This window comes from Pinus tabuliformis, chromosome 7 (genome assembly GCF_031772625.1).
Source record: "Pinus tabuliformis cultivar Carrire ecotype Pingquan chromosome 7, CPIR1, whole genome shotgun sequence".
In the NCBI taxonomy this organism is placed as follows: Eukaryota; Viridiplantae; Streptophyta; class Pinopsida; order Pinales; family Pinaceae; genus Pinus; species Pinus tabuliformis.
The window spans coordinates 1,357,137,295-1,357,209,383 of NC_142293.1; the positions used below are offsets into that span (position 1 = coordinate 1,357,137,295).

Here is a 72,089-nt window from a genome sequence, read left to right on the forward strand (position 1 = left end):
AGGACTTTGTTTGTCACAATATTGTATGAAACATATGTAATCACTGCTTGTCCTGGATTTGGATAACAAGAAACTTCAATGCATAATTTCCATTTTTTAACCACGTTTAATGGCATTCTGATTCCTGTAAAAGAAAAATCCAATAAAATGAATAATATATTTCTTTTTGCAAATGAATTGGCCATAAAAAGTTTGCAGAGGACATTGTTTGATCAAGAACTTTAAGGCAAAATGACGAAAAATAAGTATCTAAAATCAAATTCTATCATGGAATGCATTTTAGGTACTGGGCAGATGGTTAGCATGGAAAGTGGGGAGAGGCTCTTGGTTTGATTGGGGAATATCCCTGGATCGAAGGAGAGGAGATTTACTTTCTCTCTCCAAATCTAAAACATCATCAAGGAGATTGTTACCAACCTAGAGTTTGGTTTATTCTTGTATTGAGACATATGAGAAAGTAGTCCAACTTTAACAGGGAGGAGTCCAATTTTACTTCCTTTGGAAACTTTATTATCGATTGTTTGTTTCAAGTGGAGAGATCAAACTTGTCAATTTTTAGTACTGTAAAGTTCAAATTTAGTTTTTTTATAACCATGGAGAGAACCAATCGATAAAAACCCACAATTTTTAGTTTTTGTCCTCGACATTCTATTTCAATAAAACCCCTCAATTTTAGTTTTTTTACTAAACATTCGATTTTGAACCAACTTCTTTCCCACCATTTTAGAATCTTCATTCCATTATTTTAATATAATGTTGAAAATAAAACCCCACATTTTAGGTTTTATCTTCTACATTATATTAATGGAATGAAGATTCCAAAATGGTGAGAAGGAAGCTCCTTCGAAACCAAATGTTCCTTCATTAAAAAGCCAAAATTGTGGAGTTTTAACAATTGATTTTGTGCATTGTTATAAAATTTGTACTAAATGTTTTTTTGTTAAATAATACTAAAAATTGTCAAGTTTGCTAGATCTCCATTTGAAGAAAATTGTCGGTGATAAAATTACCGAGATGTAATAACCATATGTCCTACAAATTGAACAAGGGTGATTGTGGGTGCTCTCTCCAAATCTGAAACAACATCTAGAGAAGATTGTGGGTTGTATACTTCGACAGATATTGGAGTCAGAGGAGTGTGGAATGATGGTTCATAGGTTTGGATTCAAGCAAAAGAAATTGGGCTAGTAGGTGTGTTGGCTTCATAATGGAAGGATTTTGTTAGTGGGCTTACTAGATTTGGACTCTTGTTGTTGGATGTGGCTGATACTCTAGTTTGGTCTTGGAATCACTCTCTAGGGATGTTAACAACTAAATTAGGATATGAGGCCTTAATTGTAGTCAATGAGGATGTATAGAGGAAATGGTGGTATCAATTGATTTGGAAATGGAAATCTCCTTTAAAGATTAGGGTGTTTTTATGTTAAGATGTCATACTAACTATGGTTACCACTACAATGGGAATGGGAAAATAAGACTCATGAAGAGAAAATGTAACAGTGGGAAAGATCGGCCTCACACCCCACTTCAACAACCTCCATACACCACATTTAAATATGAGGTTGCATCATCAAGTTCATGTTCAAGTTATCAAAACATGTTATGGATGGAAGTCTCTTTTCCTCTCTTACAGGTACTTTTGAGGATGACAGTATATGGGTAATCGATAGTGGAGAATCAAGACATATGATTGGGGAATATGTTCAACTCCAACCCTTATCAAAAGGAATCTCTTCTCAGTCAGTTGAACTTGGAGGCCAGAAGAACTACTCAGTCAAAGGAATTAGATCTGCTTCTTTTGAGTTGGAAACTAGTGGAAAATTCGTCTCAACAATATACTCTATGTTCCAGGTTTGAAGAAAAACTTGCTTTCTATTTCTTGTTTATAAGATAAAGGTGATAGGGTTGCATTCATTGATGGAAAATTCATTGTATGGGGTAAGAGATATAATATTGAAAATGTTAATACTATTGGGATTCATGAGGGGAGGTTGTATAGACTTATAACACCTCTTCATCAAGCACTAATGCATTTAGATATCAACCCTTGTGAATTATGGTATAGAAGGTATGATCACCTTCATTATAAGACATTTCTATCATTAAATTATATGGTTATTGGTATCCCCAAACTGAAAGAAGAGCATGAATGAGTCTATAAGGGACATGGTCTTGGCAAGAATGTGAAGAAACCCTTTACTAGTAGTGACACTAGATCCAAGGAGATTTTTTATCTCATACACTTCGATGTTTGTGGACCTATGGCAGAAAAGTCTCTTGGTGTTCATCAATACTATGTAATATTCATTGATGGTCACTCTAGAAAAACTTGGATATACCTCATTAAGTCTAAGGATGTAGCTTCAAGAAGACTCCTAAGAGCCTTGAGACCTTTCTTCATGTAGATTGTCATTGGAGAGGGAGATAAAGAATATATAACTACTTCAAGAGTGTCTTCCAACAAGAGTGCCAAGAAGGATGTGATCTTCAAGCTTCCTTCCTTCGCCTTAGCTTTGATACCATGTTAAGAAATCAATGTTCTTGTAGATTAGGGTTGATTCCTTTTACTTGATAATTATTTGTGAGTATTTGTTGGCTTTTATTACTTAATTATGTCTCCTTCATCAAGAAATTACCAAAACATAAAATGCATGAAGATCATAGGAACACAAAGAACACAAGATATATGCTCCAAACCAGGGAAAACCTCCAGAAGGGGGAAATCCCAAACAACTTATCTTCTTATAGAATCAGGTCAAAGTGAGACATCCAAGACCCAAAGACGAAGACCAATACCTCCAGAAGCACCAAGTCAACCCTCCTTCATAACCTTCCTCAAAGAATACAAATTCCATAAAGTCAATGTTGTTCAAACTTCACCAAATCTGGTCAAACTTAGAATTTTGGCCCTACAACTCAGATATGCAGTTCATACCTGTAATTTTAGCCCTGTAGCTCACATAATTACCCCAGGATTCTCACACCTGTGGGAAGAAGCTAGAAAAAAATTGAATTCTTCCTTTCTTCCTTGAATTTATCTTTCTTCCTCGGCCTTACACTTCTTTTCTTCCTTTCTTGCTTAGAGATCAAAATTATGTGTGCGAGTGTACAAATGATGATGAAGACTCTCCCTTTTATAGCCATCCATGTGGTCGAATTGGACCTATTCTAGGTTGACTTCTCCTGGCAAGGGTGACTTGGTCTTGGAGGTCAAAATGACTCTTTTAAACTTAAAAATAATATTTTTCTTTTGATACAAAATAGTCCAAATGGGAATTTAACACATGATAAATCTTCTTCTTGAATCAATGAACACTAGAAGTATGAAGAACATGCTTGACTAGAATAATAATAATAATAGTGTTCTTTTTCTTCTTTTTGTTTTTTACAAGAAATATATATTGATACAAGTACAAAAGACAATTATGAAGACCAAACCTAGTTACATTTTCCAACAAGGTGGACTCTCCATCAAGCTAAATGTTTATTTTTGTTTGTTTTCTATATTAGGAGCAACAAGATTGCTAATCATAAGAAACATCAACCTTAATTTTATAGCAAAATTCTAGACTCTACCAAAGTATTTGGTGTTTTTGACAATGGGATATCATATGTTCCATTAGTAAGGTCGAAAATAAATCTTTTGAGCTACTAGTTTGGTTTCCCTAGTGGAAATCCAATAGTCATAGAAAGAACACTTTGTTTTTATTTTATTATTTATTAATATAAATATCTACTTAACATTACCAAAAACACTATGGTCGAGGAGAAGATGCAAAACTCGGCCCTGCAACTCGCGAGATCCGCACTTGGCGGATCTTGAAGCCTGTGCGCGTGCCCGCCCCTGCATCCCTCTGCTCCCTGCGGACAGGCCCGCTGCTGCATCCTCCGTCCCCTGCGGGCTGGATCGCCGAGAGCTCTTCCCTCTGGCTGCGGTCAGCTAGGGTTTGTCGCCGAAGGCCCCAGTCTCTAGCTGCAGTCGGCTAGGGTTTGACCTGCTTCATCATGGAGGAGCCGGATCCCCCCCAGGGGCCTTCCTCCCCTTCCCCTCCATCTGCTGCTGAGGCCTTCAGATCCTTGCTGGCCTCTCTGCCCAAGAAGAAAGCTGTGGAAGCCGCCAAGTTCGTGAAAATACTTGAAGACATTCCCGAGATCGCTCTTCCTCCTGAAGGGCCGATTCAAGTAGCTTTGTCTCTGGCGGATCGCGCTCTGGTCGGTCAGTTTACAGGTCTCTGGCCCTCCCCAAAATCAACAAAGAACTGGGTTGCTAGAAACTGGGCTCCTCTGATCAAGAATAAGGTAACATCTTACTTCCTCGGAAGAGGATACTTCCTATTTGAATTCTTAGATAAAGAGGACAAGGATCTAATTTTCAGAAATGGCCCCTACTTCATGGGGCCTCAAGGGCTGTATCTGAATAAATGGACGCCGGACTTCGATCCGACGGTGGACGTGCCTTCTGCGGTCCCGGTTTGGGTAAGGTTCCCCAACCTCCCGGTCCATTGTTGGAACTGGGATTCTTTGAAACACATCGGAAACACCCTTGGGAAGTTCATAGATAAGGCCAACAGCAAGGACCAGTACGACTGCGCCAGAATTTGTGTGGAGGTAGATCTAGAGGTCGGATTACCAGAAGCCATCAAAATAAGGGTCGGCCCTTGGACGCATGTTCAAAAGTTGGACTATGAACAGCTGCCGTTCAAATGCCGGAAGTGTCAAGTCTACGGACACTTCGCTAGAGATTGCCCGTCCAAAGGGGTAGAGGAAAAAGGGAAGGAAGAAGGATGGAATCAGGCAAAAATATCCAAAACTGCTTTCAGGAAGACTGCAAATACTAACTCCAGAGCCACCCAATCGGGCCCTGCTCAGCACCCACCCATGGAGAACCAAGGAAATAAATTTTAGATATTGGGATCTGAAATCATGAACACCCAGGAGACTGAAACTACGAAAGAAGTCTCCCCGCCCAAATCTAAAAGCGAGCCAGAGAGATCTAAAGGGAAGATATCGGAAGAGGAGGAGGAAACCCAAGACTCCGAGGATTCAGAGGAAGAAGGGGAAATAGGAGATTCGCAGTCTACCCCCAGAAGATCTACAATAGGCCGAATGTCAACAAAAGAAAAAAGGGAGCAAGAAACATACAAAGACAAGCTCCAGGGCAGCCAGCCAACGCTAGAGAAACTTCTAGCAAAAACCCCGAAGACGAAGAAGATCCAAACCCAGAGCTCCAAAGGAGCTCACCACAGCAAAAGTAAATGACAAAGATAGTCTCCTGGAATTGTAGGGGAATGGGCTCCAAAGCCAAAGAAGAAGCAATGAATAGTCTAATAAGACTGGAAGCCCCGACATTCTTCTCATCCAGGAGACTAAGATGGAGGATTCAACCTTCCTCCAAGCAAGCAGAAAGTTTTGGAAGAAAGATGTAGCACATGCAACCTCTGCCCGTGGAGCATCTGGAGGACTTGGGTCGCTCTGGAATCCAAATAAGTTCTCCCTTATCTCTGAGTCCCTGAATACTCATTGGATTTTGTTAAAACTGCAGCATTTAGAAACTAAGGAAACTATTAGTCTGGTCAATGTATATGCCCCTAACAATGCAGGTGAAAAGCAAACATGCTGGAACTCCATCAAAATCTTGGCAGATCTGGAAAATTTGGAAAACATTATCATAGCCGGGGACTTCAATCTCACCCTCCTTTCCTCAGAAAAAAAAGGAGGCAGCATTGTCAGAGATCCGGCAAGAGAATCAGTAGAAGACCTCATGCAAAACTGGGATCTGATAGATATCAAGCCAACCGTCGGCAAGTACACATGGTCAAACAAGAGGGTTGGCCCGGGACACATAGCTGCAAGACTGGACAGATTTTTAGTGCAAAGCTCCTTTCTACTCCTTGGTCTAGAAGCCAGATCGCATATTCTCCACAGCAGCATATCAGATCATAAGCCCATCAACCTTGAGCTATTGACCAGTAAGGACTTGGGACCTATTCCCTTCAAATTTAGCTCCCTGTGGATCAAAGAAAAAGATTTTATGGAAAAAATCAGAGAGTGCTGGAAGAAGCCAGTCAATGGATCAGCTTTTTTTGTATGGGAGGAAAAACTCAGAAGAGTTAAAAACATGCTGAAAGCTTGGGCCAAGACCCTGCCTAATCCGGCAGCGGAAAGGAAAAAAATTCAAAGTGAGTTAGAAAGACAACATCTGCATTTTGAAACAGCGGAAATTACTAAGGCTGAATTGGAAAAGGAGGCCAAACTTCAACAAAGTTTCCACAAGGCCTGTCTAGCAGAGGAAGAATTTTGGAGGCTCAAGTCTAAGAGCCTCTGGCTCAAATCTGGAGATAGAAATTCCTCATTCTTCCACAAACAAGCCCAAGCCAGGAAAGGCCGCAACTCCATAAGCGAGATAAAGGAAGACAATCAAGTTCTGAAGGATTTTATCAGCATAAAAAAGGCAGCTACAGCTCACTTTGAGCAGCTGTACAGAGAAGAAGCTGGAGCTGATGTCAACGTTGCCCTGTTGGACGCAGTCCCTATCATGACCTCCTCTAAAATGAACAAGTCTCTAGAAGATAAAATCACGCTAAAGGAAGTTAAGGAAGCCCTGTTCTCAATGGACCCGGACAAAGCCCCGGGCCCAGACGGTTTCACGCCCAGGTTCCTCCAGGTTTGTTGGCAGATAGTAGAAAAGGATTTTTACAAAATGATACAGAAATCTCAGAATTGTCAAAATATAGGTGGCAGTACAAACTCAACCTTTCTCGCTCTCATTCCCAAAGAGAAAGGAGCGAATTCATTCAGCAGATTTCGCCCAATTTCCCTTTGTAACATTGGGTATAAAGTCATCACTAAAGTGATAGCCAATAGGTTGAAAAGGCTCCTCCCCAAAATCATCTCGGATAATCAAGGTGGATTTATCCAAGGCAGGCAATTGGTGGACAACTTCGCGCTGGTCCAAGAGGCGATCCATTCCAGTCTTCACAGCAAGGAGAAAGCCTCTAGAGGTCTGAGGCAGGGGTGCCCCCTGTCCCCTCTCCTTTTTGTTCTTCAGGCCTCTGTTCTCAGCTTCTATCTTCAACGCAAACAACAGGATCAAGAATTAGCTGGTCTATGCATAGCTAGAGGGGTCAAAAGCATCAACCATGCGCTCTTTGTGGATGATACCATTTTGCTAGGGGATGCATCACCGCATTCAACGTCCAAATTTAAAGAAGTCCTGGAAGAATACTGTAAGATCTCGGGCAGTGTTCTAAACAATGCCAAATGTCACATTTACAGCTGGAACATTCCCGCCTCAACTGCAAATTCCATTGCTCACTGCCTGGGGTTTGCAATCTCTGTTTCATGGTCCTCGTTCAAGTACCTGGGCTTGCCCATCTTTCACTCAAGGGCGTTGGGCAAAGACTGGTTGTCACTGTTAGACAAATTTAAACTAAATTTGCAAGCCTGGGGGTCCTCCTGGCTAAATTTAGCAGGGAAAGCAGTTCTCATAAAATCCGTGCTCAACAGTCTTCCTCTATTTAAATTTTCAGTTCTATTGGCACCTGTAGGAATCATAAAAAAGATGGAGGACTTAATCAAAACTTTTTTTCTGGAAGGGAGGTAAACAAAACGAGAAAAGATTTTCTTTGATAAATTGGGATACTATCACCAGACCTTTCCAGGAGGGAGGTTTGAATTTTAAAGATCTCAATGCTCAAAACGTAGCCATGGGAGCCAAAATAATTTGGAAGATCATAGCTCCAAATCCTGGCTGGGTGCAAATTGCACTATGGAGAAAATACTTCAGAGGACCAAGAACTCGATGTCTAGACCAGCCCAAGAACAAATTCAACACCCCTTTCAGCAAGTTCATCAGCAAAACCAGTTCTTTGATTAGAAATCACGCATTCTGGGTTCCAGGCAATGGAAAGCGTATTCATATATGGAAGGACAACATTCTTAATAGACCCCCGCTGGCTGAAGTATTGCACATGCCTGATTTGCAGCGCTGGATGACAGAAGCAAATATCAATACGCTGTGGGATTTATCTAATTGGGAGGAAAATGTGTGGGTCGGTTGGAAACAACTTGTTGCTCCTGCCCATCTGCGTCCTGACCTGAATTCTCTATCCACGCACTTACATGGACTCGCTCCCATTCTAAAAAACAAGCACGATGTGAGAGGCTGGGCAATAAATCGAACAGGCTACTCTGTAACCCAGGGCTATGCCAAATGCCTAGAGAGGCCTCATGTGCCCCCCAACCCTGCTCCCTGGACTGGCATTTGGAGAATCCCTTCAATCCCCAAGGTTGATCACTTCTGCTGGCTCCTTTGTCACCAGAAAATATTGACTGAAGACAGGCTGCAGAAAAGGGGTTTCTATGGGCGTCTAGATGCTCCTTATGTAAGGAAAATCCTGAATCTGCTCTACATATTATGATTGAATGCAGATTCGTATCCTCTATCTGGCATGAGCTTCTAGTCCCCTGGATTCATAATTTCACCTTCCCATCTTCAGTCCCAGAGTTATTTGCAAATTGGATGACCAAATACCCAAGCCACCCTCCAAAAAATAAAACTGTCAGGTCAGCGTGGAGCGCTTTACCAAAGTTTATCAGTTGGCAAGTATGGCTGGAAAGGAACCGAAGGATTTTTCGTAATAAAGAGCAGGATTTCAGATTAGTGGCCAATGCAGCAAAATGCTAGCTAGCTGAGTGGCTGGAAGACAAAGGGGATGACGCCAACTTAAGCCAGCAGGACATAGAGCTAGGATCTGCTCTTAATTTCAAATTCCCAAAAGCAAACAGTTCTCCCCCTTCTTGCAAAGATTGGCAAATCAGGAAAAATGAACAAGAATTTCAAATCTGGATGTCCAACCAAATTCTTCCATCTCTCTTCTTTGATGGGGTTGCTGAAGGGAACCCAGGTATTGCGGGAGCCAGAGGTATCATAATAAATCAAGACGGATCAGCTGTCCACAGATTCGCTTGGGGTTTAGGCCACTCTACAAGCATTCAAGCAGAAGCGATGGCCCTCTTTCAAGGATCCAAATTTCTCAAAGAACTGGGCTATAAGGAGGCAAATGTCTTTGGAGATTCCCAGGTAATTATCCAAACATTGGCGAACAATTCCAATTCAGCAGACCTGCAACTTGCAAGGATAGTCTCAAGGATCAAAGGTATGACAAAGACTATGAAACTGAAGTTTTTTCATGTCTTGAGAACAAACAATAGAGAAGCAGACAGTGAGGCAAACAAGGCAGCTCAACTAGACATTGGCTCCCTTCTCAGAGATAATGAAGTTCTTTCGGACCCAATTCCCTAAAGTGAAATGTTTTTTTTCTCCTTCTATATCATTTTGTTTGTATCTTCCATCTGGGGAAATTAGCAGCAGAAACACACTTTGCCAGATGTAAAAATAAGAGGCCGTTAAGAGTAGAGGGCATAGTTCGCTGGCTGAAAAGTCAAGCAGAAAATCTACTTGCCTATTTGTAACCGATTTCATGGCTTCTGGCCGCCCAGTTAATGAAAGCTCATACCCGTTTCTGTTAAAAAAACCATTACCAAAAACACAAAAAAATATGATAAATATCATTTATAATAGGTATAAACCATCCACTCTTTACATTATACTATATTTAAACACTTCAAAATGCCTTTGTTTCATAGGTAACATGCACCATAATGTTGGAGTGTTACATAACTCTTATATTATTATTTTGTAAGATCAAATTTCAATTTTATTATGTAAATTGTTCATAATTTTAATGTACTAGGAAATATAGGAAATATATGTATTTGTACTTATTTTTTTATATGTTTTGTTGGTTGATGGTTGGAATGAGGCTCATTACTATGTAAATTCCATGTTCAAAATTAATCAATATACAACCTTTATTGGGCCCAAAGGCACTCTACAACCTAATATGGGAGAGATGTTGCAGTGGTTGCAAATGAGTGCAAATGTATGTTAAACATGGAAGAGATGTATGATTAGTAAAATGAAACATTAGATCAAATAATACTAATAATAAAACATAATATAAGTTCAAATAAAAATAGCAAAAAGTACCCATGAGGTGTAGACTAGTTGGTTTGCGTGGGGGTATAGTACCCGCCAGGTCACAGGTTCAAATCTCATGGGTAAGGGTTGAGGAATGGAAGCCACTTTGGGGGAATTACACTTCCCAAGGGGCGTCCAAGCTTGACCAAAGCCTCACACAATCACAGTGATAAGCAACCCATTGTGGGTAGATCGGTCTTCTTCCAACCAATAAGCAGGTTGGCCCCTACCTACCGCCTAGTTACAAAAAGAAATACAAAAAGTAAGAAATAATAAAAACAATAAATGGATTCAATTCAATTTGTTGTATTGTAATTTTATTTTTATTAATAAAATTACAAACATTTTTTTTTGTCTATTATTTAATGTAGAACATGATACCTTCTTTTAGTTATGTTGATATTTTTTATATTCATTTATTTCTAATTTATTATTTAAATTATCTTTTAATGAACAAAATCAAGATTTTGAGTCCTTGAAAATTCAAGATCAGAAATCTATGAAAATTGATAGTCTGCCTCCAAGGCTCTCTCCCTCTTCCCTCCATTTGAATCGATCACAAGGATGGGATAGAGATAAAGCATAATAATTCAAAGTCTGGGTTTTAATAGCTTTTGAAGCAAATCCAAATCATGTGATCAAAAAAATTTTCTTGCTATACTAAATAAATAAATACTAAAAAAAGTTAGTTTAAATAAGGTTAGGGATAATAAAGCTTTGTGCCTAAAATTTCGTTTTTGAAGGAGTTTGTTATTTAGAAAGGTAAATCTAGTTATATAATAAATAAATAAAAAATATTTTAAATATTAATAATGAGCGTTATGTAGAATATATATTAATATATAGTATAAAAATGAATAGTAGTTTTAAAGATTGGGAAGAAATTTATAAGATTTGGCTTCATCCAATTGGATGAAAAAGTTTGAATTTGTTTAATTATTATTAAAGTACTATGTTGAAATGGGTAATGAAGGTTGAATTTCTTTAGTTAATATTAAAATATTATCTTAGGATTGACAAGTTATTATTCTATTTTATTATTTATTAGAAGTACGTTGTAATATTTCATTGTATGAAGGTTTATAAAATTATTATCTATAATAATTATGAGTGTGGTATTTGATTTAATAAGAAATTTGAGTGTAAATTAATAATTGATAAAGAATTTATTTGAATATTAAAAAAAAAAGATGAAATAAAAGAAGAAAAGATGCAAGGATTGAGATCATATTTGATTACTTACATTGGAGGAGAAGTGAATAAACAAAAACCTAGTAATAATGATGTGGATTAGTTGGTTAAGTAAGATGGAGTGATTGAAATTTTGGATTCATGGTGAATATTGGTAGTTTGTTGGTTGACTTTTCTCTAAGGATGTAGCCTCTTGAAGAAGGAAAGAATGGTAATGAAATCCTAACTATGAACATTAGGAAGAGGTCATCCAATATGAAGTAACATTCGAGACTAATAATAGACTAAATTTGCCAAGTTACATGTGCAAACTAGGTGTGGAAAAACATATTTGAGCAAATTAATGTGGATTATGTACAAATTGATTGTTTTGAAATTAATGTAAGTCGTGTGTATTTTAAAGAGGTTGTATTAAAAAAATTACTATAGGAATTGCATTGTCACTAAGATCTTTATGTTTGCGCTTCTTAAGAGGCACACCTTTTAGAGTGATGCATTGTGGAAACTTAACGAAATATTGGAAGGTTGAAGTGTTTTAAGTTTTTTTTATATCCCAATGAGATGAGGACCAATCCACAACAAACTTTTCAAACTTATTTATGATGAAATTATGGGGTGATGATTAGTATGACAACCTACTAGGAATGTTGTAATTTGGAAGTGAGAATTTAGTGGTATAAATGAAAGAAGGTTTTATCAATTATCATGTTTTCTTATCAAAGGGAAAATATTAGTAGGATATACAATCCATAAAGAATTGGGAGTTTCATGTGGAAAGTATTTAAAGTGGATGTCAAATATATTTAAAGTGCCTATATAATAGAATTCAAGATGCTATGACTTTTTTTCGGGGATATTTCCTCTTAAAAAGGGGAAAGAAAATGATACAAAATTGAAATAATAGTGTTAACAACTAGCATTGTGGAAAAATAAGTATAATTAGATAAGGGTATTAAAAATTATTAAAAGAAAAAAAATAGGGGTTCTAAGATTGCTCCTTAATCTAAACGATATATGTTTAATGAAGTTATATAAGAAGGAATGACAAGGGAGAAACTTACAAATTTATTAATAATGATAATGAATGATAGTCATGGTGACCATGACCAAATTGGAATAATGAGATAAATGAAGAATAGTACTGGATAAATACTTAAGGGAATGAGTGGAGGTTTCACAAACAAGCGTAATAAATCAGCAAGGAGTAATAAATTGTCCTAGAACAAATTGGAATAATGAGATAAATAAAGAATAGTACTAGATAGATACTTAAGGGAATGAGTGGAAGTTTCACAAACAAGCGTAAGAAATCAACAAGAAGTAATAAATTGTCCTAGAATATGATGGAAGATTTTGCAATAGGCATTGATAACAATTAATGAAGTTTAATGATCATGATAACTATGAATTTCATTAAAGTTGTAGGAATTATGGTAATCCATGAATATCCGCGGGACGGAAATAAAGAAGCTAAAAATAGAAATTGGGAAGATTTTGCGAGCAAAAACTAGGAAAATGCCTTAGCATTAAGGTATTATTTTCATGGTAAGTCCAACATTAGTGATAGTTGAGCATGGTGCTAATGTGAATAACAACAATATGAAATTTTAAGATTGGAGTAGCTAATTAAAGTTCATACAGTTCTTAAGGTGCATAACATTAAAGTGTGAAGGGAACTGTGAAAATGTAATAATGTCTAGGGCTAAATTATGGGGTCTATCTCTAGAAAGTTATCTTAAGGATATTGATGAGTGGATTGAATAACATGATTGGTATGAGTCATAGTGATGACCTACAAAATTTAAAAGTGTCAAGATTGGAATTTGTGAATACTTGTAATTGGTGAGAAATGACAAGTGATAAACTAGAGAAACGTTTCAAGGATAACAATTGTTTAACTTTTGGAAAAAGGAAATAAACTATGTAGACTAATGAGAAAACATTGAGTATGAAGCGAGGTCAAGTGGTATCAAGATGGGAACTCGATGAGATAAGTAGATATTTTGAGGATGTACAATAACAATTACGCGTGTGATGGATAAATCACCAAGGGACAACAAGCCCTCATGAAGGTGGATTAAACATGACATAAGACTTAAATAATGATGACCTAGTGTATCTGTGCCATTTGGATAAGCAAAATATGTATAGTGATCATGGAATTTTAATTGATATTGATAATTTAGAGAATGATTGTACAACCAGTAATATCTTAACAATGAATTCCACTAAAATTTCCTTGGGGAAGGAAGATTACATGACAAGAGATTAAGTCTCAAGATAATGAGGCTCATTTGAAATTTAATGATGTACTTAAATCAGTATACCTATGGTGTAAATGGTCAACTTCCTAGTTGACAGAAGTGGAAATGATTATTGAAAAGTAATTGGTATCTTGATGAAAACATGACACTAATAGTATTGGTGAGATAGCCTACAACCTAGAGGGATGTTGAATAATCTTATTTCCTAGTTGGTATTCATTGTTTATACAAGCAAATGAAATTGATTTTGATGAACTATGATGAGAATGCTTATAGTTTATTATTGTTCTATATCTGATAAGTATTGAGATGATTCTCATATTAATGATGTTTCATGACGTGATGGTAAATGGTATAGTTTTGAGGAGAGGTTAATGATGCATATGTGGTGTTATTTATTTATTTGTTATGATAATGATGTTGTATGTTTATGATGAATATGATATGCATAACGATTATGATGTTATGATATGAGGTATATTGACATGTGCATTATTATGTGATGATATGTCTTTGATGTTGATATGTTGATTTTATAACTTAGGAGGATATTATGATGTGAAGCATGTGGTAATTGTATGTAGATTTATGACATGCAGAATTTTGTGATAACAAGGATGTTATGTTCTCATGATGACATGCAAGAGTTGGCATGTGGGTTATCTTCTATGATGTTATAATTATAACTAATGCATCAGATGTATGTTGAGATGTGGTGATTGACAGGAAATCCACAAATGGGCTACGAGGGCCAATTTATTTCATGATCTCGTGGGTGCCCATACCTGCGAGGGAGAATATGTAACACCATATGGGTTAGGGACAAAATCAATCAACACTACATATGCCAGTGGTTCCTTTTTCTTGTATAGCTCTTGATGGACAACTCTTGAGGGTTTGTGGGACCATCTTGAGGAGGCTAAGTGCTTGATATTGGAGGCCAAGTGTTTGATATTCGAATGGGATGCTGAAGTCTAGTGGGGGTGTAAGGGATTTGATGCCTGGGGTTGTGCACCTTAGTGAGTGTGGAGGGAGTGGGCGAGCCTTGTGAGATTCCCGAAGTCATTGAGTACTGGGACCGAATGCCTGTCTTGGGGTAGATGATGCCTGAGCCGGGTGCGAGCCTTGGGGCCAACCTTGGACTGTGTACAGACCGATGAGGCTTATGTCTGGTTCTGAAAGTGGGAAAAAGGACAAAGATTCCTTGGGATTTCCCGGGTGTTGTGGAAACTTTTGATGCCTGCTAGTTATACTAGTTCAGCAGAGGGTGGGGGAAACGTGAAGTAATAAATAACTAAATAAAATAAAATGTTAAACGATTCAACTTAACTTTGGGGCGAAGTTCCTTAAAAAGGGGGAGTGTACAATGTCCCCTAATAATAATACAAATAGTAATAAAAAATAAATAAAATAATATTAAAATATAAGTAAATAAATAATAAACAATAAAGAAAAGATAATAATGGTAAATAAATAGTAAAAAATGAAGAAAAAATAATAATAGTAAATAAATAATAAAGAAAAGATAATAATAGTAAATAAATAATAAATAATGAAGAGAAAATAATAATAATAAAATAAATAAACAGTAAATAATAAACTGGAGTTTTAAATAATATATATATAAAAGTAAACTATAAAAATAGTAAAAATAAGTAAAGTTAACAAAAAGTAAAAATGAATAAAATAAGAAAGAGTTAAATTAAGAGAAATATTAAATTAAGTAAAACTTAAAATAAAGAAATAAAAGTTGCATGTTGACACATGGAATGTGTGCATGCAAACCCCTTTCCATTTTTTGGTCTATTTAATGGATGATGAGGAGAATGAGATTCATCCATTCTCTTGGGAGAAAAGTGTTGTGAGACAAAGGATTCCCTGGCAGTAGTACGTTGATTGAGGGCTCGGGGTGGCCAACTATAGAAAGATTATGTGCAGCTGAGCCTACGGTTGGGTGGAGAGTCGTCCCCAAAACTTTGTTGCAGTTAATAGGATTCAAATAACATTCAACTATGGAATCACAAATAAGGAATATCATCACTACAGGTAAGTTATCTCGGATCATATTTTTCGAAATTATATACTAATTAGTTCAATAGTCGTGTGTTGATTATAAATCATATAATTTATCTAATTAGTTGTATATTTAAATTTTGGGGTTGTTACAATTCAATCCCCTTAAAGAACTTGGATATTTGTCTTAAGAATCTTTATGATTCCCTTAACACCATGAGTACCATCTAGAATACTCCTATGGAGGAGGATATCTTTTCTTTGGAAGATGTGGAGTTCAAGATTAAGAAGCTCGCTACTGGGACAACTAGGGATATTGAATGCTACCAAGCTAAAATTTTCAAAATGGAAAGGCTCATCCTCATCCCTCATATATACAAACTTCTCAGTTTGGCAGTGAAACAAGACTTAAGCCTTGGACACAAAGCCTTATTATGCCTATCTTTAAAAGTGGGGATAAAAACATTCCCTCTAACTACAAGACGATTATGATTAGTCATATTTTAGCCAAATTGTATGGGCTTATTTTGGAAAGGTAGATTAGCCTTTGGCTTGAAAACCAACGAAAAAGGGTTAAAGGGTAAGATGGAATTAGGAGACATCATTCAACTCTAGACCATCTTGTTACTCTTAGGATAATTGCAGAGAAATGTCACAATAATAAAACTGATCTCTTATGTTGTTTTGTTAACTTTAGAAAATCTTTCGACACAGTTCCTCAGGATAAGCTCTGGAAGAGGTTAGAAGAGATAATGGTTCCTCTTAAGTCAAGGGTTTTTGTGACTAGGCTATATGAGAACTTTATTGCCAAGCTTAAGACCATTGAGGGTTGGTCACAAGAAATTAAATGCACTATCGAAGTTACGCAAATAGTGTTTGGAAGTTGTAGGATGTGATGGCCCTAGGCTCACTGGTATGGTCATTATTCTTCTCCTATATGTTTATGATATCATTCTCCTAGCCAAGAGCCATGACGATCTCTACAAATGGCTTAGAATCCTCCAAGATTACTACCTCAAAGATGGGTATGACTATTAATATGGACAAGACTAAAGACATGATAATTAAATCCAAAAAGATCAACGATGATAACTTCATTTATGATAATAACTACTTGGAGAAAGTTTCCTCCTACAAATATCTGGGAATTGACATTCATCATCAACTCAACTAAAATTATAGCATTGAGAAAAGGATAATTGGAGGTTGGAAAACTTATTATGGGCTTGAAAACAATTGTAAGTTGATTGATCTTTGGGTATTGAGTAAAAGAAAGTTCCTTTTTGAGACTCTTGTCACCCATGTTATTTTATACAGATGTGAGGTTTGGGGTTGCAGTATATCTAGAGAATCATGGAAGAAGATTGAGTTGATACAAAATCAATTTATAACCTACAACCTCAAGATTAAAGGAAATTCTCCCTACCTTGTCCTCTTAATTGAAGCTAGTATTTCCCCCATTAAAATGGTGGCTATGATTAGGTATTCCTTGTATAAGAATAAGCTATACAACATAGAAGCTAAGAGGTTCTCCAAAATTGCTTCCAAATCTAGCCAATACCCCCACCTTCGGCTCAAGCGACGCTGACATAAGGAAACTCAGTCTTGGCTAGACCATTGGGGGGTAAAATAGGAGATCATCTTGGAGAATAAGGATAATATTAAAAATATTATTACTTCCAAATTTAAGGATAGGGGGTTAGAGAGAAAAATGAAGCTAAGATATTATAAGGAGGTGATTAATCCCAATCTTGATAACCAGAACCATCTTTTTGTATTGAACAATGCTAAGAAGAAATAGAACATTGCCAACATAAGAACTAATTCTCATGGGCTTCAAAGTGAAACCGGGTTTTGGTCAATTCCCAAAACACCTTGGGACAAAAGAGTTTGTCACCTTTGCGATACTAAGAGGGTTGAAGATGAAAAACACTTTCTCTTGGACTACCCAACACTTATTCACATCCGTTCTAATTTTCAAAACCTTTTGCCACACTACCAACCTTCTTGACTTGTTAAGTCAACAAAACTATGGTGATCTAAGAACACTTCTCTCCTTTTCGATTATAGAAATAAAATATTAAAGAATCTCAACTAATTTTTTACTTTCTTAAAGTCCGATAGACCATATTGGTCTTAATGGAGGTTAATCATCATCATCATATATCAAAAGGGTTTTAATAAAATTAAAAAAAGAGAAAATTTTTATACTAAGTCACGGGTTTCAGCAAATTTCAACGTGAAACTTCGAAATTCATCAAACCTAAAACCAAATTGAAATTCAAATTGAATACAAACGAAAACCTAAAAATAGTATCCCAATAGTTTTAACAAGGGTTTTATCTTATTATTTTTTGTTTTGTTTTGTTTAAATTTATTCACAAAATTCAAATTGAACACAATGCTAACCTACAAATAATATTTGAATAGGTTTCAACTAGGGTTTAGTCCTATTTTTTTTTAAATAGAGACGTGGCTTCTTGAAACCCTCATTATGTGTAGTTGAAATTAAAACCCTAAATGTATAAAAAAAATTATTTATTTTTGATAATCATAATTTAAATTAAAATAACTTATTTATTTATCACTATAGCTATATAATAATACATAAATTTTAATATATTTATATCATAATCATAAGGCTATATATTTATATTTATAAGGCTTTATATAATCATAATTAAAATTTATATAATTTATTTATTCATCATTATATATAATAATATATAAATTTTAATATATTTATAAAATTAAGTGATAAATGTTAATAGTTTGAATCATAATATATAACCAGTATTAAAATTAAGAAGATGTTTTCGGTAGAAGTCACATAGAGAAAATTTTGCCTAGGCGTTTCGAACTAGCTAGTGTGGTTCATCATCAAGACCAGCTCACGCAGGGTGATGTGGAGACCTAATCGAATGACTAGTAATAAATAAAATAAAATAATAATAATAATTTTACCCTCCCTTTTGATTGGAATAAATAAAATAAAATAATAATAATAATTTTACCCTCCCTTTTGATTGCTTTGTTTTAATATTAGTCTCCTTTAATTATTATTTTTGTTATAGGATACTGACTCATTAATAGGTCTTGACTCCTATTTATTTATTTTATTTTTATTTTTTGACTGTGTTCCCTATATTTGGTTGACTTGGATTGTTTGTTTTTTATTTCTATCTTAATTATTACTATAAATTATAATATTATTATTTTTTAACTAGCCGTTATATTAGCCGTTATAGGAATATTATTTGATCTTAATAATCATTATTAAAATATTAATTTTCATAAACTAGTCTTTATATGATCGATTATTTGATCTTAATAATCATTATTAAAATATTAATTTTCATAAACTAGTCCTTATATGATCGTTTGGTCTCTAAATCGCCCTCTATTTAAGCCGGTACCATTATCTGCATCTTCACCTGGTCTTGATGATGAACCACACTAACTGGTTCGAAATATGTTGGCAAAATTTTCTCCTCTGTGATTTCTAGCAAAAAGACTCTTCTTCTTAATGTAATATGGATCACAGAAGCCTGAATTCAAAAAGTATTAAAACTATTTAAATTTTTATTATATTATGAATAGTATATTATATATGTGTGGTCAAATTCTATCATTTATCTTTTTATTGTCCATTTTTTTTTTTAATTTCAAGATTGTCAAATTCGAACACAAACATGAACTACATGATTTAGTTTATATATATATAAAGGTGTGAAATTTATATAAATATAAATAATATTATTAAGAATCAACATAAATCTATCTTAGTTACTGATCTACTAAGGGTCCAAAGGAATCAAATTTCACAAGGTTCAAACATTTTCTCAAATTTTGCATTCAAAAAAGGGTTTGCATCTCAAGAGAATTAATCTCTCTCAACTATTTGTAAATAAAGAATTCAAATACATCTATGCTGAACAAATATGTGAAAATTTGTAAAAATCTGAAAATTATAAATGTTATGGAAATTACAAATGACTAATTTAGTTATTAGTTATTATTGTTCTCTCATTATTCTTAAATTTTAGTAATTTAAATATTTCCTCTCTTTTGATTTTTATAATGGGTGGATTATAAATTTTACATTGTTTTAGGGTTTTAAAAATTTCTCAAAACTAGATGCTTCCTAGAGGAAGAAGTACCAGTCTTAATATTATATATAAACTTGAAAATTTTCTGATTTGACATTATGAATATCAATAAGTGAACAACTTATGTATATATTTTACTTCCAAATATATATAATTTTTTATTTTGGAAAAAATAAATGAATAATATGCATTTTAATATATTTTAAGATTTTCATATAAATAATATTTTTTTGGCTAAGAATTCTTTTTTTTAACGTAAAAAACTTATATACATACGGTAAAAGTGAAAACCTGCTCTTTTAGATCACCAATAAAATAATCCAAGATAGTTTAGTTTTCCTTTAATAACAATGCTGATAGTAACTCTGATAGTAACTAATCATAATTATCTCATTAATAATTTGAGCACATATATATTTTTAATACAATTTATATATAATATATACACACAATAATATACTGATGGGTGTAATTGCATAAAGTGAAATATGTACGTAAATTGAATCCTATTAAAATATTTAATAGGTGTACGGCTATTACTGATTCGCAAGAGTACAATTAAAGATTCCTTAAATTAACATTTCACAATTGTTTTTATCAATCAATCTAAATTCATTTAAATTCTTGTATTTCATAAGATTTCATTAAGGGATGGATGGACCACGGTGGATTTTTTTATATCTTAATTTAAGATATATTGGATATATTGGATTCAGATGAGTATGCGCAATTGTCTGAACGATTTAATGTAATGTTTGTCTATTCCAAATTATTTAATGAAATTGAATTATTGGAGTGATGGATCATGTCGGATTTTGTCAATTCTTGATCTTTAAATTAATCAGAGACTCTAATCAAATGCAGACCTTATTCTTCACACTTGACTTTACCCTATGTCGATTGGTAGGAAATTAACGACAAAAAACCTTCTTTTCTTTTAAATTTAAATTTAAATTTGTTTGCAGAAAATGAAAATTTACAGTTCATGCACAAGTTCATGGAATGATTTTTACAGTTCATGCGCAAGTTCATGGAATGGAATGTAATGCAAAATTTGAGCTTTGTGATTTTCACAATCAGAATGTTTTAGGGTCTGAGCTTTCACCATCAAAATTAGGGTTTTTAAGGACAAACACATACTATTTTGCACATTGAAAGGCAGTATCACCATGAACTATACCCATCTCACAGGCATAACTAGAAGTAAACACTTTCCAAACATGTAATTTCACAGTGAGATGTAAATTTGAGCTTTGGTGATTTTCGCAAATGTTTCAAGGGTTTTTAAAGATGCTGAATTCATTTAACAAATACATACTATTTTGTAAATTGAAAGGCAATATCGCCCTGATATACTATCTCACGGATGCCAGTTTCATTGAAGGAGGGACAGCAAACTAGATAGGACTGAGGAAGGACGGGATTTACTTTGACCAAAACAGAATTGCAATTCCTCCGTTTGTTGACATAGACTGGAGAGCTCATCCTCAGATCTGTTGATTAAATTCCGAGGGTCAATAAGGAGCTTCAAGTCAAGGTCGGACCTCCAAATCAGGGTCGGTATACTGATGATGAAAGGAAGTTTGAAGGTTTTATTATTTTGTAATAATTTATTTATGAATAGTATTAGCTCTAGAAAATTGTAATGAGTCGGTGAAAGTGGAGAATTTGGTTTAAACGGTGGAAATTTTTTGTTTGATCCTGTCAGGAATAGTATTGTTTAAAAGGTTTTTAAATTTTCTTATTTGATGCAGTTATTCATTCCATGATCGCAGTTTTCATAATAAAACTGATTATGGGCTAAATTCGTTTTTGCACAGATGGTTAATGGCGATAAAATCGTTCGGACCGTTAAGCAGAGCCTAAACCAAAATTGAATCTGACTGAATCTGATTTGATGCTATAAACTCTGGATCTTAGACTGACCTGTCAACTTGGCTATCCGGGCATACAACCGCCTTTTCCACGGATTAGTTTCTTCCACCAGGACAAAATGCAAGACAAGGGACTGCAGAGGCCAAAAGGGAATCTATACCCCTCTGGTCGCTCTGTCCTGGCCCTTCGCCTGTGATCACCAGCTTAAACTGTGAAGCCAAGGAGTCGATTAAATTTAAGAAATATCTCGCCACAGGCAGCAACCATAGAAAGCTGGGATCCTCGTCCCAGAAATAGCGACAAGCCCCTGCTATAGAAGACTCCAGACACCCTTCTTTGTTGGATTTGTGAAGAAATTGAGAAATGGGAGACTCCAATACTCGTCCTCTGATAGAAGACGGGATGGACATAGAGTCGGCAGATTGTCCTGACAGTAAGAGGTCCTTATGCAGTAAGCGTGATAATCTTTTGAAGAACTTGCCGGGACTTTACTTGTCGAGATACGATGAACTTGATGCACCTCGAAGCCAACGACTGACCAGAGGTAATATTCTCTTTCGTTATCTGCCTGTGTTTATTTTTGAATTTGGTACTTGAAATTTGCCTGTTAAATTGCATTTATGTTTATTTGAGGCCTACATGATCTATACGACATTTTGTCTAAGAATCAGAGAGCAAATTTAATCTCGCTTTAATAAAGAACTGTAATGGCCTCTCTGATGCGTGGTCCGGATCTGAAAAGTTTGGCTTAAGAGATTCTTGATTTGGGATAATGGGCTCATTTTTGGTAAAGATTCTGTATTGGGAGAAATCGAGGAAGCTAGTCCATCGTGTTTCGCAGGATATCTAAATGCTGGGTTTGCACATTTAAGTTTGTGTTCAGAAACCTTTGCGAGGATGTGTTCACGCATCATAGATTGATGTTGAGATGAGATTATAGTCTAAAATTTAGTGTTCTCTCTGAGCTTCTCGGCAATGTGCCTATGCCCTATAGATTGATGTTGAGATCAGATTATAATCTGAAATTCGGTGGTCTGTTTGAGCTTCTCGGCAGCCTTTCCCTGGGTGCCTTTTTTTTTAAGCACCGTCTTCTTCCTATCCCCCTACTTGCCAGAACTTCCATCTAACACCATTCCAATCGATTCGAATTCCCTTTGGTTAAAAGGCCGCCATGTGGATTACATATTCCTCCAAGGACACCCAGGACTTGCCCCCGGTCCTAACTGCTGTTGTGTAGGCTGCTGCCTCCACGAGGATGAGCACAAACAGAAATTTGTCATTAAAGAGACTTGAATGCTAGTAGGGGCAATATCAGCGCCCAGTTTTCACTGATGTTATTACTTGGGAGAAGGTTGGCGTTAGATGTTATCCCTACTTGGGAGAAGGTTGGCGTTATCCCTATCTGGGAGAAACTGCAACTGACACCATTCAATTCGGAATCCTGAATTGAATCCTTGGTGAAGAGGCTGGACGTGGTATCTCTTTCTTCAAAGACACCCAGGACTTTCACCTGGCCCCATCTGCTGTTGTTTGCACTGGTACATCCAGAGCATGATCACAAACATGAACTTATCATTGGATGGATTGGAATGCTAGCGGGGAAAATGTCATTGCCCAGCTTTCACTGACTTTATCCCTACCTGGTAGAAAGTGTAACTTACACAATTCGGAATCCTTTGTATAAGGGGCCTGCGTGTTGTTTATCTATTTTCCGAAGGCTCACAGGGTTTGCACCTGTCCCCAGCTGTTGTTGTGTGCTGTGGTGCATCCATGAGCATCGGCACAAACACAAGTTTGTCGTTGGAGACACTTGAATGCTGGTGGGGTCATATCACTGTCACAGCATCCAAATTCCACTCACCCTACCCCTACCTAGGAGAAAGTGCAACTAACATCATCATTTCCGAATTCTTTGGCTAAGAGGCCGCATGTGGTTTATGTATTCCAACAGAGAATCCCCTGATTTTGCATCTGGCTCAAACTGCTCAACTGTTGTTGTTTGTGCTGGCACATCCATAAACATTAGCACAAACACAATTTTGTCATTGAAGACACTTGAATGCGGGTGGGTACAACATCAGCTACCAGCTTTTGCTTACCCTGCAACCCACCTTTGACTAGGGGTGTCATTTTAATCAGATCACTTTCAGAGCTGAATTTTATGAATTTTTGATTGTTTAGCGATATCATCCATTGTAGTCTACTGATCAGTGGTTTTCTAGGGTTGATAGATCATTAAGCCATCCGCTAAGGTTTTTCTCACACCCAAATGATATGAGATCCAAAAGGATCAGGCAGGGTGCAAAGTCTTGGGCAATTTTGTCGTAAATTCTAATAGTTATCCCTCAAGCTTGGCATCTAATCCAAAGAAATTGTACATTGAATCCCTTCTAACAAAAAATATTATCCATTCTATTGTGAATTAAAGGTGATATGAGATTACATGTGCTATGAAAATGACCGATCTAAATCATCTACTTATAACGGTTGGGAATGGTGGGGTTCCTGAATCCTAATGAAGAGCATTTTGATAAATCCATTGGCAATTTAAGTATTGTGCATTACCTTCATTTTAAACATATTCTGGAATATTGGCCTGGTTGGAATCTCCCTGAAACGTAACATATCATCAAAAAGAGTCCTGTATCAGATTTGTTATGTTTCTTTTTTCTGGTTGCTGTACTTGTCACACTACTAAACAGTGTTACCCTTCCGTTTTGAAGTTTCCTTCAAGCTATCAAGTAGAATATATGCTACTACCTCATCAATATTTGATTTACTTGTCTCTTTCATGTTAATCATGACATACTATTTATACTTGTGCTGTTATTGATTCATGATGGAAGAAATTTTGAAGTGTGTTTTGAATTCTATATGGGTACAAGCAATTCACAAGGTTCGGGTTCGGTAATGATTAGGTTCAATTTGAGTTCGAATTTTTTGATGAGGTTTTAGTAAACATCAAAAATTTTATCATAGACATGGAAATTGCAAGGATAAATTACAAGCTTAAGTTATGACATGAAGTTATGACTTATGAGTTTTGATCTATGGACTTGGTCAATGGCTCTGAGGTTCGATGAGGTTCGCCAAACCTCAAATTTTTTTTTAGGTTCGCCAAAATTCGAATCTCAAGGTTAAAGTTCGACGAACCTTGTGACATAGGGTACAAGTCATTTGGTGTTTTACTGTTTATGTTGGCCTTCAAGTTATTGGCTGGCAATGACGGGATGTCGTGTGGAATTTTTTATTGTTGTAGCAAGTTTAACATTTTTAATTGGTCTGATAGCCAGTATTTTATAAGGTTCCTCAAATGTTGAATTGTTTGGGTGTGAGAAATTCACATCTTGGGAACTTTAAGGTTGCCTTAAATCGGCACATTTTCCAAATCACAAAATGCAACCCATATTTCAGGTTGGTGCTTTGAAGAGTAATCTCACTGTTTTACTTTTTGGACCCATATATGAGATCAAAATCAGTCCAATCACAATATTTTGGATCCATATACAACTAAAATCACGACAAAAATCAGTAATATACAGTCAAAATAGGTCGAAGAAGTAAAGCAATTAAACTATTTCCATGTTGTCAAAATAGGTCTAAAAAGTAAAACAATTCAACTATTTCCATATTAAGTGCCTTCTAATTAGTATTCAATGAGAACAGTATTCTCTTATGAAGTAAATGTCTGTTAATTTCTTAATAAACATATAAAAGCTGGAGAATAAAGTGCCAAAGTGCTTTCAAAGTTAGAAAAGATAGTGATGTCATTTAATTCCCTTTGGCAGCTTTTTTGTTATTTTGCTCTTACACCATTAGACAAAAGGTACCTTCCAAAATACACTTTCTGTGACCGAACAACAGAGTGTTCTCCAGTACATGACTGAGTATTGGAGAGTGAGGCACCCAAGCTTTCTGCCACCGGTGATGGGGAATACCGTCAGAACTGCCAAAAATTGTTGCCTCAGGCAACAAGCAACATTATCAGCATGGGCTTAATCTGTGGGAAAATAAAATAAAAGTACATTGAGACAATTAGTCATATAGTCGTCAAATATCTAGCTACATTGCAGTAGAAGAAGTCCATCTTATCTTCATTCTTTTGGTCTTATTGTTGTAGGAAGGCATGTTCCCTGAGTGTATTAGAGAACGTCATCTCATTCATTTGCCATGAATTGTCCCTTTCATAAATATTAATCCTAAGTTCAGTTTTAAACTTTTATGTGAGGGAATTCAAGGTCGGAGCAATGATACTATTTTACCCTGTAGTCATGGGTATGTGGGTGAAGCATTTGTTTATCCATTTGGGGTGCGCGTTCTTTGTATAGAAGTGAACCACAATTAGCTATAAGGGAAAAATAGTAATTTTATAACTGCGGTGTGACCTTATTTTTATTAGCTGAAAATGTTTGATTCGATTGTATTTCTGCACAAAATGTCATACTTTGCTTCCTTGCATGCATAAGTGAAAGAGTTGTTTATGTAATTTACGCTGGTCAGATACATTGGTGTCAGATCAGAGTTTCTACTTTTCAGTGCAGTTGTTTCTAGAAACTCTTCAATCAATTATTGAAGAGATTTTTAAACCTGTCATTGCATGCCTTAAGGGTGATGAGTGGGGACACTCTTCAAATAAAATAAAATCTTTACAGAGCTTTGAGATAGTGGGGACACTCTGCAAATTATTTTATAGCTTTTAGAACTGTGCATAGAAATTTCAGAAAGTGATTTTACAAGCTACTATTATTTTAGGCAGGGATTCCCTCCTTATAATAGATTTTTAAACCTGTCATTGCATGCCTTAAGGGTGATGAGTGGGGACACTCTTCAAATAAAATAAAATCTTTATAGAGCTTTGAGATAGTGGGGACACTCTGCACATTATTTTATAGCTTTTAGAACTGTGCATAGAAATTTCAGAAAGTGATTTTACAAGCTACTATTATTTTAGGCAGGGATTCCCTCCTTATAATAGATTTTTAAACCTGTCATTGCATGCCTTAAGGGTGATGAGTGGGGACACTGTTCAAATAAAATAAAATCTTTACAGAGCTTTGAGATAGTGGGGGAGCTTTGTGGATTTCTCAAAAATTTTGCGAACTAAACATGCAGGCCGACAATTTTAAAGAAATCAATTTAAGTTGAATCACATTTCCAAATAAAAAACTGCTAAACTGCAGTTTTAAAGAAATCATTTTAAGTTGCATCACATTTCCAATCAAAAAACTGCTAAACGGTTTCCAAAACAAAATTCTGCTGAACTGTCTCCAACGTCTGATAGATAAAGATGGAGACATATTCACTTTCCAAAGGTAGGCGGTGTCTCTGACAAGATTACAAATCTTGCCTTTTAAGATTATGGGCTTGCTTTGTGTAATTAATTGGGACGACTCTTATTCTTCATACTGCCCATTTGTTTATTTGAAATTTCTTTTGGTTTGTAATAGATCTATGTTTTCAATATCTTTTCCCGTCATTTAACTTTTGCTCCTTACTTGCATCTTGCATTGCTGTGTTGACTTCTTCATATGTATCGTACATGATACCTAGTTTGTACCATAGTTTTTAAGTTAGGATTTGGATTTGAAATTGTTTGAGCGGGTCAACACCCATTCTGATTTGATTAGCATTGATCTGTTTGCAGGGGTCAACAGAGATTTGATTAGCATTGATCTTGTTTCAATGACTTGGTTTACTAAAAATATATAAAATAGTTAAAATTTTAATGAAAAAATATTACAAGGATTTTCAAATTATTAGAGATAAAGAAGTCTACTCATATATGTCATATAAGGGTGAATATATCAAAATAGCACTAACTACAATATATAACAACAACAAAATACATAATCAATGAAACTCAATATCTTTTCCCGTCATCTATAACTATTGCGCCTTACTTGCATCTTTCATTGCGATGTTGACTTCTTCACATGTATTGTACATGATACCTAGTTTGTACCATAGTTTTTAAGTTAGGATTTGGATTTGGAATTGTTTGAGTGGGTCAACACCAATTCTGATTTGATTTGCATTGATCTGATTTCAATGACTCGGTTTACTAAAAATATATAAACTAGTTAAAATTTTAATGGAAAAAAATATTTTAAGGATTTCAAATTATTAGAGATTAAGTACGCAAAGTCTACTCATATATGCCATATAAGGGTGAAAATATCAAAATAACACTAAGTACAATATATAACAACAACAAAATACATAATCAATGAAGCTCTAAATAGTCTCGAGTCTAGAAAAAACATGTGACGAGTTACTGACCTACTACACAGTACAAATAATTGATCAACATGATCAATCATCAAATTCATCACCATTGATAGGAAAGGGATTATTAACAAAAACTACAAAATCAGTAGGTCTCTTTATAAAAACTTTTTAGGGTTTAGAGATTAAGCTTTATGTATTTAACAAAAAAATTGAAAATTTCAAGGTGGAGGTGGCATGGGAGGTTCCTACTCGGCCAAGTAGGGTTGGCTTGATACCAAATAGGCTGAGTCATGCTTTGACTCAATTAGTTTAGTACCATATTGGCCCATAGAATTGAGCTAAAGGCTAAATCCAAGCAGTCAACTCGACTAAATTGACTTGGACCACTTTTCAAAACTACTAAATTGGCCCACAGAACTGAGTTGAAGGTTAAGTTGAAGCGGTCCCTAGTCAACTCAATGAGGTTGACTTGGATTGCTTTTCGAACTACTGAATTGAACCATAGAATTGAGCTGAAGGCTAAGTTAAATTGGTCCCTAGTCAACTCAACCAAGTTGACTTATATTGTTGTTCGAAACTACCAAATTGGCCCACAAAATTGTTTTGAAGGCTCATTCGAAGCAATCCCCAGTCAACTTGGCCAAGTTGACTTGCATCGCTTTTCAAAACTATGGTTTGTATGGTGCCTGTCGTAGATGCAAACTTGTGCTTTTACTTCTTGGAATGTCGATGACCTTATTTATCTAATACAATAGGAATGCAATTTAATCTTATTCTAGAAATTAGAAATGTGTTTTTATGCTCATTAATTGTTACAAATATTAAATCATAGTATGTATTATGTAATGTTGCTTAACTTTTTAATTTAAATAAAACAATGTTCACTTGCCTCTTAATGTCGGGCAACCTTTCACTAAGAAAAACTCCAAATAGATGATACTCAATAAGACATTTCATAGCCTCTTGTCTCTTCAAGTAGATTCTCAATAGGAATACCTTAACTACTTGTGCTCCCATCATTAATGAGTACCAATTACCTAGTGGGTAAGGTGGACCTTTTTACATTAAATAACTATCCACTACTATGCAATAGTCCTTATTCAAATAGGATTGTTACATGCATCAATTGAATGACTCTTAGGTAGCCTAAAGTAGGAACGTTAGGGTAGGACCCCAATATGCGCCCCCCTTCAAAAGCAATGTTTTCCTCAAGGTTGGAGGTGAGAAAATTGTTGCAAAGTCACCATTGGTTCCCATATGGATTTTTCTCTCTACATATATTTCCATTGAATCAATACTTCTTGGATTGTGTGAAAATTGCTACAAAGTCACCATTGGTTCCCATAAAGATTTTTCTGTTAGAAAATTATATATTACAGAGCAATGAAACACATAAAATATTGTAGAAATATAAACACAGAAAACGCATAAAACAAGAGAGACACATATATACGTGGTTCACCCAATTTGGGCTACGTCCACGGAGAAACAGCTAGTCCTTCCTTTTATATTATCCAGCAAACTGAAGAGATACAACCTATATCAGATCCGTTGTAATTCTCTTTTCTCTCTCACACAATCTCCTCTCTCTTTCTCACTCAAAATGCAAATCTACATAGACGCAATACAATTCCCTCATATATAGCGAGGGGTTGCCTTCTAAGGAAAAAAACACTAAATTAAACATAACTTCTACTGTCTGAGATCCGCCTAATGAACGGCCTAGATTGACTACGAAATTACAACATTTTACAAGGCAATTTTACATCTATTTTTAGCTTCGAGGGGCTCAAAATAATCATCGTCGCCCCCCCTGGACCCTTCCTAGCGGCGTATATTTTACGGGTGGAGTTGTCGCCACATTACGAACTAGGGTCCAATGTGGCGATGCCTCTAAATAAAAAAGATAATCAAGCTCCACACCCAACAATTTCCCACTTGGAGACTGATTATAGCAACTCCACCGCTGCTTCATTTGCTAGACAGTGACTCCACTTTGGACCTGGTTGTTTCTCATATTCTTCATCATACTTGAAGACCAATTGAAACTGAGCATAATCTCAGTTTCTCCCTGATTACAACTTTTGTTAACATATCTGCAGGATTCTGGCTAGTGTGTATCTTTTCCAGCTTCAACTGTCCATCTTCCAACATTGACCGTATGAAATGGTACTTGAGCTATATAGGTTTAGTCTTGGAATGAAATGCATAGTTCTTTGCAAGATGTATGGCACTCTGGCTGTCACTGTATAACCTGCCCAAGTCCTTCTTACCCAATTCATCCAGAAACCTTTGTAACCAAATCATTTCTTTACTAGCCTCTGTAGCAGCAACATACTCTACTTCTGTTGTTGAGAGTGCAACAACACTTTACAGTTTTGAAACCCAATTGATAGTTGTTTCACCTATAGTAAACACATACCCTGTTGTGCTCCTCATGTTATCTCTATCACCCGCCATATCTGCATCAACATATCTTTGTAGAGCAATGTTTGAACCACCAAAGCATAATGCTTGATTTGTGGTACCTCTCAAATACCTGAGAATCCACTTCACCGCCATCCAATGTTATTTTCTTGGATTGTTCATGTACCTGCTTACAACTCCCACTACATGTGCAATATCAGGTCTTGTACAGACCATTGCATACATTAAGCTTCCAACTGCTGATGCATATGGAACTTTAGATATATAAGCCATTTTTTCCTGAGTCTTGGGACACACTTCCTTATTTAGTTTGAAATGGCTAGCTAAAGGTATACTAACTGGGTTTTCATTCTGCATATTAAATCTGTTGAACACCTTTTCTATGTACTCACTCTAGGACAATGTTAATTTTTTATTCTTCTTGTCTCTAGTTATTCTCATACCAAGGATTTGTTTTGCAACACCCAAATCCTTCATTGCAAATGCCAATTTTCTTTTGAGCACATTTATTTCCTGCATGTTAGAACCTGCAACAAGCATGTCATCTGCATACAATAACAATATAATATAGCTGCCATCATTTTTCCTTTTGAGATAAACACAATGATCAAAGTGACATCTAGTATAACCTTGTTCAGACATAAACCTATCAAATTTTAGATACCACTGCCTTGGAGCCTGTTTTAAGCCATACAAGCTCTTCTTCAACCTGCACATTAGTTTCTCCTCCCCTTTTACCTCATATCCTTGTGGTTGCTGCATATATATCTCTTCCTCCAAATCCCCATGGAGAAAGGTTGTCTTCACATCTAACTGCTCAAGATGCAAATCTTCAACCGCTACTAGACTTAAAATAGTTATGATTGAAGTCATTTTAACAACAGGAGAAAATATCTCATCAAAGTCTATACCCTTTTTCTGTGCAAACCCCTTCACCACAAGTCTAGCTTTATACCCTTTTCTACCTCTATCTTCTTCCTTCAACCTGTAAACCCATTTATTCTACAATGTTGTTTTACCTACAGGCAACCTGACTAAGTCCCAAGCCTGGTTATGTGTTAAGGAGTCCATCTCTTCTTTCATGGCTTGCTCCCACTTCTTCCTCGTTTCTACTCGCACTGCTTCTTCATAACATTCTGGTTCACCAGAATCAGTCAACAATACATAATATAATGAAGGAGAGTATCGTTTAGGGGGCCTACTTATCCTGGTAGATCTTCTAACACCACTTTCAGGTGTTTGAGGTGCTTGTTGTTGTTGTTCTGCCTGTTGATCATTATGATTTTCAGGCACCTTCACTTTCCCTGTGGTCTCATCAAGCATTGCGTATTTTCTGTTTTCTTTTTCCTGTTTCTTTTTCTGCGTCTAATCCTTATACAAAACTTTTTCATTGAATATGACATCTCTGCTCCTAATGATTTTGTGTATTTCATAATCATAAAAGCGATAACCAAAATCATTAACACCATATCCAGTAAAGACACATTTATTTGATTTTGCCTTAAGCTTTGTTCTATTTTTTTTTATTAATGTGGACAAAGGCTTCACAGCCAAAAGTTTTAAAAAATGAGTAGTTTACATTTTTACCTGTCCATGCCTCTTCTGGAATACCACCATCCAAGGAACTTGAAGGCCCTCTGTTTATTAGATAAACAATAGTATCTACAACATCTGCCGAAAATTGTAAAGACAATCATGCATGCAATTTCATGCACCTTGCACGCTCCATGATTGTTATGTTCATCCTTGCTGAAACACCATTTTCTTGTCGTGTTCTTGGAACTGTCTTGTCTTTGCGAATTCCATTCTCTGAACAGTAGCTATCAAACTCTTTGTTGCAATATTCACCTTATTGTTTGATCTGAGACACTTCAACCTTTTTCCTGTCTCATTTTCAACCAAAGCTTTCCATTTCTTGAAAGTATCAAATACATCAGATTTAGTTCGAATACAATAAATCCAGGTTTTTCTGGTTGCATCATCAATAAAAGTAACATAATAACGAGAGCCATCGAGAGATGATCCCTGAGCAGGTCCCCATACATCTGTATGCACAAGCTCTAATTTTTCTCTCTTCTTTTCTTTCCCAACTCAGGAATCTGCCTCTCTTTTGTTTTCCATAAACACAATTCTCACAGAATTTTGAATCAACATGCTTCAACCTTGGCAACAAATTTCTTGAGTGAAGAATCTGCATCCCCTTCTCACTCATGTACCCAAGCCTATGATGCCACAATACCGTATCTTCTCCTATAGAGGTTAAAACATTAACAGAATTAGAAATACCATTGCATAAATACAAGGTACCAACCTTTTCTCTTTTTGTTATTACCAAGACTCCTTTAGTGACCTTCTAAGTTTTATCTATAAAAGTAGTTACACAGCCTTCATCTCCCAACTGCCCTGTTGAAATCAGATTTTTCTTTAGATCTGGAACATGCATTACCTCTTTCAATAGCCATTGATTTCCATTCTGTTGTTTTATGAAAATTGTACTCATTCCAATGATTTTACAGGGTTTATCATCAACCAATCAAACCTGTCCAAAATCTCTTTGAACATAATCATGAAAATGTTTCCTATCAAGTGTGGCATGGAATGAGGCCCCTGAATCTACCACCCAAGCATCAATAATATTTTCTAATGAAAGAATCAAAGCATCTTGCAATACATCACCTGTCACATTCGCTTCATGATTGTTTTCTTGTTGCGCGTCTCATTCTTTTCCCTTCCGAGACTTGCAATCTTTCTTCAGGTGTCCCTTGTTCCCGCATTTCTAGCACACTATCCCCGATTTGGACTTGGATCTGCCTTTCCTTGACTTACTGCGGTATCTTGGGCTCTTTCCTCTTTCCATTTTTCTTCCCCTAGTCTCTGCAGTCAAAGCATTACTTGATGTCTCACCGGAGCTTTTCCGTCACATTTCCTCGCTAAGGATTGCACCGACAACATCATCAAACTTTAAAGTACTAGATCCAGAGACAAAGTTACTAATGGCCATAACTAAACCATTCCAACTTTCTGGCAATGAGCACATAAATAACAAGGTCCTAACTTCATCATAAAAAGTTACCCCTACAGAACTTAACTGACTGGTAACTGTATTAAATTCATTTAAATGATCAACAACAGATCCACTTTCTAACATATTCATATTAAATAAACGCTTCATAAGAAATACCTTATTTGAGGCTGAGGGTTTTTCATATAGTTTGGCCAATGCCGACATTAAACCTTCCGTTGTCGTTTCCTTTGAAATATTAAAGGCTACCGACGCCGCTAAACACAGTCGTTTTGTTCCAAGTGCCTTTCTGTTGAGAATATCCATTCTGTGTCTGTCATACTTGTCAGCTTCTTTATCTTTCCGCTCAATGGTAGGTACATATCTTTCTTATATAGATAATCTTCCATCTGCATCTTCCACAGCTAGTATTTTAGGCCGTTAAATTTTTTGACCTTAAACCTACCATCTTCCGCCATTTCTCCCACTCGAACTAGGAACCCTTCTCTCTTGCGAGTTTATCAGCGAAATAAACCTTTGGCTCTGATACCAGTTGTTAGAAAATTATATATTACAGAGCAATGGAACACATAAAATATTGTAGAAATATAAACATAAAAAACACATAAAACAAGAGAGACATAGATATACGTGGTTCACCCAATTTGGGCTACGTCCATGGAAAAACAACTAGTCCTTCCTTTTATATTATCCAGCAAACTGAAGAGATACAACCTACAACAGATCCCCTGTGATTCCCTCTTCTCTCTCACACAATCTCCTATTTCTTTCTCACTCAGAATACAAATCTACATAGATGCAATACAATTCCCTCATATATAGCGAGGGGTTTCCTTCTAGGGCAAAAAAACCTAAATTAAACATAACTTCTACCGTTAGATCTCCGCCTAATGAACGACCCAGATTGACTACTGAATTACAACATTTTACAAGGCAATTTATGGTCGCCCCCACCTGGAGCCCCCTAGCGGCGTACATTTTACGGGCAGCACGAACTGGGGTCCAATGTGGCGATGCCTCTAAATAAAGAAGATACTCAGGCTCCACACCCAACATTTTCACTCTACATGTCTTTCCATTGAATCAATACTTCTTGGACTGTGTGTAGGTGCAATTGATGCTCACATATATCCAATATTACTTCCAATTGGAGCCATATGAAGCCTTCTTCATCATGTTCTAGTACGTTGGTTTGTGCCTTCCTATTCAATCCCATGACCTTCTTCAGACAAGACATATGAAAGATTGGATGGATCTTAGAGTGGGTTCACTGGTAAAAAAATCCAATACTGCGTTGAGTGGGAGCCAAATGGATCCTTCTTCATCAAGTTCTAGTAAGTTGGTTTGCACCTTGCCATTCAATCCCGCAACCTTCTTTAGACAAGTCACATCAAAGATTTGGTGAATCTTAGAGTGGGATAGAAGACTCTGCTTGTAGGCCACTTTCCAATGCAATGTTAATGGAACCAATGAAATCAATTTGGAGGGAAAATTGGTCCAATTGGGTGCCTTTGAACTGTTTTTGGCCAATTCGGTATTGAATTGACATTAGAGAATTAGCAAGTTTCGTGAAGTGCCCTATGGTGTAGCTAGGACCACCGAAACCCGATTTAAAAAAAAACAATATAATAAATTACAAGTACAATACCTAACCTTAGGGCCCTATTAATGCTATTCAAAGAGACCCCCTCCCCTCTAATTCACTCACCCTAGTAACTACTAGTAATGTTAAAATTTTAAAGTAAACACATTTAAATTTTTAATATTACCATTAATTGTCTTAGAATGTTTGAGAGTGGTTCCAATCAATGTTATCAGAACCAAACCTGTCACTGAACCGGAAAACCCTCTAAAATAGGAACTGGTCAAAATTGGATCGGAACTGATAAAAAAAGACCAAAAAACCAGTCAACCTAAAACACATAAAATATTCAAATTTTAAAGAAAAGCATATATATTCATGCGCATCCCATATGAATCCAAACAATTTATGCACAAACAAGCAAAAATTCTCATTTATATAGCATGTAAGGGTGCACATAACCAAAATAGCATCAATTACAATCCATCTCTGAACCAAAAATACATCAATAAATAGGCTCTAGATGGCCTTTAGCATCCAAAAAAATCATGCTACAACAAATATCTACCTATCACCAAAATCATTGCCTATATTGGGATCCTTGTCATCAATATCTCCCTCTAAGCATTAAAATAAGATAGAAAAAGCGTAGCATGTCAAGTTAAGATTTTGTTAGATTGATGGGTATGTTTTTAGTAGGTCCATGATAAAGGAGTTCGACAACCAATGCAACTAACATCATGGTGCATATAGGATTTGGTGCTCTTGATTAAATACTAGTCCCATACCCTCGTACATGACAAAATCCAATGGAAACGTTGCAATCTCCCCAATCCTGAAAACCTTTAAGTCTATTGGATTTTGAGTGAGGTTAGAACTACTCTCAAACATCCGGAGTCATTTCATGGTAATGTTAAAAATTTAAGTAAAAAGGAGAATGTCACTTTTACTTTAAGAATTAAACATTACCATGAATTGCATAGCAATACCAAGGCCATATGCTTGAATATTAGGTTGCTCTACTCAAATTTTTTTGTTTTCTCTTAAAAAAAAAACTGCATTTGGAACATCATTGGTGGAATTGTATGGAACCGGCTGGTTCGACCCAAATTGGTTGTTTCCATCACAGAACCAGCCTGTTTCGCACCGAACCGGCCATTTCCTGTTCCAAACCTCAAATTGGATCGGTTTGGCCCCCAAATCAGTCGGATCAACCAGTTCCGGTCCAATTTTGATAACATTGGTTCCGATCTTATTGGATTTAATATGGAGAAAGTATAATTTAAAATCCCATTCAAAATTTAGTAGAATTAATAGATTTTAGGATTTCAAGATTGGCAAAATTGCAAAGCTTCCATTGGATTTTCTCTCTGTTGAACATTAGTGTTTAATCAAGAGCATGAAATCCTTTATGTACCTTGATGTTGGTGGCATCGATTGATTTACTCTTTTTTCATGACCCTAGTAAAAATGTACCCATCACTCAAATAAAATCAATGTATTTTTGGCCGACTTTGATTTTCTCAGTTTTGGTTTGGTGCACATTTTGGGGGTTGGTAGGTTCGATGACCAATTTAGTTCTAATAACATTGGTCCAATGCACTGGATGATCTTATAGGGTCTAAAGAACTTTAATGCTAATATTTTGGGATTTTATCTTTGAGTGATGCTTGTTTATAAGGTTGGAGGTGACGAAACACAAGATTAATTTCAACGATGTTGAGCTTGTTGTTTCATTGAATTTTGAGCCATGACTAGATTGTCCTTAAGTGTGCAAAAATGACTTCTCTAGTGTTAAGTGCATTATCTACTACATTGACAAGGGTTTTTGGCCATAGGAAAAGTCATATGGCATCATTTATGTAGCTCTATGATAACTGGTATTGTACCACCATTATACAAGCAGAAGTTATTGTGCCTTGCTCTCCATTCATATACATGGATAAGCCTAGGAGAATTTTTTTTCCTCTTATGACATAGCTTGCTAGCTAGAACCTTATTATGATCCACATATAGCCAACATCAGATGCCTCTCATCCATTTTTTCAAACAATGTATTCATTGATCTAACATGCTCATTCCATGAAGGTGGGTCATCTATTGTGAGACACCATAACCATTTTTGCAATGTTCCACCAAGTTTTCATGACGGGAGGGCACTAGACGGGGGAGAGACACATGCCATGTAGGAGCACCCCCAAATTTTAGGGAATTCAGGGGGGTGGGGGTCGTCAGGGTGTGTATATATATTGTGAACATGATTCAAATTCAAATTCAGTAATGAAATTCATTGATTCATGCATTATAAATGTTTCAATGAAATAGAAATAGTAAAATATTGTATTCATTGATTTAAATTCATCATACATTATTTAGAATCTGATTAGTACTAAGAAAAATACTAGATACTTAAGTTTGAAGAATGGAATAGTAAATTGAAATTACTCAAACTCAAAAATAGTAAAAAGTGATGAGTCAAATAGTTGGTCTAAGGTCATTAATATCTAGAGTCAAGACTCAAAAGTTAAAACTAAAAATGGACATTAGACAATGAACCAATGATCGAACCAGTCGACTCCAAAACTCCGAACTAGAGAAAAAAACGGACCAAAAAATTGGTCGACGAAAAAATACATAAATATTTAAATTTTGAAAAAAATTACGTAAATATTTATGTGCAGCTATATGAATCCAAACCAGTATCCACAAATATGTAATTTTTCTCATATATATAGCAAGGGTGTATATAACCAAAATAACATTGAGTACAATCCATATTTAAACCAAAAATACATGAACAAAGAGGCTCTAGATGGCCTATATAGTAAAAAAAATCACGCTACAATAAATACCTACATATCATCAAAATCATTGCGTATATTGAGATCCTCATCATCAATATCACCCTCAAAGCATTAAAATAAGATAGAAAAATCTTAACATGTCAAGTTGAGATTTTGTTTGAGTGATAGGTCAATTTTACTAGGTCATGACAGAGTAGTTCAATAAATAATACCACCAGCATCGATGTACCTAGAGGGTTTGGTTCTCTTGATTAAATGCTAGTTCCTTACCCTCATACATGATAGGATCCCCCGATCTTGAAATCCTAAACACTATTAAGTCTATTGGATTTCGAGTGGGATCTAAAATTCTACTTTCTCCATATGAAATCCAATGAGGTCAAATTCATTCTCAAACATCGTAAGTTGATTCATGGTAATGTTAAAAATTTAAGGTAACAATCTCATTTATTTGAAAGATAAAGGAGAATGTCACTTTTCATCTAAGAATTTAACATTACTATTAATTATATAACATTAGTAGGATCCCAGGGTTGAATATTAGGTTTCCCCACTCAAAAAAATATTATTTTCAAGCAAGATTCAGGGGGGTTGCCTTTCCTTTTTTGAGTGGGGGATGCCTACAAGCACCTCTTTTGGGGAAACACACCCCACACATTAGGGAAACCTTTCCATTTGCCTCTCCCTAAGTTTCTCCAAAAGGGGGATGTGGGGGGCTGTTTCCTTAGGTGCCCCTTGTCTTGGGAACATGGGAAACATGGGGAGTGTGTCCCCCACCCTAGGGGACATGTCCCCATGGAACACTACATTTTTGCATTCAAGTGCTTTCATTTAATGTTTAAGGCATTCTAGTATGGATCACAAGTTGAAATTGGATTATAGATCGCTATTGATTGTGTACTTGTTCCTTTACTTCAACTTCGTGTTTATGTCTCTTTAGGCCAGTGTGGCCTTCCTTGGGGTCTTTCTTTCACTGTTAGGAGGGGCACAAATAGAAGGGTTTGATGATGGCAACCCTCCATGTATCCCATAATTTTCACTTGTCATCATTATTCGATGTTTGTTATCCCAACTTTTGATTTTTTATTGTCAATCATTCATACTCATTCCTTGTTGGCCTTGTCCTATGAGAAGAAGGGATTGAAAATACTTAAGATAAGATAGATATCAAATTGTAGAAGAATGACAAGGGATGTAAGCAAGCAACAACCAATTATAGCTTGAGCTCTACCAAGGTTGCGGGGGAGCACCCCCCCAACCCCCCTTGAATTTGCTCCTAAAGCATGCTCCGCTCGAGAGCGGATTTGGAGTGACCATTTCACGTTCTCGGAATTCACTTGTTCCCTGCAAATTTTGAGTGTGAGCTCCCTTAAAAAAATTGTGCTCCCTACCTTTCTGGGAGCAAATGTAGGAGCGATCTCTCTCGGAGCGATTTTTTGACGTCAGGGAGCGATTGATCCTGGCCACTCTTGCACGCCAAAAAGCGCTCCCTGTGGTAAAAAATGTGCGTGGGTTTTTTAGTTGGAGGGAGGGGAGCGACCAAAAGAATTAAAAGCCTTCCTTCCTTCCATAATCCATCATTTGCATCATTTGGTGAGTGAGAGGAAGTTTGGAGCTTGAGGCGAGTGAGAGGAAGATTGAGAGGGTTGCTTGAGGATTGCAAGGGAGATTGGAGGTTGGGATTAAAGCCACAATTGGAGAGCCAAAGAGGTAGGCTCTAGACTCTAATCTAGCATTTGTGTTTTTTATATGTTCATTGTTAAATGAAAGATGTTCTCTTCTCTCTTTCCCATTCCCATTCTTGTTCCTCCATTCTATTGCAGGCAAGAAACTATAACTCCACCAAAGTTCAAAACTTCAAACATGATGGGTATGTGGCTTGGCACTCCCTTTGTTGGTTCCTTTCTTGGTTTGGTTATGATGGTGTGGGGGAGCAAAAGGAGTAGTGATGAAGACGATGAAGAAGTGGGTAGTGGTGGATTAGGAAACCCTAGAGAATAGGAGTACCAAGAAGAAGAGGAGGAGGAGAAAAATGAGAGTGGAGATGATGATGGAAAAAAAACCAAAGTAGACCAAACCCCTTTGTGAAAATATGTTATTAGGCTTTCAAAAGGGAAATGCGTAGTGCAAGCCAGGTAAGGCAAGGTCTGGGCCAAGGCAATTCAGACCTGCCGACGGGCGACTGAAAATAGTAAGGACTCAATGCATGTGTGAAGCTGGGTGCAAACATGAGTGAATGAACATGCATGCAACTGGTAAGTGCAGGATTCAGTAAGATGGGAAAACAACTAAGTGTGTGAAGCGAGTCATCGCAACGAAGACTGTTAGTGCAGAAACAATGTCATGTATGCGACAACAAGGAAATGCAATGCAAAACTCGAAACAATGCTTCTACAAGCTAACACACATTGAAATGACAGCTAGCATTCAACAAAACCAAACAAACAACATTCACACAAACCGAAATACAAAAAGCGATAGAAAAGCAGCACAAGACATGAAAATCGGGCTTACCCGGGAAAAATTTGCGATGCGTGTGTCGAAGGTTCCTAAATGCGTTGGGAATGCTAGAGCTCTAATATCGAAATGAAGAATGAGCTCTGAAACATCGAATAAATAGTTTTGACAAGACCGAGGCTTATGGCACACATGTCACAAATCTAGGAAAATGTGACACTTGGCGGGAGGTTTCTAAAATTACTTTTGCATGTAACCCACATCTGCTAAAAATAGATCCCTAAAATTTAGGGATGCTTTTTTGCTTTTTTCTTTTTCGGGAAAAAGCTGCCATGCATGCAAGGCAAGATTGCACAGTCCTAGAGGGAACCGGTCAACTTGTGAGCACATGCAATGGATAGCAAGCCTTGGGATGACTTCTGCACAGTTTTTGGGTTGAGTGGCTCTCGCGGCCCCTTAAGGTCTATGCAATTTCTAGATTAAAGCGAAGGCTACCAACCAAAACTGCGCAAATTCTGAGAGCAAGCCTAGTAATGGGTTGCTCTGCACAATTTTCTTGGGCAAGACAACCTGCATGCTCTGCACAATTTTGGAGAGCAGCTGGTTGCCATGATGCACTGCGCAATTTTGGAGAGCAAGGCTGGTTGCCCTCCAATTCTGCGCAATTCTCCAAGTCAACACAAGCACTGGTTGAAGACCAAGTCACGGGAAGTCAACTTGTGGGTGAAAGGCAAACAAGTTAGCGAACACAAGCTGCTAAACCAAAGAAACTCAACTGAAAGCATAAGTACCTGGGCATTGCAAGACATGTTGCCAAGGATGGTTGGTAGGGAGGCTCCAAAACGAAGCTAAGGAAAAATTTTGGAGGATGGTTGTAGCCGCCTTAGCAGATTCATTGTTACAGTTGGAACATAATAACTCTTCATTAGTGATTTCTCTCTCTTTAGTGCAATGGAGGATTAGTAGAGCAACTTTCTTTTATGGTGGATCTTGGATGTTACATCGTGAAGTAAGTTAGTTTATTTGTTGTATTATGTTTCATGGGATTAAAGTGCTTGTGCTAAGTTGGTTTATTTGGTATTGATTTCATCTTCCCTTGTTGAGCTAAACATTTGACGAATTGTGAACCTAAATTGCAAGGTTAGTTAGTTTACTTTCCCCAGTTTTGTTTGGATTTAGAATCACTCTAAAGAAGCCTTAGAATTTTTTGTATCCTCCATTTGCCCTATATTGAAAAGGCACAAGTCTATCTCATTTGTGATATTCTTTTGAAAAAATTTAAAATCATTTTTTTGTTTGTTTTATTGTAAGTTAGGGTTAAATCGCAACAAAATATTGTATTTTAGGCATTTAATGATTTGTTGTTGCACGCCCTAGAGTTAGGTCTTGTTTAACAATGCATTAGAAAAGCTAACTTAAAGCATTTCATGCATTTTTCAGTCATATTTTAGGGTTAACATCAAACTTTATTTGTTGTTACATGTTTTATTAACCATCAAAATTTGTTGTGTTTTTGTCTTTGGTATACTCTTAAATTTAACTTTCATCTCATATATATTTTTACACAATTTTAGTGGTTAAATTTGACGCTGTTATAAACTATTGTTTCGCTGCAATTTACTGATTTAAAACTTTAGTTTATAGTAGCATTGAGCTTTTCTTGATTTGGTATTTTTGAGTAACCTATTTGAGACTCCTTAGACTAAATCTATTCTTTAGATTGACTTGTAGATCCTTTGAACCCAAGCTTTGAGCTCACTTCTTCAACCATTGTAAAACCTACTTTGTCATACCTTTATCTGGTGGAATTTTGTTTGTACATGTAACAAATTACTATATAAATATCCATGATAGGACAGTGATATATTATATAAAAATATTTGAATATAAGCGAGATGATGATTTGATTATAATTGAGGGTCTTGTATATATACCTAGGCAGGTACCCTTTCATTGAATGGTCATGTCCTTTAGAACATGCCTCTTCATTAACTAATTACTAGTTAATTAATCATTAATCATTATTATTGTTATATATATATATATATACTTATTTATTTATTTTTATTTTTATTTTTAAATTTAATTTTATATTATTCATAACATTGTCTTCCTCTTCAAAAAAACTTTGTCCTCGAAGTCGATTGCTGATAAGACGTATCATACGTTTTTTGTCTTTGAAATCTATTTGCACTTTTTGGAATTCTTCATCTGTCATTTTCGTTGACATGGGATGATAAGATCTTTGGAGTCATAAATAAAATCGTTGAACTGAGAAGGGATATGACCATCCTAAATCAAATTTTTTATGGAACTCTGCAATTATTTGATGACTGGGATAAATTGTTATTGTCAGACTCGACTATGCTGACATCTCTATTCTTCAGAACATAAGTATATTATTTTTGTTTTGAGTGATACATATATGTAGACTGATTGCGATGTCTGCTCTTGTGATTTAGGTGTAAATTAGGGGTTCTTTTGATTTGTTTTTCTCTTATCATGTGTGTGGCAATATTTTGACTTACTTTAGGTACTTATGTTGTTGAGTTGGTTAGAGAACTTCCACTTGGAATTTTCATCGCCTGAACTGCAACATTTGAGTGTGTTTTTTCTTCCACTGGTTTGTTTTCTTCTTAAGTTCTGATATTCACTGGATCATTATTTGTTCATTTTTCTTCTATTTGGATGGTTACGTCTGACGACTTCGATACATTTTTCGTGATGAGTTCTTCTAATTTATTTTCAATGATTGTTTATCATTTTTAATTTTCTTAATTTGAGTGAGTAATTTCTCTCTATGGTCCTTAAGACGAGTATTTTCTTCATTTTTGTTAGCAACGATTTTGTCAACTTCCATTTGCATATTTTGTATTGCTTTTTAATTTTCTTGAAGAATTACTTTTGAGATACCTTGTATGTCTTTTGGCGTCACTGAATTTGGGTTCAAAGTAATGCCTTGTAGTGTTATTTTTTTCTTTTTGTGGGAAAATGTCAAAAACTTTTTTTTCATATTTAGGATAAATGACCCTAGTGATTCCATTAAGGGCGAACCCATAATTATATCACTATTGTCGCAAAACTGAATCTGGCTTCAAAGTAACGCCTTGTAGCGTTATTTTTTTCTTTTTTGTGGAAAAATGTCAAAAACTTCTTTTTCATGTTTAGGATAAATGACCCTAGTGATTCCATTAAGGGCGAACCCATAATTATATCAATATTGTCACAAAATAAGGTTTTAACGATGAATTGCGAGGTAAAAATAGTCTCCAATGCATAGTTGTAGATTGTTTGTGTTATATTGTTTATTATTCATCGAATCCATCATTTCAATTATGTTTGATTCATGAATCACTAATTGGTTAACACATTTAGTACTAACAATTTTATTTTATTTTATTTTTATTTATTTTTTTATTTTTTTCCTGAGTGAGATCGATAGAGATTATAACATCTCTTTAATTTTAAATAGTGCATTAACACACATTCAAAAGTTTTAGGAAATCTTCTATCATGATCTCCATTCTTTCTTCCTTCATCATTTTTGACTTAGATTCCATTTCTTTTTGTCAGTGATTGATTCCATTTTGCTTCCAACTTGGTATTTATAGCTTTAGATATTGTTTTTATATATACTCCTTTTTAATATTTCTTACAATTTTTTTGTTGTTGTAATTTTTGTTTTTCCTTTTTCACCTTTTATATTTATATAAAATACTTGATAAAAATATTTAAAACTTTTAAAATTAAAATTTTGGCACACACTTGTATTTTGACCTTTTTAATATCTCCTTTTGTTTTAAAGCACCAATTAGTATACTTTTTATGTCTCTATCCACGAAGCAATAATAAGTTTCAATGCTTCAATGACACTTATAAAATATTATTGTTTTCTTAATGAGGAAACTTTGGATTTAATTTTATATGTAACGAACCGACAAGGGAGTAGGATGTGGCCCATGACGTGATGGTCCAGGGCATGAAACATAGTTGTTGGGGTGAGTGACGACGGGCGACGGGGTCTGCAGGTATGCTCGTGGTCATAGCTCTAGTAGGGTAGGGAAATAAAATGGCGCGTGCCGCAGAGGGACTCGACTTAGCGCGACAATAAATGGCCTCACAACATATTTGCAGCATCAGCCACTAGTTTCAGGTGGGTTGCAACGAGGGTTCCTTTGGGCGTGTCGACAATGAACAAGGCGTTTTCTGACGAAGGTGGCGGGAATAACTAAGTTTCTATGGCAGTTTAGATGACACAGATTGTAGTGAATGACACAGATGAGATTTTAAATAAATTATTCTATAAGTGGGTGGTCAAAAATACCTAATTTTCCATCGCTATGGTAGAATTATGTACTACTTGATATGTTATGTTAATGTGAACTAATACAAAACAACTTAAAAAAATTTGATTGCATGCGAAGCTCAAACTTGATTTCTTGTCTCTAAATATTTGGCATAAACCCAAAACCAATATATAAAAAAAGCAGTTCTCTATAACGCGATTTTTTGAAAGTCTTTCCGGCGGGTTTTTCCGGTTGAAATCTGGCAGGAATTTATTGGAATCGCAAGTTTGATAGCTAGTTTCTGCACAATGAAAGCGTCCCAAGGGTTTTCGAGGGTGCTGAATCCAAATATCCAGTTAAAAAACCATTTTAACTGCAACAAATCAAGATTTAACCTCAATTTTTTCCGCCGGATTCCGTCACCGGAATCTCCAAAAAGTCGCATTATAGACAACTCCTATAAAAAAACCCAAAACATACTCCTTTTAGTTGAACCACACTAATCGGAGCAAAGGAACATATTTAATAATCATACGGATGATTATACTTATGAGGGGAATTTATGTCGTGGAGTGTTAAGATTTTTTTAATATTTTTATTTTTTAAGTAGTGTTTAAGTTAAAAAAGATTAATGTTATGTTATTGATTACTTTTGTGTTTTGAAAATTATAGGATATAATTTTTGAAATAAGGGGAAATTTAGTTTTATATTTTGAAATTTATTTTAAATATTATATTTAAAATAAAGAAACTGAATATATATATATATATATATATATATTAATGAAATTTAAAAAACTGAATATATATATATATATATATTAATGAAATTTAAAATTTAATTTATATTCCAATTTTATTATAATTTAGTTTTAAATAGATGTCCGAAAGCAATAACGTTCTCAACGACCATTAACTTAATTTCAAATTCAAATCAAAGTAATGTGATAAATCATGACGTGGGGTCGGCTTCCAGAGTTCAATTCAAATCAAAGTACTGTGATAAATCCGAAGACACAAAAATGGAGGATAGAAAATCAAAAGTAACCTGGCCTTCGCCGGTGGTCACAATGTCTTCGCACCTTATCTGTAACAAGCTTAATCTGTGAGGCACAGGAACCGAATGAACATCGAACTCCAGAAAAATTTAGTGAAATATCCCGCCAAACACAAAAACCAGAGGTGGCCGGGATCTTCATTACAGAATTGTAGATAAGTGCTTGCTATATAAGATTCCACGCCAATTGTTGTTTCGTGGAGTGAAGAAACTGAGAAATGGATTTTTTTGGTAAAGATTCTGTGTTGGTAAAAGAGAAGGAGGCTAGCCATATTTCTTTGTGTGTTTGGAAGCCCTTTGGGTTATGCCCATTCATCATAGATTGATGTTGAGATTAGATTATAGTCTGAAATTTGGTGGTCCGTATGCGTTTTTGTTCGGTTTGAAACACTTTTGGCCAATGTGGATGGCTATAGGTGGACAGTGTTGATTTTGCAGTGGGTATTGTTGAAGGGCTTGTTGTAGGGTTTATTGTTGTTTGATCACGAGTGGTTGGAACATGATCCTCATACTCGCATCTTTGGGCTGAAAAGCAAACAGAATAGGTAGAAAACCAGCAGAGCAAGTAGAAAACAAGTGGAAGAGGTGTAAAGAGCTAGCGATTCCACTGATTGCGATAAACGAAATCTAGCTGCAACAAAAATAATGTAGAAAATTGTATAAATTTTGAGAGTTGTCAGAGTAGTGTTGAGTTACTTGCATGCCGATGGACTGAATTAGTAGGAAGCGGGGTGTTGACGTCCTTGGAAATCACTTGGACCGCTAATAACTACCACTTAAGTTGTATTTTCTGATACATTTTTTAGAATATTGCTTTTGTGACAGATTTTATGAAAAAAACATAATAAAATTGTTATATTTTTACTAAATCTTTAGCATTGTGTCATTCACTAGTGAGTTTATTCGACTATGGGAGTTGATCGCAATGGGGTGGGAAGAGGTGTTATAGGTTCTGTAGGACAAGCGAAAATAAAATTGTTGAAAGGAAAGAAACATAGAACGTCAGCGAGGATCTAAATAAATCATTATTAGAGTTGCCCCTTATGACACAAATCTAGGAAAATATATAATGACAGAAGAAGCCTTATATGTTAGCAAAGGGTCATCTATAGGAGTGAATTAAGGATTTAATGAACTTATTTAAGAAAGTGACATTCATTCCTGATCTTTCAATGGATTGCAGTATCATAATTCTTCCACAACTATTTCAACGTGTATCGGGTAGAATGTTTTGCTTGCTTGGTTTCGAGAAGTGCCTAAAATTTGTGGAAAGTGTTAATAAAAACTAGTGACCACTCTACCTTCTTGGTGGCAGATGATGAATACCACATTTGCTTAGTTTTAAGAATATTTTTGTTGTGTGCTAGATGCTAACTATCACATTTCTTTTGTTTTAAAAATCATTTTGTTGTATGTGCTTTCTCAAGAAGGTATGAGTATATGGTTCTCTTCATTGATACTCTCTTTATCATTCTCTTGTGTGCTAACTTGCTAAGTAGTTGATTGGTAGCTTCACATTTAATGCTATTTTTGTTGTTAGATGCAATTTGTTACGAAAATTCTCCTAATTGCTACAAAGTAACCAAAATATTTTTGTTGGGCTTGTGCATTAGGCTTTGCATTAATATATTTCAAAAAATATAAAAATATTAGATTTGGGAGGCTTTTATGGATGGTATATATGATTGCCATTGTGATGGCGGTAATTACTGGATAACCATTGCATATATGGAAAACCTTCATATGTTAGAACTTAGAAGATATTTACATATTAGAGTCTTTAGGAACTTACCATAATTAAATGCCTTAAAGCATATTATGGTGATCAAAATTTTTGTCCTACAACCTTGCCACTTTTTAGTATTCAATTTTTAAGCCTCTTAAGGGACTGTTTTTATTTTCATGCTTTGTACTGTTGTTTTTCATGCTTTGTACTGTTGTTTGATTGTTTGCGTAGGGGAGAAAGAATACTATGAGAAGCAGGTTGTGACTTTGGAATCGTTTGAGGAGGTTGATAAATTGTGTAATAATGAAGACCAGCTTGAGGAACAACATGATCAGGAATTACAACATGAATCTGCAGTGAATATCGCAGTGAATGTATCCAATTTTTCCAATGTACTTTTGTTGGCTTTTAAGGTGATGTATTACAACGTTATCATTAATAAAGTTATGAATCTAATGTGTTGGGTTGCCCCTAGCAATTTTATTACGGCTTTTGTTTTGAAAAAATTGTGGCTATGTGGAAGTGCATTTTATCAGGAGTCTTTGTATTAAATTCAAGTGTTGTTCTGTGCAATTTTTAATGAACAGAAAATGACGTTTGATACATCTGATGCTTCTAAAAGCACACAAAAGCACTTTCTAATTCCTTGTTTAGGATTAAATAAAAAATTCATGAATTCTCTATTCAACATTTTCTTATTCTACCATAATATTGAGAAGAGAGGACCCTTATTTTTTCCTTTGAGTTGAAAATCCGCATGTAGATAGCTATTCTAGTTTACACTTCCAAGATGCATACAAAAACACCTTCTAACCTTGTTCGTATCACAGAGCCTTGATTGCAAATAATAAACTTACAAAGAAAAATCGTTGGATTACCTTACTTGCATGGAGTTTGAACATGCCTACCTTCTGTAACATTAGATGGGGTTCGTTATCAGCAAACATAAAATGACCTCTATAATGGACTTAAATGAATCCTTTTGTATTGTAGCAACCTTCGAAGCATTTGCTTTTCCTAACTACTAGGACACAAAACATAACTTTTACTTAATTGCTTTCATGGTGGGCTCTAGCCGGCACTTCGTATACGAAGAGGCATGAAATTCTGGTCTAAAAAGTAAGGTATATAGAAACATTCATCACCGTTGTCAGATTTATACAGTTCTCAGCCACTTCTTTGCATCATATTTTGTCCTTAAAAGGCATTGACATATACATCACAGCTGGAGAATGTTTAAACTTTAAACTTTAAATCAAATGAATTGGGGACTTTTGGTAACCAGATATTTGCTATTTGTTACCATTGTATCTTGAGTTTCCTTATTTGATTGGGTGTTTATTTGACATTATAAAGTCAATACCATTGAAGCAAATGTGCAATATTGCTGAACGGCCATAGCCACTTTTGACTGCTTCTTTCTGATATGGCTTGCATAGCTAACCTTACATATGTTCAATCCTTTCTAATCCTCTATTTTTTGGCCGCCATTTTGCATCCTTTCTGGCTGCTGTTAGCCCTCTTATTGCACCGTAAAGTTAATTGTGGTGACAGTGAATATGCCACGAATTGAAACCATAGCAATGCATTCTTTATGATCCAAGTACATTTCCTGTGAAGCAGCTAATCATTTATTGGCAGGACTGTAACGGTAAAGGGATGCAGGCAGTGAATAATCCCATTTTCATTAGTTTTCCCTTTAGATCTACACTGAGGTCATAGTTACTTGAATGTCGGAAGGCTTCCAAACTAATTCCGTTCTGGATGTTTAGGAGCACCTGTTTACAGATCCGGAAAGAATACTATGTTGGAACTTGGAAGGAACACCAGGCTATTACCTTATTCAAAGTTACAAATATGCATATTATCCATAGCGTTCAGTGCATTATAGATAACCTATGTCTAATAGATAACTTATGAATGGTCAATTGGATGCAACATTTGTGCAGAGGGAGAAAATGTTGGTAGATTTCAAGTGGGTTGTTATCAAATTAGCATAAACACAAGCCCTTAAATCTAGTATATCAGAATGCAGACCACATCTTAGTTCAATTCTTAGAAAGAAAGTAGGATTCAGAAGCCTGGATTTTGAACAATTTAATAGACTGTGCTTTCTAAGATCGGCATCTTGATTAGTAATATAACTTTTTCTAGTTTCTAAAATTATGCTAATTCCCAGAAAACTGGAGAGCAATGTTTTTCAAGTGTAAGCTAATTCTAGGACTTACAAAAGCGTTTCAATGTTTTGCAGATCTATGCAACGGTTAAGACTGGATCTATAGCTATTGCGGCATCAACACTGGACTCCTTGTTAGATCTGATGGCAGGAGGGATTCTCTGGTTCACTTACCTGTCAATGAAGAATATAAACATCTACAAGTATCCAATTGGGAAACTACGGGTACAGCCTATTGGCATTATTGTATTTGCTGCCATAATGGCAACTCTAGGTGAGTTTTCCGTGTACCATTTGATTTGACTGTAATTTCCAGTAGAAAAGTTTAATAATTCATCAATGAAATCTGACAAAGCGATGTGACTCATAGATTAATGAATACCTTATGATTGATACGTAGGACTTGTGGCTTGTGCGTTGATACAGAACAAAAACCCCCTCTATTATGCTCTCCCTCTATCCACACTCAACTACTTTTCTCTACTTTGGAACAAAATGCAAGCAAATAGAATGGTACCCCTTTTTCTCCCAGTGGCCCAATTATAACATATCTTGGTTATGACAGTGCGTGATAGCCAACTAGGGTTTATTTTGACTTCTTCAACTCTTAACTAGAGTTACAATTTTGACCCTTCTAGAGCCGCCTTCATAGTGTTCATGTGGGTGGCCCCTTTTCTATGAGTAACAGGGGATGATGTGACATCCTTTGGAATTATGGTGGTCAATCACGATGAGTCAACTTCTGAGGCATAACTTTTGCATCTGAATCTATGTGATTCTTGCACCGTTAACAAGGTCTTTGAGTGACATCCTTTTGAATTATGGTGGTCAATCATGATTTGTCAACTATTGGGAGGTGGGAGGCATAACTTTTGCATCCAAACTCTGATTTATGTGATTCTTGCACTATTGGAAATGTCTCTGATTGTAGAATAGCATCACGGGGTCCAATGCTTAAGTGGAAAAGTTTCACCCCCCAAGAAACATCATTTAAGGACTTAAATTGGTCCAAAAGATTGCATACCCCAATTCTCCAAAGTGGATCCCATCGATAAAACTGCTCCTGTCAGCTGATCTGATCTAAATCAAACATGTGCCTAAAACATAAGGATTTAGATGTTTCCTTCACAGTATCTATATGAAGTTAGGCCTAAAGACATGTCCCCAAATCTGCAAAATCCTATTATGACACAATGAGAGCATCAAGGTAAGCAAAGCCCTTTTTGATGCGAGCGTTCTACAACCCAAATAATGTTTTTGAAATAGTCACACCCTGTCTTAAATAGAAGATGACTTACAGCTTTCCTCGTCTGAAGATACTTTGAGCAATGCCTGATTTAGAGGACTGATATACATTGGGAGCAATGCTTCATTCTGAAGGCATTTTCTGGTTCTAGCTATATAAGGCGCTAGCCAAAGAACAGTTGGAACATGGTACTTGATCAATGTTATGTTTAAGCAACAACTGTCCTCTTTTTGAACATGACTGATTTGGAAAACTTGACTCCTACATTGGAACAGGGCCTCATTATGAAGGGAATTTTTCTTCCAACTATGTAAGGCACCAGCCAATGGACTATTGATATTTAAACTTTGTTATGTTTACAGGACCATCTATTGGAATGTCTTAAAATACCAACATGCTTTTAAATCTTATAGATTTTGTATTAGGTTGGTCTTCAAAAATCTCTTGCTACATGTGTGTTGAGTTTCCCTCTACGTTTCATTTCTTTTTGACTGACTTTGGATAAATATTTTACGCACAGGATTCCAGGTGCTGATTGAAGCTGTTAGGCAGTTGATTGAAGATAAAGGTTCTACCAAGATGTCAAACTCACAGTTAGAGTGGCTATATAGCATTATGTTGTTCGCAACTGGAGTAAAATTAGCTCTTTGGTTGTACTGTAGAACCTCTAGAAGTGAGATAGTCCGAGCTTATGCAAAGGTTTTGGGTTCTTCCTGCTTGTGCATAGTAATTTCTTTAATAGGAATACTGTTTTCTGTAGTCTTATTTGTTGCAAGCAGACATTAAGTTCCCTTCTGGCATTTGCTATGCAGGATCACTATTTTGATGTTGTCACCAATGCAGTTGGTTTAGCTGCAGCTGTTCTTGGCGACAAATTCTTCTGGTGGATTGACCCGGCTGGTGCAATTGCTCTGGCTCTTTATACTATAATTAATTGGTCTACAACTGTTTTTGAAAATGCAGGTGATCACCAAAAGCTTGCAGTCATGAAATATGTTCTTGTACAAAAATAAGTGTTTCTGCTCCAATATTAAGGACGGAACCATTTGATATTGTGGAATTTCATTTCTATTTTAACTTTCAGAGTTAAACTGTGTATTCATTTTTGACCTACACATGGCCGGATCAATTCACAAAATGTCATAATGCCACATTGCATTGCCAATCGTTAGCTTTTATGCCTTTAATAAAGGTTGAGATATTTTGCATTTTAAAAATCAAAGCCTACTACCTTAAAAGTTGCAGTTTTCCTTACGTGTTCTAAAAAGTTAGGAACACGACAACTTAAATATTTATTTCTATATGCTAAATGCATGTATGTTTATAATGTTAACATTGCAGTTATTTTGTGAGATAACCTATTAAAGTTCTACTCCATTAATTCAATTTGTTCTGTTTTTATTTGCAGCATCCCTGGTTGGACAAACAGCACCTCCTGAAATGTTACAAAAATTGACTTACTTGGTTATAAAGCATGATCCTTTAATTCAGCGCGTAGATACAGTCCGGGCGTACACTTTTGGTGCCTTATACTTTGTAGAGGTATGCGCAGGAATTCTTCACTGATAAGCTGATACTCAAATCCCCTGTTTTAAGTCAACTGTACTATTTCCTACTAGTATGCTTGAGTTTTGTACCATATTCCACTGTTTTGCATCTGCAATTACGTGGGATGCTGACCTTCAGAGCGCTTTATATTTTTGTTTTTCTTTTAACTCATTTGCTTCGAGTGTAATGTCTTGCATGCGCATAACAAGTTCTGTATGGAGACTGCTTGCTGTCATAATAAAATAATTCAAAGATGTCTGAAGGAAAATCTTTGGCATCAGTTCGGGTCTCATCTGACATCTCTGCAGAAAGTTTGAATGTATTTTCTGAAAGGAATTGTCTGCAATGTATGATGTGATATGATGTTTTTTTGGAACAGGTTCATATAGAGTTACCAGAGGATTTGCCTTTGAAAGTCGCTCACACAATAGGAGAGACGTTGCAAATTAAGATTGAGAATCTTCCGGAAGTTGAGCGTGCATTTGTTCATCTTGATTTCGAGTGTGATCATAAGCCAGAACACTCTGTACTGACCAAGCTACCACCCAGTGACCCTTAAATACATTATTGAGTTGAGTATTGCTTTCATGCCCTCTGGCACAGAAGTGATATTCTTTTGCAGGCCAAAGGTATAACATGTCCTATGAGCAGGCAACGGCTTTATGTTATATGAGCATGTAATGGATTACTGCCTTTATTAAAGAGATTATCTACATGTTTCCAGGTCGATGTGATTAAAGAATATCTCTTAATTGTTTGTAATTGGTAACTAATTTATTTGTACTAAATAATCATATTAGAAGCTAAATTACTTTTTATTCGAATGTACTGTCAATCCACTTGATGCAAAATTCCTTGGTTTTAAAGGCCATGCTCTGATCTGTACCTTCTAACAAATCCATCAATTTTATCACAGGCTTAAACATTTCCTGTTTGAATAGCCTCTATTTTTCAGTGTTTAAATCTCATATTTGGAGTTTCTTGACAGCTTGGTACAGACCTAAAACATTTCACCGTTTATATGCTTGCTTGCAAATGCAATTCAAAATTTCCTTCTTTGATATTAAACACATTTTCTGGGACAAGATTTTCAAGGTGTGACTTCGGCAGTAACAAAAATATAATGCTAATGAACTAGCATTCTCCTTGGCCTTAAATAATTGAACTATTTTTTAGAATGCTAAAAACTTTACACTAGAGAATGATGCAACCATATAGACAGTTTACTGATTTTTTTAACTAACTAAAAGTACCTCACAGAGGAAATATAGTTTCATTTGAATAACTAAAACTTTTCATGCTATACTCACAATAAAGACATGGTTAACAAGGTGGCAATTCTTTGAGAAAAAGAGACTGCAATTCCAACTTTATAATCGAAAATTTGGTTGAGTCCATCTTGATTTCCAATTATTTTCAACACTTGAAAAACCAGCGAAAATGCTTGATAATTATGAAAGTGAAATGAAATAGGTTTCATTTATTACTCGTTATTTTGGACTATTTTTCAAGGTTCCAAAATATGCTTTAGTTATCTGCCATATGAGGCCCAAAGTTTGGGCATTTACAAATAAGTTACTCCCATCCAATAATGAAGACTTAACCTCTTAGACTGAACCATAAAATTAACCATTCCCTCTAATGTACAATTCTTTCTTTCAACAACACCATTTTGCTATGGTGTATATGGAATAGTATGTTGCATTTAATGCCCTATGCAATGTTGTAAGTTGTTAATTATTTGTTGACATATTCACTTATATTATATGTTCTTAACTTTGCAGTTGATGTTCATATTGTTTTTCTACAAGGGCCTTGTAGGTCAAGAACAAGTCAAAAACTCCACTCTTAAGTATTAAGAAGTAAATATAAGTGCGTTTGGAGAAGTCATCAGTGAAAGTTAAAAAGTACTTGAACCCATAGAAAGAAGTAGAAGAAAGTGAACCACACAAATCATTATGAAAAAGTTGCAAAGGGGCTAAGAGGCACGTTTTCCAAAATTGTCCTGATGATGTTTACTGAGAAGACAATCAGCACAAACACCATCTTTACAAGAAATGAGGGAAGACCAATCACAATATTTTGATTATAGAATTGATGTAATGAACAATAGTTTAGATGACCAAATCACTCATGTCAAAGTTTGCCCAAGTTATCATTGTGGGCAATAAAACTGAGGGAAAAGGTGATGACCCAAAGTTGTCAAACTTGTACAACTTGGGAATATCATCAACTATTTCAGTGGCAAAGACATGCTTATGATCTTTCAAATCCTTAATGACAACTTTGTTATTGAAAACTCTTATGTTTTACCTTCACCTAAATGAGTGATCTGATATATTAATATAAGGTTGCAGGAAAGAGTTGAAACACATAACACATCATTGAATTGACCATTATCTACTTGAACCATTCCAGACTCTATAACACTAAGAGATCTATCATCACCAACAAATATTTCTTTGGTGTTACAAACATTAAGAGTAGAAGAAATGACTTTATCCTTAGTCATATGATAAGATGCTCTAGAATCAATAAGCTGCTCATTGGAAGAAGTAGATGTTGCATTGAAGGAGAAACTAGAAGTAGACAATGCATTTCCATGAGAAGTGGTATAATAAGAATAGATATTAATGTTGTGCTTCATTACTTCTTCCAAGGCCTCTGTCTTTTAAAATGTTTAGACCCCAGATGACCATCTTTCCCACAATATTTGCAATGTTTGTCAATCCTCTTACTCTTTGATTTTGCTCTTTTGTCACTAATGGAGTAAAATTCATCTGAGACCGTTTAGGGCATTTGTTTTGCTTGTTATTGTGAGGATGTTACATCTTTGGATGCTTGGTTTTATCTTTTTGTTGGGCCATTATGGCCTTATTAGATGTACCTGCAATGATGATCACTCCTATATGAATCTCTTTAATTAGATATTCAAAAAAAGATTCAAGAAAAGGTTTTTCATATGCATCCCATAGAGCTTCTCTAGGGGCATAAAGTGTAGATACAAAATTGGAATATGTAAGACCAAGTTTGGAAATAATGATATATATGCAACATTCATCATTAAGATCAACTTGACAATATTTAAGTAAATGTTTAAGTGTCTTGAATTCAGATGAATAATTTTCAATGCAAGAGAAATCATTAGGACTTAAAGTCATGATCTTATTTTCAAGCCAATGATATCTAATCACATTAGGTTCACCAAATATCTTACTTTTCTTAGACATCGTTTGAGTCGTCGATTCCTTGAATGTGAAAATACAAATAAGGAGAAATTGAGTCCATGTGCTTTGTCATTCCTATTATACAATTTGGCTCTCTTATCAACATCACTAGGCATTTTTTTTAGCAAGGTGATCCAATATAATTCTTTCATTCTTAGTACATTCTCCATGTGGGTTTTCCATGAAAGGTAGTTGGTACTAGTAAGTAAAAGTTCACTTGGCGTGACCATATTAAAATATGCACATAATATGGCTTCAAAACAACACTATTTGGATGGAAGACTCTTGAAAAAATAGGATTTAAAAAAAATGACCCTGAAAAAGGACTTTAGATGTGAAAGTTATGCCCTTTTTAGAGAAAATACATTTATGGCAACAAAGAGCCATGTGGCATGTATAAACTAACATGGTGAAAGTTATGCCCTTTTTAAAGAAAATACATTTATGGCAACAAAGAGCCATGTGACATGTATAAACTAACATGGGGATGGATATATTGAAGATAAATGTTATTTTCCCTCACTAGATTTGTCTATAAGCTCACTTCTACAAATAAGTTACTTTAAAAAGTGAGCACTCATATAAAACATACAATAATCACTTTTATGGTGATTTACTTTTATAATACAAGTGAAATACGCTTCACAATAAAATTATGAAGTAACTTAAGTTTGCATGAAAATTTTCCAAAAGTAGCTTAAAAAGATATTTGATTTGAACTTAAGACCTCTTAGTAAATAAAATAACTTTCAACCAAGTGACTTATGCAAACAAATAACAATAATAGTTAATGAGGGTGGGGGTGTTGTTGTTGTTGGAGATTTCCCTGGAAGTGCATGCTTACAAAAAAAAAATATTAATCCAAATATAAACAAAATTTTGAAAAAAATAATTCAAAAATCAACAACAATGAGCATAGATCTCCTTTAACTTACACAAAAAATGCAAGTTTCCTCTTAGTTTCTAATTTACCAAGATGGTACAAAGCACACAACAAAGAGCTTATGTAGATAAAAAAAACTTCCCAGTTTGTTTCTAATTTTTCGAGATCACATGGAGTATAGGGTAAATAATAAACGTAGACTCAAATGGGTGACAAACTAGGAATAAAAACATAAAGCTGAAATATGAATTCAGTAATTTTTTGAAAACGGTGTATTTAGAATTTATACCTTTGTATTTGATGAAAAGTGTTATATCTTGGAAAAATGGACTTATTTTCAAATGAAATAAAATGAATTTTTAAATGAAAAAATGCTCCAGACACAATGGAATAATTTGTTTAGGCCAAAAATGAATAGAAATAGTATATCTTGCAATGCTACAGCACGAGTTCAAGATCTTGATCAACAATAGAAACAACTCTTCAAATGGGCTATGCTACCAAGTTTAGGAAATAGAATATTCCATATAGGATGAACAACTTCAATCACCACTCACACAACTAGATCAATGATCCTATAGCCAATAATTTTTGGTGGTTAATATTCTATAAGAAGGAAACAATCCACAACCCTAGCCAATGCGGCCACCTGAGACAATTTTATTAATGAAAACTAATTACATAAGAGGGTTCTCACAATTGATCATCAACCATGAGCCTCCATGTTCTTTAAATAGAGATGATGGACCAATCAAGTGTTAAACCATACATCAATAGCCATTAGTATGGAGGAGAATATGAGATGTCATATTACTCTGTCTAGGACATATTGTGATTGTTATGTTACAATGCAACTGACGCACACTAAAGAAAAAGACTTTACCTAATAGACACATTAGACTGAGTTGAGCTTCACTAACTCCTAAGTGTCTAAATATCCTAACAAGATAATCATAGTGGACTTTGCTTTCATGACAAAATATATGAACTTAACATTGTGATATGAATTTGAACTAGGATTTTGAGTTTCCCTCCACTTGATTTGCTTCTTGGGCCAATGACAATTAAGAACTTGTTGTGAGTTATATTTGTTAACAATTGAAAATAACAAAGCTATTAAGACCTAACAAGTTTAAGTCTATTGTTTTCTTTTGGCATAACTTTCCTAGCAACCATGCTTGAGGGGGTTCCAAGTAGATGATGGAAATTTTTTTGGGTTTTCACATTATAATCATAAGGTTGAATTTCCTACCAAATTAGCGACCATTAAACATCAACTTCTAGCTTATTCATGTAGTTGATTTCTCATGTTTTTAAGTGTTGAATATTTTCTTTGTAGAGTTCTCATCCCACCAACAATTTCCACTTATTTAAATTAGAAATTGTGAAGAAAATTTAGAGTTTCAATCCGTCTCTTTTGATAAAATAATATGGGTCTTATTTCATGAGTCTCATAAAACAAATTCTCAATCAGTCTAACAAAAAACACACAGTGGTGAGAAAAAATAGCTTTGCATGGATATACTACCAAAAGTTATCTTCAAGGGTTTAATAAAATGCATTTTTTTAGGACAAGGATTGAGTGGGGGGATTTAGGTATCATCATTTTTTCAATGGATTCATTTAAGATAACTTTCCTAGTAGCCACATGAGAGTGCTTTTAATTAGATAAGGGAAAATGAATTGGATTGTCACATTATAACCACAAGCTTTGGTTTCATAACAAATTAGCAACGGTTTCATATGAATAGTAGGAAAACCAGAAGTACCATTCTTTTAAAATAAACCCTATCAGTGTTGGAAGATGGACAGTTGAAGCTGGAAAAGATACACACTACCCAGAATCCTATAGATATATTAACAAAAGTTGTAACCAGGGAGAAACTGAGATTCTACTCAGTTTCAATTGGTCTTCAAGTATGATGATGAAGATGAGAAACAATTAGGTCCAAAGTGAAGTCATTGTCCAGCAAATGAAGCAACGGTGGAGTTGTTATAATCAGTCTCGAAGTAGGAGATTTTTGGGTGTGGAGACTGATTATCTTCTTTATTAAGAAGTATCACTACATTGGACCCCATTTCATAATGTGGTGGCATAGACTACCTAGGCCTCAATATATAGGCCACAAGTCCTCCAATCTCCTATAATAGATCCTTCTCCATGCAAGGAATACTTACTAGAAATATCCAAGCATATGATAGTACACTGTCCCTCATCTGATCTCAAATGGGTCTCTGACAGAACTGACATGCAACAGTTATCCATGAGTCAATTCTCAGTTATCTAAAATCATAGCTGTCACATGCATGCAAGCATTAACAAACTATATTTTATTATTTTAACAACTTGTTAAAATAATCTAACTGGACTTGACTAGTTAGAACTAAGTCAACTGATTCTCTCATTATAGAACTCATACTTATTCCCTCAATCAGTGGAGGAAATTAAGGATAAATTCCTCAATCAGTGGGACAACTCATGTGCATGCTCACAAAGACTTCAAATTTGAATTTCCTTAACTAATTAACTCAACTGAATTAATTAATTAATATTTCCAACTGCTGTTAAGACCAAAATTAATTTTACTTCCTATAGATAGACTAGGGACTGCTATAAATAGGAAGGGACCCAGAAATGCTATTTTTAGAACTTTCTATTTTTAGCAGTTTCACCTCTCACCCAATGTGGCCAATGACCTCACTGGCCAAACTGCTATTTTTAGACATGCTATTTTTAGCAGGTCTATTTTTAGCACATTCTAAATTTAACATTTCTTGTTGCACATTTTTCAACACTCCCTCTCAATAAGAAAGGCTTCCTCTCGAACCCAATCCTGTAACTCTGGAATGTTCTGCATGCAACACATCTACCCGGTCCACTTGCTCCAACAACACTTGGAACAAAAACACTCCCAACTGACCACTCTGTTGGGCTAGGAACATACTCTGATGCTGAAGCTCTACCTGCTGCTGACAAGTGCTCCCTCTCTGACATCTGCGTTACTGCAACATCTCCATGCATCTCGCACCATTGCACACCTCTCTGTGCCACCTAGCATTGTGAAAAACACTTATGCCTCTCGCATTGCTGCAGCCTGCTAGCTATGCACTGTCCTGGGATTCCCTGCACTGTCACTCTCTCTGCCGCTCCATCTGCATCTGTCTCTACCCAATCAGTCAGTTCCTGCTACTCCACATCGGGGCTCCTATAGCAAGGTCTCATCCAAGAGGTTGGGTACCTCAAGGATCCTGCCCCTTCTCCTTGGGACATTCACTCTATATTGCCCCACCTCCTACCTGGAGGTATGGCTGCATGTGATCCCTCAGCCCACCTGGCTCGAAGTTCCCCCTATTAGAGGTCTCTGCATGAGTAGATGTCTCTACTCGATCTCCACTCAGCTTCCCCTGTTGTGGCTTCTCCACAACCTCCTGAAGCTGCTGCACCAATCGTGGCTCCTCCACAATCGTCTGAGACTTCTTCTGGCTCTACATGTTAAGAGGTAATATACCCTCCCTCTCAACCACCAAGTCTCCATCAGTTGCCTTGTTGCTCAAGGCTTTGCATGCATCTTGAACCTCAAGAGCATACAGGTTCTTGAGCTGTGAACCAATCTGCTTCACCTGTCTAGTGATGATGTGTCTAAGGAAAACCTTTCCCTTACTGAAGACTACATCATAGCCTATGTCTTCCAGTATCGCGGTTGACACCAAGTTTCTCTTCAGTCCTGGTACATACTTGACATCGGTCAAGGTAAGGCAAGCTCCATGCTCCCTCTGAAAAATAACTGTGCCTACACCTGAGACACTATACTTCTCATCATTACCCATCGCTATGAGTATTTGGAGATCTTTCTCCTCCAAAGTACTGAACAAGAGTCTACACCTGAGACACTATACTTCTCATCATTACCCATCGCTATGAGTATCTGGAGATCTTTCTCGTCCAAAGTACTGAACAAACTCTTGTCGCCGGTCATGTGGAAAGAAGCTCCACTGTCAAGAAACCAATTACTTCCCACCATGGATGAAACCATTCATGCGAAGAGTGTGAAATCCAACTCAAATTGTGAAGCAAGTGCCTCACCATCAGATCCTTCCCCGGATCCCTTCTTGGATTTCCTCCATGGACAATTTGCAGCATAATGGCCCACCTCATGACAGTGAAAGCATCGCACTTTCAATTTGTCAACCTTCTTCCCATCATTGGAAGAACTTGATTCAGAAAGAGAAACCTTCTCCTTCCCCTTCTTCACCTTACTCACTAAGGCATAGTTCTCCTCATCATGCATGGATGAAGAACTGTCTCTGGTGCTCCATCTGATCTCCTCCTTCATCAAATCCGACCATAGTCGTTCCCAATCTGGAAGTTTCTCCCTTCCATTCACCGAGTCCTAGTAGCTATGCCAGCTCTTAGGAAGGCCAAGGAGTGCTAGACTCACAATATCCTCACACGACACTTGCAAGTTCATCCTTGCATGTGATGAGCTTGGTCAGATACGTATAGATCGTCTCATCCCTTTCACACTTGATCTTTCAAAGTTTGTCCTTCAGTGACAGCTTCCTCTGATCACTGCTATTTTGATATAAATCTATTTTCCACATTGCATGCAGAGTCTCCTTCCCATGGAGGCTCGAGACAATGTGATCTCGCACTCCCTCCAAGAGAATTCTCCTAGCTCTAGCCACACACTTCCTCCATTCCACCTGCTCAGTGTTGTCAGTAGGCTTAGGAATTTATTGATCAATGAAATCCTTAAGGCCATTATCTTCCAAAACTGCCTCCATGTGATCCTTCCAAGCTATATAGTTTGAGCTGCCATCAAGGGCATACTCAAGCCTCAAACCATAGAACACCATCGATGAAATAGATGTGATAAGAACTTGAGATCTATATCCCGAATAATAAACTTCAAATTTCTCCTGCTAGTATATTGTTCTTGCTTGATCACCTGTGCTCTGGTACCATGTAGAATTTTGTAGAATTTTTCTACAAATCCGCTAGCTCTGATACCATGTAGAATTTTTTCTACAAATCAGCTAGCTCTGATACCATGTAGAAATTTCACCTGTAGAACAAACCGATATATGCAATGTACTAAAGCATAATACTAGATCTACATCTACCATAAACTTTGTGGAAGCTAATCAACCATGAGCAACATCAAGCATGAACACATATAACTGATAAGAAGGAATCAATCACACATAACACAGAATATATCACTGGGGAAAGCACCAGCCTAAAACCCCAACTCTGTATTATCAATCAAGTGGAGATCTTCAACAACATACAAAAATAATCAACTCAAAAGCTATCATGCTCTCTCTGTAATAGAAGATGAAGATCATAGACTACCTAGGCCTCAATATATATGCCACAAATCCTCCAATATCCTATAATAGATCCTTCTCCATGCAAGGAATACTTACTAGAAATATCCAAGCATCTGATAGTACACTGTCCCTCATCTGATCTCAACTGGGTCTCTTACAGAACGACATGCAACAGTTATCCATGAGTGAATTGTCAGTTATTTAAAATAATAGTTGTCACATGCATGCAAGCATTAACAAACTATATTTTATTATTTTAACAACTTGTTAAAATAATCTAACTAGACCTAACTAGTTAGAACTAAGTCAATTGATTCTCTCATTATAGAACTCATACTTATTCCCTCAATCAGTGGAGGAAATTAAGGATAAATTCCTCAATCAGTGGGACAACTCATGTGCATGCTCACAAAGACTTCAAATTCGAATTTCCTTAACTAATTAACTCAAATGAATTAATTAATTAATATTTCCAACTGCTGTTAAGACCAAAATTGATTTTACTTCCTATATATAGACTAGGGACTGCTATAAATAGGAAGGGACCCAAAAATGCTATTTTTAGAACTTTCTATTTTTAGCAGTTTCACCTCTCACCCAATGTGGCCAATGACTTCACTGGCCAAACTGCTATTTTTAGACATGCTATTTTTAGCAGGTCTATTTTTAGCACATTCTAAATTTAACATTTCTTGTTGCACATTTTTCAACAGAGGGAATTACAAAGGATCTGCTGTAGGTTGTATCTCTTCATTTTGTTGGATAATATAAAAGGAAGGACTGGCTGTTTCTCCATGGATGTAACCCAAATTGGGTGAACGACGTATATGTGTGTCTCTCTTGTTTTTATGTGTTTTCTGTGTTTATATTTCTACGATATAATTTATGTGTTCCATTGCTCTGTAACATATAATTTTCTAACAAGATAGACACATCATTCTGGTCTTCACTTGGGAAGACAAAATGGAGGATTGGGTAAACATATGGCATTCGATGCTCTTTGAGGATGAAATAGGGCACCCAAGATAAGAGTAGTCGTAGAGGACCATATTGTTTGAGGACTGGGAATCCAAGATAGGAATAGTCCTTGTGGAACACACCCTGAGAACCTAGGTGGAGTATGTTCTAGGAGAGACAATGATAAGCGTGTCTATAAATCATTGGTCTTGCCAACATTGAGCTCAGATCTTGTGGAGAGATAGAGTTGTTAGTCAAGGCCTTGCTATGTGACAATGTTGGTTGATATGATGTTATACAAATGGGTTACCAGTCTGATTCTTCTTATGATAAATTCTTAAGATTGAGAATGAACAAGTACCATTATGAATACCTCCCTAGTTAAGATGGAGCGTTGAAAAGTGTAACTAGGTTTGGTCTTCATAATGACATGTAATTATGATTTTTGTAAATGATTAAAATGAGAAAAATAAAATTATTATTGTAATGCTTGCTTCATGGGTTTCATGCACAAGATATTTAAGTTTTAGATGGCTCCCATTGAGAGCCTTTAGGATTTTCCATTAAGGTCAAAAGAGTCAATTTCATGTATGAAGAACCCTTCTTGGGCATATTACAAATGTATATGTCTATAGAATTGTCTAGAAGCCCTCCAAATACAAGCACAAGCTCTCTTCAAACTCAGCCTCAAAATGAAGTAGAAGACTCATGTCGGCTCACCTAATTAGAGACACATCCCTTCATAAGGTCGCGTCAGCTTATATTCATAGGAGGCTACTATAAATAGGCACCTCAACCTATTCCACAGAGACAAAAGTTCGAATGAGTTCTAAGATTAGGATGACTATTTCAGAGAAGAAGAGAAACATAGTTTGGTAAGGAGACTACTGTTCGATGAAGTGTCAAGGAGTTCAATTTACCTTTGTAATTCAGATCACTGTTACAATGACAAGCATTTCAGAAAGGGAACTCGGATAGGTGATCTTATCTTCAATGCTACTACAACAAGTGTTTGTAGTATACACACAATAATGAAGTCTCACCACAGCGATGCAATCTCAGTAAAGGTCTCGGTGCTATCTTAAAGGAAAGATATCAGTGTTATCTCAGGAAAAAGGTCTTAGTGCTAGATCAAGAAGAAGTCTCGGTGCACCACAAAGGAGTCAATGTTATCATGTGGAAAAGGATTTGGTGCCATAAAAAAAGTAAGGTCTCGGTAATATGATAACGAGGAGGTCTCATAGTAAAGGACATCTTGATGTGAAGACAATGATAAGCTCACAGTGGTGATAATGTCTCGATGCTAAGAAGGTTGAAGTGGAAGAGGAGTTGAGAAGAAGGTTGAATTTCAAGAGAACTTGTGTCTTGGTCTTGGAGTGAAAAAAAATTCAAGGGTCTTGGTCTTAGTATTCGTCAATTGGAATATCTATAAGAATAATTTTGTGCGGGTTTTCCTCTCAAAGAGTGACAGGTTTTGGCCCTGACTCATAGCCTACATTTTGTGTCTCTTGTCTATCTTGTTTATGCATTGGTAGTTGTTTGATGAAGAAGAATAGTAATAACCTAAGAAAGAAGAAGATCATAATCTAAAGAAATGAAAATCACTCACAAGAAGTTACTAATAAAAGAGAAATCACCTAACTGTTGATGCCCTATATTTCTCAACATATCGATGATAAAGTGTTAGAAAATGTCGGCACTGACACAGATGGAGATGAAAAAGCTGACTATGTTATATGGTATTTTGTTAACTCATTATTGATAAGTTATTCAAAGATTAAAATGTGACAATTCAAGCTCAAATTTTGAGAGGTCTCTTAACATCGAAGAAATTAAAAGAAGATATAACACTATTGGGCATTTGAAAATCAACAAAAGATAAAAAGGTGAAGGAAAATGTGATTCAAAATATAAGTAGTGCTCTAAAATCAATTGGAAGATCTAGAAGGAAAAGTGATCTAGATGCACATAGAGCAATACAAACAAAAATGGTTTCATCAACTGTTATAGAAAATCGTTTGATAAAATCTATGAAAAAAGCATTAGGGACCTCACGAAAAAAATTGCACAAGAATAGGAAATTTTGATTGCAAATAGATGCAAATGATGAGCTTGCTTGTTGGACAATTATTTGTAGGAAACCATACAAACTTGACAGAATTGGAGAAAATGTTAAAAAAAGGATATATGAATATTGGGTGAAAAATTAATGTGTTTCACCAAAAGAAAGGGATGCGACTTGGCGAATAATAGCAAGAAATCAATATGAAGAACATGCAAAACATATATAATTGGACACCACTTAGATAGAGTTGTTCAATAAGTTCAAAAAAGAGAATCGTAGAATTAATGTCTCAATTAGTACTTTTGTGCAACAAAAACCATGGCATGTTAAGCCTATCACTATATGTAAACTTTTTGTTGTCGTTATCATGTGGAATTTCAATTATATTATGACACCTTCCTTAATTTTGGTAACACATTTTGGAGACATTCACCTCCTCCTTCCACTATCCATGATTTCATATCCCAAATTTATGTGGAAGAGAAAATCATGAATTATTTTACCAAAAGAAATGAGTTGGTGGTAAAAAATCTGATCATTGTGGAAATTTGACTTTGTTTCACAATAAATATCCTATTAATATGAATGATCAATCAATGTTCAACATAAGAGTGGAATGGAAGAGATATGAATATATCCATACATTGATTGGTGCAAGTGGTAGTACAAGTGCTAGAAGGATTGATTTACAAGAAGAAGAAATTTCTTTGATAGATTTTTTGAAGAAGTTTGAGACAAATTTATAAATACACCAAGAATTCTCATAGAGCTCGATGGCAAGACCTACAATTCAAAAAATCCCGTGACTTTTTTTTTCATGGGACCATTTTTTCAATAGTTGATTTTGCATAAAATTACACATTTGTTGCACAAAATGAAATACAAAGTGAATATTATTATTCTGACCAAGTCTCTATGCTTGTCCATGTTCTATATAGACACGTAAAATTGAATGTTTATCATATAGAAAGCACCAGTGAGAATCAACATGTTATTAATGAATATCATTTTTATAGTATCAATGATCGTACACATGATACACATTTGGTACAACATTACTTTGATAAGATTTATGATTCATTGAAAGGTCATGGAATAAAATTCAATGAACATTGGATATGGTCAGATGGATGCACAAGTCAATTCAAATCTTCATGATCATTCTTTTGGTTGTGTCGTCTTCATATGAAAACCAACATTAAACATTGTTGGAATTTCTTTGAGACTGGTCATGGAAAATGAGAACATGATAGTGCAGGGGCATGTATAAAACAAGCTCTTCAAAGATATCAAAATGACCACTCTGCAATCTAACTTGTCTTAACTGATCAAGTTGTTAAATGGTGCATTGTTGCACTAAGCCATGAGACTAACACATCAAGGGAGGTACACACGTATCTATATATATATATATATATATATATATATATATATATATATATATATATATATATATATATATATATATATTGTAAGTCAACCTTTTTTCATTATATCATAAGAATATTACATCATGAGGAGTTCTGAGAGAATGAAAAATTAGCCTAACTCCGACCGAATTTGTTGTCCTTCAGGTACAAACAAAACAAAAGAAATGAACTTTACAAAATAGTGCCTCATTACATCCATAGCCCTCCATGAGAAAAATTTATCCAAAAAGTATAAGTATTTAGTAATCATACGTGTAACTAAGGAGGAGGAGCAATATTGACCTCTACTACTTTAGAAACATTTTATCGGAGCGAGTCTCAAAACTTTCCATGTAGGCTTGAAGAAGCCTTTGGTTCCTTCTAAGAGTAGCCTGTCGGTCCAGGATTCACCACTGGTTCTGGTGGATGACAGTTAAGTGACCAACCAACTCAGTGTTGTCCTCATTTTGAGGTTGATATGGCTATTCAAAAGTGCATTGGAGCAGGTAACTTGTATATATTTTTAATATATGATGATTTTTATTATTTATTATTTATTATTTATTTTTTAATTTTAAAAATTTAAAAATTATAGTTTAAATAACTGATAGATGATTATCTTTGATATATACATTGTATTTTAAATAACATTTTTAAATTCTTGTTTGAATTTACTACATGTTCTTTTGGCATATTGGAGTCCACTATGTAGATAAATTGATTCCATATGAAGCTAGCACAGTAAAAAAGACTTGAAAATTGCATTCAATTAAAACAAGAGTACCAAAATATGTTTGCATTTGATAACAAAAAAGAATATTGTTTTTGTCCTGTTTGCATAGAGGACACACAATTCAATGATGTTTGTGAAAACAATATGTATGTGAAAGCTTGGCAACATACAAAACTTAATACAAAGGGGAAAATGTTGCTTGCAAGCTTTCGAAGAGATGGAATCAGAGGAGACTATAGTGTCATCTAAAGGTGATAGAGTTTATGATCTTGTTAGAGAAGGTAACATTTCAATTGCTTTCAAAGGATATATATATATTATGTTTTTAAAATCATTGTGTAGAAGTATAGATAATAGTTAAAATATAGATCTAAATCTAATAAAATCAAGTACACGTTGATAACTATTTTCTTGTTAATTATGATATGAATTTACACTTTTTTTAATTGTGTAAGAGATGTTTTTGTTGTAGTTGCACCCATTAACAACATAGAAAATGTCACATATTATTTGATGTAGTGCACTTGATGATAAAAATACTACTATTATAATATTATAATAATTTAATAATATTTAGTCTTATTATTTTTAAGGATAATATTAAAGCAATACTATTAATATTGGCTCATATTAAATAACATTATAAAATATTAATATTATACATTAATGACATTATTATAATTAAGATTTCCCTTGTTATAACTAACTAAATGGGTTAATATTACCCATTATAAGATTATTATTTAGATTTAAGTAGCAGGTTTTGGCTAATAAATTTATATTAAAAGGTTTCCCAAAACCTTAATGATAAAAATATTACCACTATTATAATGTTATGATAATAATTTAATAATATTTAGTATTATTAATTTTAAGGATAATATTATATCCATACTTTTAATATATAACATATGACTCAATTTTTATAAAACTCAATAGAGAAACAAAAAAAAGTATTAAATGGCATTATAAAATATTAATATTTTTACACTAATACATTGATAATAATATTATAATTAAATAATTTTAACCAACCAAATCTAGTTGTTTCTTAATCAATTATGGCCTTGGTCCAATCGAGTCTAATATAGTCGTTTTTCCAGTCAAACCTAACCGTTGGAAGATCTGCCATCCCTATTTAACATGTAGCCATGATCTGATTTTTTCAACTTGTCCTGACGTTGAATGACACTCATTGGTTCGAAACGCGTCGACAAAGATTTTCTGATGTGATTTTTCCAAAAATATTTCTATAAACTCAAATATGAAGTTATTGGAGGACTATGATGACAACGATTCTATATATGAAAGAGGGTCTATTATATCTAAAGGATATTTTTTCCAAGATATTCATCAAACCAAAAGTCATGTTTACTTTCAAGACTATCAACCCAATGCCATAAGTTGTCAATACAATCGCTTGGTGTGTGCAACGCACATAAAGTTAGTAGAAGTTCAATTAAGAAAAAAATCAAAATTTAAAAACTGGAGAATGTTAAAAGCTGACCATGAACAAATTATTGAGGATGAAATTCCATTAGTTTTTTTTTAATTGAACTGACTAACAATATCTTCTCCTCGTATTCATCTTTGAGAAAGAGTTCAAATAAATTGTTAGCCTTTCTTTTTGGGCACTTTTAAGTTGTCCATTCTAGCTACTACTAGGTATTACAAAATGTTTTCATTAATGTGGTGCCTTTATTGTTAAGTTAAAAGGAAATTAAAAGATCTAAAATACTACTATAATGTAAGGATGTAGCATCATAATCTTCTTGTTTGTTGTTTATTATACACCTATCATGTTTGCAATGCATTTTTTTTTTTTTTATGTCATTGTTGTATCTTTTCAAATATTTTTAGTGCTATCTTAGTAATTATTTACTTTATTAAAATCACATTACCATCAATTTCAAATGTTTTATGTCTTTTGTACATCTTGATAGCTCAAAAAAATGCATTTTATTATGTGTTTGTCCAATATAGGAAGTGCATACACCATCTATAAGTGCATTACATACTATCCATTATATGAGCCTATTAAAACTAGCAATGCATGCTCCACACATAGTATTTAATATTCAAAAATTTTATTTATTAAGACAAAATTTAGGCCCACATTGAGATTAATGCAACTTCAATTGATTCAACATTGAAATTTTAATTTTTAATCTCTAAGTTTTCCCAACTTTCATGAAAAATATAATAGCAAAAGACTTTAAGGCAAAGAAGACAAAGAAGGTTCTTTAACTTTAGAATGTATGTATTTAACAAGCTTAATGGAATGTCCTTTTGTTCAAAACAAATATATCATATATATGTACCATAAATAATGCAGTCTACTTATCATTTAACTTGAAACATATATCACTTGAAAAGTTGGTATGGGGAAATTATAACTATTACAAAGGGTATCAAAAGTTGGGTTCTAAAACTCTACACATGTGATCCAGGTGGATATTGGTGGCCACCCTCCTATTTCACTTGGACCCCTAACACTATCTATTTTAGTTTTCCAGTTTCCTTAATTGTAGCATAATTTACTATTTTTGGCAGTTTTTCGGGTCCTGAACTTCCAGATCCATTTTGAATGCCTAAACGATGTTTTAGGGAAAATAGAGAGACTGAAAATGTCCCTATTAAATTCTCTTGTTTATTTTCGACCTACTCTTAGAGATATTAGAAATAAGGTATTATGATAGCCAAACGGATATCGTATGCCAAATTTACGACCCCAAGAAATTGATGTACCAATTTACCCAAACAAGGGCCACAATTTTGGTGCTTCATCTCCTAGGGTTAGGTTTCTAGATGTTAGGGGTTTCCATTGTTTCTCATAATAAACAGGCCTTGGAGCCCCATTGTAACAAATTTTAGAGGCATGTAGCTACCACTTCTCTTCTCAGAGATAAGCTACCATCACTCGAGCTAGTCTTATTTCCATTCTGTTTGTGAGCGTATTTCAATATTTGATAATGAGATGAAGTGTTATTTCTGTTGAATCTTTGTATTTATGGTTATATATATAATTTTTTGTGTTCCTATTTAAATTCGGATCAGTGTTATCAGATCAGTCTGCTCTTTCTCTTTTTTTTCTTTGCATGTCCCCAATGAGGTCAAGATATAAGGAGTTAGGGCTTGAACTGGTCGAACCTTTGCAAGATCAACCTCATAAATCCCAATGGCTTCCCATGGGGGAAGAAAAGAAAGAAGAGGAGGCAGGAGATCCTTTCAAAATCTTGCTCGAAGAATTCCTTGAGTGACAGAGGAATGCGATTATGGACAACTATGCCTAGATCCTTCAATGAATACCCAAGGGCGACACATCTACTTCCAACAGCTTCTCTGGAAGCGCCACACCCTTTAAGGTACAAGTTAACTTTGACATTCCCATATTTGAGGGTCATATAGATGTAGACGCCGTAGATAAATGGTTAAATCTCCTAGAAGGATATTTTTATGTTCATGATTTTTCTAGACAGGAAAAGAATACTTTTTCTTTTCTCGAAGTAACCCCCTGCTACAGGTCTATTTGGGCACATCACTCCCAACATTCAGATAAGTACTATTAGGGCTCATTAAACCCTAATTCAGTTGCTAAATTCCCTAGACAAGTCATCACATTGAATGCCATCATTCCTGAGATTTTCCTGGCCTGAAGACATCCTGAAATGACTCCTTGAGGGACCAGCGCAACCTTGGTCAAGGGTAACTGCACTGTAGAGAACTTAGGCCCATTCAAGGCTGGTCTGTAGAGCACCCAAGCCCACTTTGACCTATGTTGAGCGAGATTGAGAGAAATATTCATAAGGTTCTAGGAATATTCTTTCATTATAGATCATTATAGAAGATTCCCACCTCTTATCCTCTCCTATGAGCTCGAAATTGGATAGGGAATGAATCAAATAACCTCCTATCCTCTCATCCCTTCCTCCATGGAAACTAACTCCCAAATTGGAAAGCCATTCAATGCCCAATTTATGACAAAACCACCTCCATTTCCCTATAAATTGAGCACTCATCATAGTGATCAAGGATTGGAGGGGATGGATTTTGATGAATTGTAAGGAGATACTATTGGTTTGAGGTTTGAGATTATAGTAAGTATTGTTATGCCGCCAGTGATCTGAAAATGGAATGTACTTGTTTAAGGGTGCAAGGTATCCATTTCCAATAATTTCAACTGTGAGCTAGACACTCAAAATTACCTCTAAAAATGTATAAACTTCTTATTTCTTATACAGAGATAGACTGTAGGGGCATTCACCAGACATGTCACCTCTAAAAAGAGGATGAGTTCCAGAGGCTACCTGGCCCTCTACAGGCTCTGCCTAAAGAAATAACAAAGTAAACACTTAGAAGTCTTTGACATACACATACTTGAAGTTTAAGGTCTTGCGGAAAAAGACAAGTAACTTTCTGTAGCTGAACAGGTGATTATGTGTGCATGCAAGTTATAGTTATTTGTTGTTTAATACTTTATATCAGTTTTGTTTAGCATATCATCTTCAGCAAATAAAGACATCAAAATGATAAAGCAGTTCACCCCCCCTCTGGGCTACATCTGCTGGACCAAACCTCTTCAACTAGGCTTGTCCTCTTGTATTAAAATTGCTACAAAGGCTAATACAAGAATATGGGTGTCTCAAAGGATAGATCTGACTGTAAATACATAATTAGAAGATAGGAATTAGCCAAATATGCTCTTTCCCAAACACTAAACAGTGAATTTTGTACCATATACAGTACTTTCCCCAATTGGCCCTAGTGGCCCTTTAAACTTGCATGGAGAATTTCGAGGTGAAGATGACCTCAATTGGTTCTGAAACCTCTGCCATTAGACTCAGAAGGTCGAAAATAGCAGACATGGGCTTTTGAATCACCAAAAATGGATGAATATAGCCCCCAAACAGCTCCAACACTGAAATGGCCCTGGTGGCCCTGAAAGCTTCCCTGAAGCTAAACAGTGAGAAGAATGCCTCAGAAGGAAAAAAAAAGCTATAGAAATGGATTCAGAATGCTGAAAACCTTCAGGAATGACCTTCGTTCCACTTCCAATGGCTGCACAATTCCCAATGCAGCTCCCAAACTGATTTGGTCCTAGTGGCTCCTGGAACTTCCACGAAGCTAAAACACCTGCAAATGACCTCAGACGGCTATGAAACCTATGCCAATGGCTTCAGAAGGTCCAAAATACCCAAAATCAAAAAACAAATTCGTCCAAAACGGACTTTCCTAGCCAAAGTTATGACCATTTAAAGTTTCTCCAGTTTGCCCCTAGAAAAACTTTAGCTAACTTTAGTTAACTCCAGTTAGCTCCGCCAAATCTGGGCGTCCGCCAAATTTGGCGCCACCGCCAAATAAACTGCCAGTCTAACTGCAGTTGTATTAATAGCGCATGTGACCGGTTGCCTTGGATTGCGCACTGGTG

At 35.4% G+C, this 72,089-nt stretch overlaps 2 protein-coding genes across 3 annotated transcripts in view; both read left to right on the plus strand.

Moving 5' to 3' along the window:
- The window catches only part of LOC149252597 (uncharacterized), a 21,083-nt gene extending 17,096 nt beyond the window's left edge, over window positions 1-3,987 (plus strand). Inside the window, exon 5 of the mRNA XM_089454200.1 lies at window positions 3,773-3,987. Within this exon, the coding sequence (XP_089310326.1) occupies window positions 3,773-3,987 (215 nt within the window). The remainder of the gene's footprint in view (window positions 1-3,772) is intronic.
- A 16,617-nt stretch (window positions 3,988-20,604) lies between these two features.
- LOC149252598 (metal tolerance protein 4-like) lies at window positions 20,605-52,871 on the plus strand. Of its 2 annotated transcripts, none has more exons than XM_089459745.1 (8): window positions 20,605-21,175; window positions 21,440-22,038; window positions 47,315-47,496; window positions 49,335-49,533; window positions 51,026-51,204; window positions 51,318-51,468; window positions 51,914-52,047; window positions 52,433-52,871. In XM_089459745.1, the coding sequence occupies exons 2-8, from the start codon at window positions 21,858-21,860 to the stop codon at window positions 52,610-52,612; spliced, it is 1,206 nt and encodes a 401-aa protein (XP_089315871.1). In that variant the 5' UTR covers window positions 20,605-21,175; window positions 21,440-21,857; the 3' UTR covers window positions 52,613-52,871. The 2 variants fall into 2 exon arrangements, with proteins under 2 accessions (XP_089315871.1, XP_089315872.1); XM_089459746.1 differs by having other exon boundaries at window positions 20,605-21,156.
- The last annotated feature ends 19,218 nt before the right edge of the window (window positions 52,872-72,089 follow it).

Excerpts from the sequence above, each read along its gene's own strand:
- LOC149252598 (XM_089459745.1), top strand. The coding sequence starts at position 21,858 with ATGGGAGACTCCAATACTCGTCCTCTGATAGAAGACGGGATGGACATA. Across the intron at positions 49,534-51,025 it reads TGCCATAATGGCAACTCTAG|GATTCCAGGTGCTGATTGAA; the intron begins GTGAGTTTTCCG and ends TTTTACGCACAG. Across the intron at positions 52,048-52,432 it reads GTGCCTTATACTTTGTAGAG|GTTCATATAGAGTTACCAGA; the intron begins GTATGCGCAGGA and ends TTTTTGGAACAG.